The sequence below is a fragment of the Amphiura filiformis genome, chromosome 13 (genome assembly GCF_039555335.1).
Source record: "Amphiura filiformis chromosome 13, Afil_fr2py, whole genome shotgun sequence".
Taxonomy (NCBI): domain Eukaryota; kingdom Metazoa; phylum Echinodermata; class Ophiuroidea; order Amphilepidida; family Amphiuridae; genus Amphiura; species Amphiura filiformis.
Window position 1 is genome coordinate 39,122,526 of NC_092640.1, and position 60,948 is coordinate 39,183,473.

Genomic DNA, 60,948 nt, shown 5'->3' on the forward strand with positions numbered 1-60,948 from the left:
TTGCTATTCTGTTATAAGACAATATAAGCTTGCCTAAATCATACAAGCCAGCAAATGACCTATTTGAAATATGACCAATGATATTATGATCTAACATAAGAATCTTCAATTTTGTAAGTGTAATAAAAGTATCGTCCTTAACATCTTGCATATCATTATATTGCAATTCAAGTTCATTTAATCTGGTGACTGAAGTGAACACATAATACATATTTATTGAAAGTAATTGATTTCCAAGTGCATACAGATATTCTAACTCCTGTAATGATTCAAAAGCATCAACATTAACATATCGTATCTTATTAAAGGCAAGAGATAGGTATTTTAACTTTGACAAATCGCGAAATAGATCATTTGATACGTTACTGAATGAGTTGTAAGCTAAATCAAGAGCGTATAAACTGCTAAGATGCTGAAACACATGTGAAGGAAGATGGGTTAAAGAATTATTATTAAGATACAATACTTCTACCTTAAGTTTGGCAAATATCTCTTCTGGTAGAACAGAAATATGATTGTGGCGCAACTCAAGTTTAGATAACCAGTAAAGTGGATCAAATACGTGACCTGGCAATGACGATAAAGCATTGTTGTTTAAAAATAGTTCTTCTACGTAAAAGTGTCCCTGCTGTCCGACGAATGCATCTTCCGCAATACTCCCAAATCCAGAATGGCCAAAATCAAGTGAATACATCCGCTTCTCATAGACCAACAGAGTAGAATGTTTGGTTCCGTTTTTGTAGATAGTCCAAATATTTCTGTAGCCTAAATTGCAACTACTAAGAGCCGGGCATCGAAACTGTACTCTATACCTCAGTTTATCTACATATGGAAAATTTGAGTTTATTTTCTTTACTTTTTGTATGTCATGGTGCATAGTAACATTGCAGGGTTCCTTTTCTTGGGACAAAAATTTATCGTACGCATATCCGTTTGTTACTCGAAGTTGAACATAGTGGAGATGGAAATCAACCGAGAAATTTGATGATATTTTCAAATTACATTGTAAGTTATTACTATTTTCGTTTTGGTTTATTTCAATCGACGAGTATTTTAAAGGACAATCAATGCATTCTATATGCTCAAACCACATGTAGCTGAATGTATCGTACTCTTTCAAATTCGTAATTCGTATTGAATAGGACGTGTTGATATCACATTGAAGAAATGTACCTTTGCATTTAGAAGTCGCCGTACTTTCGTATAATACAGAACAATTCGCGGAACGTCCAGCTGCGTTGCAAGCGATTTCATCTTCCATATTATCTCTTTCACCGTGAAAACTTGACCACATCCAGTATTGTGGGTTAGCATACAAAAAATAACTGTCATTTGTAATAACATATGAATATGATACGAAGTCATATGATGCCTCGCGTTCAGTATACTCGATAGCATCTTGAAATGCTTCATATAGGCATCCCTCAGTGTACTTATCGTTGTATACCATGTATACAAGCAACAACAAGAAGTTCCTTAAAAATAAAAATGACGACATGATTGCCAGAAATACTGAGCCACCAAATCGCAAATTGTTTTACTCCGATCAAATAGGCCTAGTACAGTTGTACAGTACAGTTCAATAATCTCGAACCGGCGATTTGAACTTCTTCGACGTATTATACGGCATACCGCTCTGCTTAGGTAAATTGGAAGCAGCTCAATAATCTCGAAATTCCGATTCGAACTTCTTCATCTTGCCCGTATTGCGGCAGACCGCTCTATACCGCGATAAATTGGAAGAATTAGCTCTAAACTTCATAGCCGTATTATCGGTAGTAATGCCATAACAGCATGATTCGTAAAATAACGAAACACGCCAATCCAGAATACTTAGGCGTAGCTTGAATCGTACGCAAATGTAGCAGATATGATTATCTCCCCTATAATAACAATCACCAAATGAATGATCACAGCAATATTGCCGCGAGATTGTGAGAAGTATCAGACCCTTGCAACTCCTATACATGCGCAATACAAACAATCTGTGGACAGCGCAATGCATATAATTTGTGTAATAACCAGGCTAGTAATAACGCGGGGCTAGTAGCGCATTTGAAGCAGAAACTTGCTGCTGCCACACAGGAGGCTACATACGGGGCTTCGTAAAAGACTTTAAAAAACATTTGGTCACTTGACAATATGGCGGATCTCATGAAAAATTAATCGCGTACACTTGCTGCTGCCACCAGCATAGGCTACATAAAATGAAACTAATATCAATACTTATGGTCAAAGTATGACGTCACTGTCCTCTGATTGAGTTGTGTAGTGGCGACTCCTATTAGACTAGTTCAATGTCGTGATTTCTTCATGGAAGTAGGCGTATGGTAATATAAAAGGTGCATGGCATGCACAAATGGAACAGCTACAGTAGAGTCTAAATCTTATTCCTTTATACTACACGCTCAATTCACAGTAAATAATTATATAATATTGATTGGCATTGAGGGTTGTATGAGAATATACTGCACGCGCCATGAAAGATATTCAACGAGCCGGTACGAGTACCTAATTTACTTATTTGGATCTGTTTTGAGAACATTTGCTTACCAGACATATTGTAACATTTGCTGAGGAGAACACAATCAATATTTTTAAGTATTCTGTTTTTTTACACGATTGTGATGTACTTTATTAGTCTACATGTAACATACCCTACAAAAATGAAGACTTTAGGTGCTGTATTTTTTTTTCAAAATCAGAGATTTTGAATAAAGCGCAGGAAGTGACCTTCGTTTAATTATTACGATGGAAAGTCGAGCGCGTATGCGATGTTCATAACACAATACGTACATGGCGTGCGGGACGATCATACACACATCAAAGGACCGTGCCGTAGCACGACCGACGATGGAGTGAAATGCATTGGCGAGATTCGCGCTGGTAGGAAATTTCAATTTTCTTTGCTTTACCTCAATTGTTTAGCTCAAAATTAAAAGAGGTAGACACTTGTATATTAATGCCATTAAAACATTAGGAAAAACGAGTTACAAACACCAAGGAAGTTTTCTGAAATTTGTTTATCATAAAATGAAAGGAATAACTGATTACTATTTGGCGAAATAAAAGTTAAAATATAATATATGTAAATAGCGCCCTCAATTTTCACACAAATATACAATTTATAGAATAGAAATTATCACAAAAAGGCAGAAAAAGATGGAAAATTTGATAAAGAAAAAAACAGCCATGTTACAAATATCTATCAAATATATGTGTACTGTATATTAGTGTGATAGCTGTTGGTATTGTCCAGGTCTAGAATTGGAAATTATAGAATGTTTTGTTAGAAAAGTTAATAAATGGTAACAACAAACAATATCTGCAATATGGCTATGACTTTAGCTAATGTGGGTTGACCTCTTCCTGGAATACCGCATACATTACGAATACTTACGGAAAATATTAAAAGTTATTAATTATTATTATTATTATTATATTATTATTATATTATTATTATTAATACTATTATTATTATTATTATTATTATTATTATTATTATTATTATTATTATTATTATTATTATTATTATTATTATTGTTGTTGTTTATATTCAATTCTATTACCCCCACGCCCCATTATTCAAAATCGCGCACTGTGATTTGTTGAAACGCGTCACGTGAGAGCCCATTATTCTGCAATAATGGGTCGAGCGCCGTAACACATTCTACGCATAGCATCACGCTTGGTTACGCGTGAAATATTTCCGCGATACGCGCTGTCACTTTCGCGTACGCGATCCACCTTGAAGTAAACAATATTTGTGTCAAAAATGATATTTTCTCTTTAAATCGCACTATTTTATGGTAATAGAATAGAAATAAAGGGTGCAGCATTATCCTTTACACGCAAATAATGTGTCCTCGGCAGTAAAAACGTTTAAATAATGGGTTCGGCTGCGCCTCACCCATTATTTACGGTTTTACTGCCTCGGACACATTATTTGGGTGTAAAGGATAAAGCATTACCCTTTATTTCTTAAGTCATACATCAATTCAAACACCATAGCTACAAATAATATTCCAAACTGTGTGTAGAACAGTTACCTTTTCCGATAAAACATGTAAAAGAATTCTTTGCAACTTTGAAAACTAAAATACCGAAATCTCAACAGAAAGAAAGAGCTCAAATTTATGCATTTTTGTGATAACTGGAATATAACTAAAGCACAATTATTGGCCAGTTTTTGCAAGACCAAATATATAGAAAATGAAAGACGCGATGTCCAGATTTGTGTTGTAGCCAGAACAGATCCATGATCTCACACCCACTAAGAATATAATGTTGACATCTACTAATATAATGTTGACATCTATTTTCATCTATATTTGCAGAAATCTGCCTCATTCTGTCGCGTTGTGCCACATGTCTAGTCTCTTTTACATCCTAATATTTCGAATCTCAGTGTGTAAGCGTCTACAGATATTGTCAGACAGTTGATACGTACAATACGGGCGTATACTGAAACAGAGAAAGTTGTGGTCACCTCAGCGGAGGAGTCAACGTTGCCCGGGAATATCTGTAGAAGAGAGAATGTTATTTCAGTAACAAAAAATATACCACAACGATTGGCTGGTGTGCATGTTTATGAGCATATATTAGACAATTATGGACTTTATTCATTTCTAACATACAATGCAAAATAATGATGTTGTACTCACATTTTAGTGACGTTTTTACCACAATGACTTCAGCGTTCCTACATGGTGAAACTGGTCGTCCCTTTGGTATCCGATTTAGAGAACACCAGAAAGAGGCGGATAAATTTGAATTCAGACAATTTATAATTCTATAATAGTCATTGATCGTGAAGCCGATATGACTACCAGGTGGCTAAAAGAAGCCATCTGGATCCGCAGAAAAGGACATGACACTCTAAACTAGGAGGCTACGCACTCTACAACATCTTTGACCAACTCATCACGCCCTCAACGGTGCTTCCTGTTGTCCATAAAAGAAAACAGTCAGATGTGATGAGTTGCCAGTCTGATGTAACCACTAGCGTAGTGGTGAAACGTCACTAAAATGTGAGTACAACATCATCATTTTACAAAGGAATGTAAAAGTCCACAGTTGAAATCAACATTCCTATTATAATGAACTTATTCAAAGAAAAAAGGAAATTAATCTAAAGTCATTACATACAATCACGTTTCCATCTTGATCTTTGACAAACACTTCGTTGGCATTAGTATTCAAGAAAGTGGACACCGTGAACGACGTCACAGAGTCAGCGTTACTGCCAATGCCACCATCACCCTGCGTTATAACACCAGATACATAGGTCTGGTAACCTATAAATGATACATACTGCAGTTACTGTCCGTTTTCCTATACACAATACACAGTGCTCTTTCCCATTGACGCGTGACCTTTACAAATAGCCCTACGTTAACAGTATGGGGATATGACTAGTTAACGTCGCTGTGTGAAAAATAACCGGCCAATATTAAAAGTACTCTTCTAAAGTTCTAGAAAATATAGTTTTTAACATGTCCTAAATTTTAGCTAATTTAGATGTTTGGAAATATTCGTACTTTGGTGTTTTAGTTAATGTTATAGGTAATAGTACATTGCCTAGTTAACGTCGCTGTGTGAAAAATAACCGGCCAATATTAAAAGTACTCTTCTAAAATTCTAGACAATATAGTTTTGTAACATGTCCTAAATTTTTAGCAAATTTAGATGTTTGGAAATACTCGTACTTTGGTGTTTTAGGAAGGATATGTAAACGACAGATAACACCAAAAATATGAAGAAATTATTTCTAAACCGTGTTAAGTCAAAAATCATTATGTTGCTCATTTTCAAGAATGCTGGTTTACAAAAAGCACGACATTGTCTGATTTCGTGAACAAAGCCACACATAACATTGTTTCCTTTCGTTTCCTTTATAATCGGTTACCCAACTGAAGCTATGAATACCAGCTTTATTGCGATATCGCACATGAAAACAGTCACTTGTGCACAACCAGAGAAGATCCGATTTAATCAGTTGAGCTGTTTCAATGAGTGTTATCTTGGTTTAATAGCTTTTAATGGGGTTAAGTCCTGCAAAGGTCGAGATGAATTCTACTGTAGACATGACTGCATCATGAAGAGAAATTGAAACATAAAAGCTATTGCCCTATGGTTTCTTTCTCTTGTTCGCTTTTAACTTAATAGCAGTTAATCGTAGCTATTTCAAACTATAATCATGTACCTTAATTCTTAAGACAAGAGATGAACCTTAGAGCATTATTACAATTTTATGTAACCTTTGAGTGAACCCTTACGGCAAATATATTGTTTCTTTTGGGGAAACAGGGTAAACACACTGAATGCGTTTTGAGAAAGGTTGGTTTGCTCAAGTACTTGGGGGTGCAAAAGTGAAGGGCTCTAGCTAGCTCCCCGATGGTCCTAAATAAACTAACGTTTGGTGTTTGAGACAGTTGGTTCATGATTAGTAGGCCTGATGATTTGAATTATTTATACTTATTCTCATTCTCTATCACTAATTTTCTTTGGTTAGAAAATGGTATCAATTCTATATGGTACAATGTGATTACCTATATCAGCTTGTATCCAAATTATTCCTGTCTGAGAGCTAGCTGCATGCCAATAACTGGGACCATTCAGCCTTCCCTTTCTGGCTCCGTAGCTAGCTCCTAACTCTGATGATGCTTGAATATTGTCATCTGGTATGTCACCATTTTGCATTCCCAGATAATCGATACAAACTGGAATATTGAAATAGAAACATTTGGTACAATAATAAACTATAAACTTGGGTGAATATTCTAACAGACCTGGAGTCCAACTGATATACATGTAATGGATATAATCTGCAGAGGCAAGGTGTCTACCAGACGAATGCCCAGAGTAAAAAGACACAGCGTCTGTCATAACATTATGCATTATACAACACTCAACAATGAAAGCAATATGTCAATCCAACAATATTTCCATTTCATATAAACACGTCCATTATATTCTAATTATTACACGTTTTGAACTTAAACTTGACAAGGAAATATTACGTTTCGATATTACAACAATAATAGTTTTCTAACATAATGATAAATCTCATGCACTGAAACATGACTCCACCTACTAGCTACCGGAAGCTATTTCATCGTTTCCTCTTTCCAGACAGGGGTTATGAATTTGGCACTGAGTGCAACTGAAATAGGCACACAAAAAACAACCAACCCCGAAAACGTGGGTCTGCAACAGACTACAATGATGAAACGGACACTACCAAATTAGGGGTTGTCATTTTCTTCGTAATGGAAAAGTCACGAATATACTGGGGGGATAACATTTTTATACCTAAAATGGGGGAGGGGGGGGGTCATATTTGTTTTACACTGAAAATAGGGGGGTTCTGAAATTATTAAGGGCTTTTGACTATTCAAAGTTTTGGGCGCGCTACGCGCTTATTATTTTCACTTTCAATCATAATTTTTGCACACTCTTTACTTACAATCAAAATCGCTTTCTTTCCGTCAAGCGCACAGCAGCACACATTTCTTTATATTTTCGGAATATTTTGTTTCGGGTATGTGTGCGAAAGTGGTCCATACAAATAAATGTTCAGCACGAGATAGGGGGATCATGAATAATTCCAATCCGCGATAGGGTGACATAAAAATGACTACAGTCATCGACATAAATATAACCCCCTTCCGAGTAAATGACAGCCCTTAAAAAGTGCTCTATATTGCCTATATGTATGGGCATTTCATAATACACTGTTAGAACATCTGTTACAATGTTTAACCAACACTGATTACCAGGTGAACCACACAATACTGTTTGTTTACCATTTTAATCAACAAGTTTAACGTTTTAAGCACATTATTAATGTACTTAAAACATTAATAACGTCATTATCAGAAGTTTGTTAAACAATTTTAACCAAATTTATTGCATGGTTCACCTGGTAATTCTATGTTGGTTAAAATTTTGACATGTGTTCTAACAGTGAGGAGAAACAAAATCCGTTTATCGAGGAAAAACGTTTCAAATAATGGAGACAATTATGACATGAGAATTAAATGACTACGAATCACGCCGATATTTTATGTTTGAAATAACCAACTCCCGGGAAATCTACACATGCCCAGCATATTCCAAACAATATACCAAATATACCAATCACATTGGGTAACGTGAAAGTTTGCCACTCTGAAGATATTGTCACTGGGTAAAGTGGAAGCTAAAATTGAAGTAGACATTAGAGGAGCCACATGGAACAATGAGGGTCATTCGGTAGCTGATTCGAAGACAAAAAAAATGAGGGACCTATTGGTTAGCAGGAAATACAAAAGGGGTTCATTAGCTTTCATTGAGTAATAGGATCAGAGACAGGGGTAATTGGGTAGAAGCTGATCTAAATGGAGGGGGGGGGTCTATTGACTGGTACATGGCGCGTGCTGGTATATGGAAGTACCTCCCGGGTCCACAACAACTTCAGCTGCTAATTTTATACAGTCAAAGCATAAGCTAATACCTTTTGTGTTTGCACATGAAAGTCATTTATAACAACACATATTGCAAGTACTTCTCTAGATAAACAAGCATCCATGATTCCATAATGATAGTGTGACTCATCCACATGGATTGTATTGCACTGTTATTGGAGGGTGAGATGTCAGTAGCAAATGGCGAAACTAGAGGTCACAAAGGTCACGAAGAGAGGAAACAAGGTGACCAAAGCTTCGTGCTAACGTATATTACATTTTGATTTTGAAAAATGAAACGCTTAGAAAAACGTCGATACTATCAGGACAATGACCAAACGGAACGCCTTCATTACATCGCGCTTAAAGCAACTATTTTAAACAGCATCTTGCGAATAATAGTGAGCTTTGGAAAAAAAATTGCATTTATCATTTCATAGCGAGTGTGTAGAAGAATTCAAATATCACAGTAATACTTTTGTAGGTCCTCTGGTTCTTGAGTTATGTTGTAAAGAGGGCTGAAACAACAACACTTTTGTAAAACGTACATAATTTTAATATTAACAACAATAAATCAAACAAGTTTTCAAAGTATATGATTTGTAGAATGAACTTTTGCAAAACATCTAAGTGTTATTTTTCAATAATATATTGATTAAGAAAATGAAAATTAGCGCTCAACTTATCACCGCTTACACGCGAAATCTTTGCGGTTTTTTTTGAGTTCGCTAAAGCACCCCTTACTTTCCCACTTCAAACTAGATTGCATTCCTCCCAACCGTTTCCATTCCACCACAAGGTTTGCAATGCAAAACGTAAAAGAGAACTGTTAGACAATAACATATAAATGGTCACTGTACTCTAAAGCTTGATTCAATTAAAGTTCAGTAAAGCTTGTATAATTGCCTAATTGCATAATTTTTATTGATCAAATCAAAACTTTTGGTACTAAAACGAATTTGCTTAACTTAAATCAATCATACCAGAACATTTCGACAAGAATGCACCATTTCCAAAAAGCAGTTTCACTCACAGTTTCAGGTGATGTTTGTAATAAATAGAATGGTGATATGGCACAAAAATAGACTAACCTGTGCAGGTTACTCCATCCCCACCGTAACCGGCATTACATGTACATGTGAATGAACCAACGGTATTAACGCAAACAGCATTTTTTGCGTCGCAGTTATCAGTACTGGAAGAACATTCATTAATATCTGTACAAAAATGTATAGAATAAGTCACGTGTAATAGGTTAAACTCAGATGTTGAGTTATGATCAAAAGAAAAGTTTAAATATTTCATGTACTCTGAAACATGATATAATGAAAACTCAATAACAATTGAATAAATTTAAATTGGCTTTCCTTGGCAACATAATGAATCATTTTTGATTGATCAAAGCACAAATATTGTTACTAAAACGAACTTGTTTTAAAAGTCTACTGATATCAATCATACAAGAAAATTTCGACAGGAATGCACAATTTCCAAAAAGTAGTTGGACTGGCGTATAGGTGACAATTATTTGAAATAAATAGAATGGTAATATGGCACAAATTAGACTAACCTGTGCATGTTATTCCATCGCCACTGTAACCATCATTACATGCACATGTGAAGGAACCAATGGTATTAGTGCAAGCAGCATTTGTGTTACAGTTATCGGTACTCGAAGTACATTCATTAATATCTGTACAAAATGTATGAAATAAGTAAATGTATTACGTAAAACATCGATGTTGATGTATGATCAAAAGAAAAGTTTAAATATTTCATGTACTCTAAAACATGATATAATGAAAACTCAATAACGCTTGAATGAATTTAAATTGGCTTTCCTGCAACATAATGTACTAAAACGAACTTGCTTTGAAAGTCAACTTATATCAATCATACTAAAAAATTTCGACAGGAATGTACCATTTCCAAAAAGTAGTTTGACTCGCGTATAGGTGACAATTATTTAAAATAAATAGAATGGTAATATGGCACAAAATAGACTAACCTGTGCATGTTATTCCATCTCCACTGTAACCGGCATTACATGCACATGTGAAGGAACCAATGGTATTGGTGCAAGCAGCATTTGCATCACAGTTATCGGTTCTCGAAGTACATTCATTAATATCTGTACACAAACGTATAAATAAGTTATATGTATTACGTAAAACTCAGATTATGAGGTACGATCAAAAGAAAGTTAAAATATTTCATGTAATTAAAACTCAATAACGCTTGAATAAATTTAAATTGGCTTTCCTTGGCAACATAATGTTTCCTTTTTATTGATCAAATCACAACTATTGGTACTAAAACGAATTTGCTTTTGAAAAATTCGACATAAATGCACCGTTTTCAAAAAGTAGTTTGATCAGCATGTAGGTGACAATTATTTGAAATAAATAGAATGGTAATATGGCACATATTAGACTAACCTGTGCATGTTATTCCATCGCCACTGTAACCGGCATTACATGCACATGTGAAGGAACCAATGGTATTAGTGCAAGCAGCATTTGCGTCACAGTTATCGGTACTCGAAGTACATTCATTAATATCTGTACAAAATGTATGAAATAAGTAAACGTATTACGTAAAACATAGATGTTGATGTATGATCAAAAGAAAGTTAAAATATTTCATGTACTCAGAAATATATAATTAAAACTCAATAACGTTTGAATAAATTTAAATTGGCTTTCCGTGGCAACATAATGTATCATTTTTATTGATCAAATCACAACTATTGGTACTAAAACGAATTTGCTTTTGAAAAGTTCGACATAAATGCACCGTTTTCAAAAAGTAGTTTGATTAGCATATAGGTGACAATTATTTGAAATAAATAGAATGGTAATATGGCACAAATTAGACTAACCTGTGCATGTTATTCCATCGTATTACGTAAAACATAGATGTTGATGTATAATCAAAAGAAAATATCTCATGTACTCTGAAGCATGATATAATGAAAACCTCAATAACGCTTGAATAAATTTAAATTGGCTTCCATTGGGAACATAATGTATCATTTTTGACTGATCAAAGCACAACTATTGTTACTAAAACGAATTTGCTTTGAAAGTCAACTTATATCAATCATACTAAAAAATTTCGACAATGCACCATTTCCAAAAGGCGTATAGGTGACAATTATTCAAAATAAATAGAATGGTATTATGGCACACACAAAATAGACTAACCTGTGCATGTTATTCCATCGCCACTGTAACCAGCATTACATGCACATGTGAAGGAACCAGTGGTATTAGTGCAAGCAGCATTTGCGTCACAGTTATCGGTACTCGAAGTACATTCATTAATATCTGTACAATATGTATGAAATAAGTCACATGTATTAGGTACAACACAGGCTTTGAAGGTACTAGGGTCATTCAAAAAGTTCTGCTTCCACCCTCTTATCTCAGCTTCTGCAAGTAGTAACGCTTTCATATTTTCTATGACTACAACTTTGTTATAATATCTTTTTCCATTTGTTGTAGGCGAAGTAAAAATGAAATCAGGATTCAGTGCCGCGGAAAAGGAGAAAATCTGTACATATGTCTACAAATACAAGCAATTGTATGCTTGAACGCGCAGCTCGTATGCAATAAAGCAGGTTGAAACCGCGGTAGTGTTCCAGGATACGCAATGACAGAGTAATGGCGGCTTACATATTTGTAGATATTATTTGCCAGCTGTCATATCCCAATTGAAATAATCCCTGGTTAAGATGCATTTTATTACTTGTCATCTTGCTGTTTAGTTACACATTTGATGTCGTTTCAGTTATAATCTGTTAGCATAATCATAGCACTTACACCAAAAATATGGGGGATATAAAATTATTAAGGGCTTGTGACTATTACAATTTTCGGGTCTACGATAAACTTGATGTTTGGGTCAACGCTGTTGATATGCTCCGTGAACTCTTGTATTTTTTTAGTCTTAATAACCATTAACCACGAAGGTATCGTCCACATAACGATGCCAAACCGTGGGTGGAGAGGGAGCAGAATCTAAAGCTCCCTTCTCAAATCACTCCATAAATAGGTGGGAATCACAAGCGAGCAAGCCGAACCCACAGCCGCGCCATGACATTACTTGGAGAACGGTCCATCAAACACACAATAGGTGGTAGAAAGTGAAAATTTAAGCAATCTGAGCACTATGTCTTGGTCAAAGTTTAAGTATGTCCGCTTCTTCCACGAGTCGTGCTCCTCCAAAGTGAGCTTGATGGCGTCGATCGCACTCTCTGCTGGGATGCTGGTTAATAAGGCCAACACATCGTAGGACACTAAGAATTCATCACTTTCAATGTGCAAATCCTTGATCAATTCTTGAGCAAGTCATAATGGGTAAAACGTGGATTTTAAGTTATGATTAATTGAAAAGTTAATATTATTCTTGTACTCTGAAACGCTTGAATACATTGGCTTTCCTTGGCAACACAATATATCATGTTTAATTGATCACATCGCAAATATTGGTACTGAAATGAAGTTCAGTCCAACGTCTTTGCGGGCTATTTCACGTTCTCAGTTAGGCAATAGAAACAAATTAGTTCGATCTTTCGATCGACCATCGATGCTTGGTCGATCCTTAGTATTTATAAAATTAATTAATTAACCATTATTAAGTGTGTTAACATAAAAATCTTTTCCTGTATTGATATTGAAAAATATAAATTTAGCATTAATTCTAATTAATTAATCATTAGTTCATTAATAACAAGCATCGAATCAGCATCGACGGTCGATCCAAAGATCGAACAAATTTGTTTCTGGTGCCTTATCCACAGCGACTTCCGGTGTTTAGCCTTGATTTCCAGCTCAAGTGATTAGCTCTACTTAGTGATTTGTTCTCTTTCTCGACGTTTTCTGCAGCGCAAGACGCGGAAGTAAATTATAGCCGCTGCAAAAGACGCTGGCGGAAGTTTAGCCGCTGCGTCTGTCGCAATGGAACATCACCCGCAACACGTCGCAGTATAACCTGACCTATTAACGCGTATAATGTTTCCTTTGCTGTTGCTTTTTTATTCCATTATAATTACCTTTTTGTTCTGGATATTGTCGTCGGTGACACACGTTAACGTACACTCCAATGCCAGTCAGAATATTGCTAATAACAATAATCATGAGAACAGCACTACCCCAACGCAGTTTCTTGGACGTGCAAATGACGCCATGCGAATTAGTTGTACGAGCATCTGCCACTGTAATATGCAGAAAACCAGTAAAACAGTTGACATTACGTATTCATTATGCTATCCATTCACTGTTCAGAAAATGCGCCCAAGCCCAGTGATTGTCAAGTACAGTAAATGAGCAACAGGAAGGGCACAGGTTTATTATGATTATTTGGATGCCAGTTTTAATTGTGAAACTTAATACCCTTAGGGACTAAATTTGTATCATTCTTGTGTATTGAATCGATTAATAAAAGTAGCCATTGCACGATAGCCAGAGTTCTGGAACCACAAAATTATAATAAGCTGGGTTTAATTCCACGGAACGGACGTACAAACTTAACACAATATCAGGATTTTTACGTGAAATACACGCAAAAATAAGTGCGTTCAGCACGTATGAACGCGCGGACAACTTATGCAGAAAATAACAAAATGTGTACGTTTTATAAACATACGCAGAAAAGTTTAACTATTAATGTGATCCATTTTGTTTAGAAATCATTATAATATTAGCAAAAGTGAGGTGTAAAAAATCGACTTCATTCATAAGTGCGGTTCATACGCGCAGATCTGCCGTATAAAAAGGAGGTTAAGATTTGCATATTTGATACAGACGTCCACTTTTAACGCCCAAAAGAGTACTAATTTTCCCAACAAAGAAGTATCATTTTGAAAATCAAGTTATGACATTATGCCTATTTGTCTTTTGCTATTTTTGAAATGCAATGAAATTTAAGCGGCATACTAGCCCTCGTTTATACTCAAAATCAAAGGCATGTAGAACCAGGCATAAAGCCATAGACCGTGAAATATATAGCCGACGTGTCTATGTCTCTGTTATATGACGTCACTCTGTAATTCCCCGGATGTGTTTTGACCTCCCCTGGATATTCGATTGTGGACGTGTCTCTGTCTTTGCACCGTCCATTGTATTCTTTAACATCATAATACTAATCATGGCGTGTCCGTCCGTACGTCAGTCCGTCCGTCCGTCCGTCCCTCTGTCCGCGCGCTATCGCGTGCGCGTGGCTCGCTAACGCGTGCTCGCGGTGCGTATATAACGCGTGCTCGCCGTGCGTATCGTGTGCGAGCGGTGCGCTATCGCGTTGTGCGCGGAGTACCGACGGGCGCAGTGCGAGCATCGGAAAGCATTACAGTGACTAACAGGTGCATCTCATCGGACCAATAGGCCAATTTTTAAGACATGATTAACATCATTGCATGAGAGACGTATATCGTAGTAGTTTGAAAGGTCAGGACAAGTATTATGGGTAACGGGTGTTGGGTAATTAGAGATAGGCCTATCACGAGAACCGCCCAACCCGAGAACCGCGAAATCTAGTGTTTAATAATATGCTATGTTATAGCCATCGTTCCATTTTATTAATCACTTATAATTTCGTTATGGAAAAATAAGAACGGAAACTGAAACTGATCAAATCTTGTGCAGAAAGTAGCCAGGGACGTTATTTCCCACGGTTGATTGATATGATAATTTATTAATTTTTCTAACAAAACATCATATTATCTTCAATTCTAGACCTGGATAATACCAACAGCTATCACACTAATATTCACACATGTTTTTTTAGTTATATTAAACATAGGATTTCGTATCTGTATCAAATTATTCATCTTTTTCTGCTCCTTAGTGGTTATTTTTATTCTATAAACTGTACATTTGTGTGCAAATTGAGGGCACTATTTACATATATTTTTAATTTAAATTAGCCAAATAACATGAGTTGATCCTTATCTCTTTCATTATGAAAGTTTTTGAAAATTTGCTTTCCATTTATTAATCTTTTTTCTGATGTTCTAATACCATTATACAAATGTCTACCCCTTGTAAAGACGCAAGTAAGATATACTATATAAATAGCGCCATCATTGTTCAACTTTACTTTAAAAATGTGACAGTTTTACATGCCACACAAGCGTGAGAAATTCAGGCAAGTCACGGAAAATACATCGAAAAATTATTTTGAAAGCGAAATTAGAATTGAAGAAGAGCTCCTATTTTAATTATCAGCAAATAGTTTACATAAAATGCATGAAAGAGACGGTTCTCTTGTGCTGAGGTTAAGTTATCCCCTGACGAACTGCTTAAAAACAAAACAAAATTTACATGAGCGGATCCAGGATTTATTTGAAACATGGTCAAATTACTTGGGCGTGGTGGGGTTGGGGAGGTGGGCTGGCTGAGAGGCAAAAATTTGTATCGGCTGTGTGTGCATGCATTTGAACATCTGCCTGGGGGATGCCGTCCTGTATAGCCTTTCCTTTAATCGGCCACTGTTTTACATGTTTGTTTTTGATGGTTCGTGTACGGTACCTTGCAATTTCTACCAAATCTAACTACGAGTAAATTTACATATAGGTACTGTTAGGCCTACCTGTATTTTTGCTCTGTGCTCTGGTTGAGGCGAACTGTACCGGCTTGCTATCTATGGCATCAACAGAAATATCGGGAATATCGTAGATATCATCATCTCCTCCTTGTTGCTCATCATTCTGAAGTTTTTGTCTCAAGTATAAATAACCCTCCCCATCTCTGCTGAAATCACGTGCCTCCATCTCCATCTCATTCATGTATATATTATTATCATCGCAGGCCATTTTGGAAGAAAATCTGCAGAGCTAAAATTTGAGTCAAGACATTATTTTGGTTGAACTTCAAATACACACAATAAAATAGTGGTCACTGTAAATCCCTAGCCGTAACAGTTTTTAAACACGCTAGGCGTTCAGGCAACATTTTATTATTATCTACATGTAATTTTCAGAAAAGGTTTTTATATTTTGAAACCTATTCTCCTACACATCACAAATCCAAAATAAAATCAACACTGTCCCTTTGGTTTACAAATGATCACACTTTGAATTTGTATCTAAACGCATCATGTGTGGTTCACCTGGTAACCCTTGTTCACGGTTATTTGATGTATATAGAATTGGCTTCATTATTAACTAAATGCAAACTATAGATATGGCGCCATTTATCCCAAATTATATTTCTTTATTTGCAAGGGGTAGGTGATTAATACTGCCATTAAGATAACTGGAATAGGTGAAACAAGCAACAAGGAAATTTTATAAACATGTTTTATCAACAAAAAAAAGAATTATTTGTAATAAAAGCGTAATTTCCAGTTACTAAATAGCGCCACCAATTTTGTCATTAATAGATACATTTTTTATTTGAAAAAGCTTTAAAAAATGCTATAAAAGTGAATAATTTTGTAAAAGAGGGGAAATTAAAGTTGAGAATGACTCAAAAGCATCTGTGAACATTAGCATGATATTACATTTAGCTGTTTAAGCCTAAAATGTGGTTGTACATGATGTTTTGTTTGAAACACTAATAAATGATCCCATCAAACAACCGTGTGTAGTTAATATTTAAAATGTGTTCTATCAGTGCAGTGCATTTAGCACGATGCTATTGTTAAGAATTCACTTCTGGGGTTGATATAATGAAATGTGCTATTCCATTAAAAATCCACACTCCCTCTATGGAGTGGAAGATTTACTGAAGTCTTCCACAGTATAGATTTCAAAAAGAATAGACACACTAGAGGAAGTTTTGAATGAGAAAACGGACCTTTTGGTGAGAAACGGTCAAAATGGAAAGAATTTTAATTTTCTCATTCTTTTAGATGAGAAACTTCATGGTGTGTGTGTCAATCATTATTGTCTTATTAAAACTGGTGAGAAGTGGTAATCCCCGCTGAGCTCAAAACAAACATTATTATTTTCTCATCCAAAAGAATGAGAAAATTTAAATTCTTTCCATTTTGGCCGTTTCTCACCAAAATGTCCGTTTTCTCATCCAAAATTTCGTCTAGTGACAAGGCTTCCATTTGAAATATATATTAAGTAAAGACATATATACAGGGGGAGTATGAGCTTCAAAACAATTATCCCTAGCAAATTCCATTTTGGACAACTTACCTCTTTGTGGAAGACTTTACTTATATCTTCTACAGAGGTATGGTAGATTCAAATTGAATAGTCTAATAATTGATGTGTCAAACCTGTAAAGTATAAGCAAATATTAAGCACGGCGAGTGGCATTGGTTTTGGTCGAGAAGTCTAGCCAAGAATTTGCTCACCGATAGCTTCACATTATAGGCTAGAGACCATTGCATTCAAAATCTAGTCGGATTCGCTGAAGCATGACAACGTGTAAAGCAATGGAAGTTCAGAAGTAAACACAGACGATCACGACAGGCGATTGCATCAAAAATGTTGCTAAAATTACACTTCAGCTAAATTTGAGACTGTCCAAAATAGGCAAATCTTGCTCAAAAGATACTGTTGACTCATCGAAATAACTTTCATTCTGTTAATGTTAATTTTAACATTAACAGAATAAATAACCACCGGTGCCAAAAAATGCACCGCTGTCCGACCGAAAAACGATAGCAAAGCACTCTAGCATCGAATGCGTAACTATCGTGTGCAAATTCGAAGCTAGAGTTCTCGAGTAACATTGGTTGAACGAATTTTCAGAGACAGTTTACAATGCCATATAAACCACTTCATAAAATTGAATAACTGCATCTATAATAATTGCCCTTAATAAAACTTACACACACTTATCCCTAATACCAGATAACATCTTTTGAGCGATTTCATAATTTTAACTGAAGAAACAATACTTACCGTTCAGCACTGTAAAACGTGGAAATTTCAGCATATTTTAAAGGCCCGTCTAAAAGAAAGGGGCTAAAGGAAATGAAACTACTTTGTGCGAGCAAAACTGGAGAAAAAACAAAACGGTTCACGTGATCACAAAAAGTTTCTTATACTTTCTAAAGACCTGCATTGTTGCAACAGAAATGTCATTGCCTTGCCAATATAAATTAGGGTGGCAAACACGCATGCGTCCCTCAACGGTTTCCTGTCCATAGTCCGAAGGGTCATTAGTCCTAAAAATAAAAATAAATACAAGTTTTATAAACCATAATCCTTACCATAAACTTCAATAAACCATAATCCTTACCCTAAACTTCACCCATACCCTATAACCTCTAACCTCCAATTTTGACTGTTTAATCTTGTAAACACCACAGTTTCTACGAGGATGAGTTTTCGGTGTTTACTGGAAGGTCCATATTCTAGTAGTTTAGTATTGTAGGAATATCTAACTCGCTGCAAACCAAGTTGATATATAAAATTAATATTAGGATATTATGCGAATTCATGAGTAGAAGAACTTCGTGAATTTACTTTTATTAAAAACATTTCGAAAGTTTGTACTGGAAAGAAATCAGTGCGTATTTGTTTAACTGATATTGTGCTCGGTATTAGGCTAGTAATAATTTACGGAACTTCATATATATAAAAATATGAACTTATAATGACTTCAATTATTAATGTATCGTGCTCTGTGCTCACGAATCATGGGTCATGTTTAACGATTGAGGGATAATTCCTTCAGTGTAATCCGGGGGGAGGGGTGTTCCATAGGGGGCACTCGAATATAAAAAGTGCTTCGCATGCTCGATATAATCAAAGCCGTAGCCAGGAGGTGCGGCCAACAAAAACTGCCAATCCACTTTTTTTTCTGTAAAAACGTTAACAATCAGCCCCTTTTAAAGGAATAATTCACAAAAGGTCCACTTTTGGGTACTCAATGTCGACAGTAACGCCATTTAGGGTGTCAAATTTGCTACCATCATTTACGGTATTTAGGGTATGTTTCGGAGGTTGATTAACGTGCACGGGTACCACTTTTATATTTGAGTGACCCCGGGAATGTAATGCTTCATAAATGTCTTAGTTTTCTTTTGCAACTTCCTCTTTTAATGTAAGGGGAAGAATCCATTCTTTCCCAGCTACAAGATCTGTTTGGCGGATACATATGTATTATCATAATTCGCCATATTATCAGTGAAGCGATACTGAAAGTAATAACAGAATAGTTACTTTAAAGGAGGATTTCGTGATCCTAGCATCCTCTTTTTATGACATTTTTCAGTAGATATCCACGAAAAAAGCTTATTTCCAAAATGTCAGTTGATTCCGATTTTGCGTTTGCGAGTTATGCATGATTATGTGTATTACATTGCTCCATATACAATGTGTTGTAATTTCGTTCTGGTGCACCAGAACGAAATTCAAATTTAACGATATTTTTGCTAAACGAATTAATCTGCAAGAAATATTTGGTACATAAACATTATGTAGCCAGAGGTATCCAGTGGTGTAAAAATCTCAACTTTTTTGGGAAAAGTGGGGGATGAGGCTGTGGATTACGAAATGCCCCTTTAAGGACAAATTCGTAAAACAGTGAATAGCCTGTTATTTACTTCCCCAGTTGTTGACGGACGTGATTTGCTCTAGACCAGCGTATACAGGTTGTAACAAAAAAATATTATACAATTTAGAAAATAGTATTAGGCAAACATGTCATGTCTAATTGATTGTATTGAGGTTTACTTGTTCGTCAAGGTAATTTTCTAAGCTACTACATAAGCTTTGTTTCAATAAAATCGGTGGTCTACAAGCGAACATATGGCAAATTGTGTAAAGTAGTCTTAAAACAGCTTTCGTGTCTTTGTGTAGCAAGTTTTGAGTTGACATGAACCACCTGGTCGGTACTCTTAAGATGGGTAATTTTAAACAATGGGGCATTTGAAGTGGTATTTATTTATTTAATTATCCCAAATAAGTGAAAGAAAAACATAAAAACTTTGCTTTTGTTTTGAAATCTTTGACGATAAGCATGAAAGTCTGTTATAAGTAAAATGTGATGCGATCAAGCAAAACCAGTCGGAACTCGGAAATATTGATTTTGAGATATAGCCAAACAACGGCAATATTTGCTTTTGTTTCTTTTTGTTTTATATACTCTTAAATTGCTCATATCGTTGGAACTGGTTGCTCAATTTCAATGGGGTTTTCTGCAAAATACAACTTTGCAAATGCTTTTTACTATCCTGTAAGAAACTGAAAATTTAATATTTCCGAGTTCCGACTGAGTTTGCTTGATCGCATCACAAATCGGAAAGAAACCACGAAAAGCGTTTCTGTTAATCAAGATACTACTGATTCTACTGTATATCACATTTACGCCATCACCCCTTTTAATTTTTAAAGTAAAAAGGAATTTACTAATCATAAAAGTCAATTTTACGTGATGCAAGTTTTGATATGCGCGAAAATGTCAAAAGTTGCCCAACTTATCTTCTGGACAATTTATTTAATTGAGTATAGCGTTTGAGCCCGAACTAGTAAAGAAACCACGTAAAGTTTTTCTGTTAGCCAAGATGTTACTGATTCCACTGCATATAAAATTGTTGCCAAGATCTTTTTTATCATTTTTTTCTAAAAAGCGAAGTTGCAGTTGTATAACTTTATAAACAGCCTGTTTCAAAAAAAAAAAAATTGTGCAAATAAAAAGCGCTCTCTTTGGCAATTAGAAAATACCTTTGTGGCAGAGTGCTTACATCATCGTCAAGGGCGTAGTCTTAGCTCTCAAATGCCGGTTGTTCTGTTCAATTTGCTTGTTTTAATCTCGAGATATGCTTACTTAACAACAAAAGGGTGAAATCACAATTGTGCCACTTTTACTAGGGAAGAGGGCTGTACATGTAAATCAATGATAGCATCAAGTTTATCAAGAGTTCCTTCGTGAAATCAAAAGAATGCATCAACTACACAACAATACACAATTATTTTTACTGTTTTATCATGATACAGGTATAATGATCCTCTTTTTCCACTTACGACAAATTAAAAGATAAATATTTCACATTCTGCTTTAAAATTAAATACATGTGCATGTCAATGATTTTATTATGGTAAATGTTCTCTTTGTCACTCAAGACATGTTAAAAGTAGGCATATCACCTCAAAAATAAGCGCAGCAAAAACACGTTATTTAATGTTTCTATATGAATAAGCTTTATTAAAGCATAAAAAACGGAATTGAAATCGGTCAATGCATTGTGATGTAGTATCAAATTTAGGATGCTCACAAATGGAATGCAAATCTGCCACAAATGGCTATAATCACAAAATTGGCACATTTCGAGATTTTGAAGGTTTATTTGGACGCTTGCTTGAAAAAGCAGCGTTAATTTAAGTATCACAGATTAAATACCTATCTTTTCTGACTTCGTCAAATAAAATAAAATTTAAAAATCTATCATTAAATAATTATGATAAATTAACCAAATATACTATTTTAGCAATTTCGGCCAATCTGCAGACAAATTAAAGCTGAAAAAATGACTGAGTTCAGCTAATTAATATGCAAAATTGATGTCAATAGAAAACCGTGCATGATATCAGGTTACGGTTTTTTTGCACACATATGTATACAAAGTTCTTCCAATTGATAACAAAAAATACACAAAAAGTAATTAATTATGCAAATTAGCTAATTACAGCTAATTATGTATTCATGATATTATTATGTAAATTAGGCATGAGTAATTTTGGGTTATTTCAATATTTAATGAAAGTCTTTTCATTCATCATAGATTTGTCAAGTATGGACCTTTTATGATGTTGAATAAAGAAACTGCAGTTAATTACTTTAATATAATACAAAAAATGCAAAGTTTGACATTTTGACGGTGTCTGGAATAGAATTTTCATTTTTTCTGTAAACATGGTATGTGTCACCATTGCTCAAAGCCAAATCCGAAAAGTAAATATAAAAATTCATTTGCAATGAGACTTTAAATTAACATTTTGTTATCTGGATTAACATGGGAGGGCAAATGGTAAAAGGAACCGCCATTCCACTATACCGTGTATACAAAAATGGTGTGGCCTTGGACACACACAATGGCTTGGAGCTATTGTGGTTTGTAATATTACTCCCTCTAAATTCACTTTTATAATATTATGTTTCAACTCGTTTTCCTCAAGTGTGCCATTCGTTGTCGACGGAAATAATTTACATACTAAGAAAGATTAGTATTTCAGTTAAATGGTGGTAGGTTTTTTTTTATATCAAAAGGTCTATATTTATTGATTTATGAGGGATCTTCAACAATCCATAAAACAGGTAGTAGCTCTTAAACGAAGCAAAATTTATTTTTAAAAGACCCAATGGTAGTCAAAGAAAGGTTTCACACACCATAATATTAAAAATTCAAACAATTTGGATAAATAGCACATGAGGAAATCAATTTTTCGACATGGATGTGTGCCAAAATTGAACAACTTTGATGCGCGCGCTTTTCAATTTACTGTTATGTTATCCCTATTAAAAGACAAACAAATATTGCACACTTATAGGTCAATGAACTTAGTTCATGAAATTAGACAAAATAATGCACGCGCGCTGATGTTGATGCGTCTAATGCACGAGCCCCGAAGAGGGGAGTGCATTAGACGCATCAACATCAGCTATCATTGGTTTACATTTACAGCCCTATTCCCTAGTCAAAGTGGCACAATTGTGATTTTACCCTTTCGTTGTTAACTGAACATATCTCGAGATTTAAGAAAGCAAATTGAACAGAACAAACGGTATTTGAGAGCTAAGGCTATACCCTTGACGTTGATGTAAGCACTATGTCACAACGGTATTTTCTAATTGCCACAGAGGGCGCTTTTCACTTCCACAATTTTTTTGAGACAGGTTGTAGAGTGCCCACTAAATGTCTAGACGGAAATAATGTACAAAAGGAAGCTGTTCGATTAAGTTCTACATGACTTTGTAGTTATTTATATATAAAATATTAAGCTATATATTAGGAGCTGTAGAGAGACTTTTGGAAGCTTTTAAAACTGTAACTCAAAGCAAGCAAATTTGAATTTTCGCTGTGTGCGTATTCATATGGCCCTCTGACAGTCTACTCTAACCATTGCTATTTATAAATAGTGAATACAGGACTGCTAACCATTAAATGTACCGTCAGCCGTATCACATAGTGATGTATTCGACATTTTTAACATTTTTTTTCCGTAAATTTTATTCCCTGTACTTGGAGCTGGTAGTTGGAAAGAAAAACATACAATATGGATCCACCAGCTCCCACATCACATCTTACATTACCATGTTATATAAGTATAAAATTTACAGGATTTTAGATTAAAATTAATATTTAATGGTATACAATGAAAAAAATATTCCTTTAAGGTATAAAAATAATTACAGACAGGTCGGGAAGGGTTATATAATAGGATTACGTGACAATATTTACACATCCTTCCCAATATTTATTGAAAATCTCAAGAAGCCAAATCGTCGGCAGAGTGCTACACTATCGTAAGTGCAGTTTGGACAGTTTTACAGGAGGAGCATATTTGTGTTTTGCGTAGCCGTTTGTTTCCAAGTAGCCATAAAATGACATGGGAATGTAAAGCAATTTGATTTTAATAATATAAACTATATAAATGGTGTTAAAGTTAATAATTCGATGAATAATTTACTGATTTAGATGTCGTAAGTGCCACATACGATAGTGTTGCACTCAAATAGAAGCAAGTGTAGAGTGCAACACTATCGTATGTGCTACATACGATAGTGTAGCATTCATTGCTAAATTAGGATATGCGTAATATCGGCTGAAATGTCCAATATTTTGTCATTTTATGTTTCTTAACAAGTGTTAATTTATTTTGGCACATAATATTTACAATAGCAAAGACACCTTTCGTCGTAATGTTATCTCTCAAGATTTATTACTGAATCTAAAAATAAAAACACCGGATTTAGCCAGCATGACGACAACGCATACAGCCGTCAGCGTCACAGCCAGTGATGTGTTAGAGACTGTTTTGCACTTACGATGATGTAGCATTCCGTGATTTTGTTGTTTAGGCACAATAATGTACGATGGTCTTGCAGCAAATCAAAAACAAAACTAGCGTGCAAGAGTATCGTAAGTGGCACATACGATAGTCTTGCATGCATTAATTAAAATGGCATTGCACTTACGATATTTTATTTTATTAATTAAAAATAATTAAGCAATTTTGAAACTTAAAACCTGGTTTAAAACGTGCTTTTATATGGCCTTCCTTAATTCGTCAAAATCTCATTTTGGCTAAAATGACACTTACGATAGTGTAGCACTCTGCCGACGAAATACTTTGGCGTATTATAATAAAACTTCAATTCTTGTTTAAAAATGATCGAATCTGGTTCCCTGTCGTTTATTTTTGATTTGTATAATAATATATGTGAAATTGTCCTAAAAGAATGATTAAATTCCTCAGATAATTACCATCTTTGTCAAACATACTATCTAGTGGGGTCCCTGTAACAAGTAGACTATGGGAGGTATTTTCTGTTACATATTGTTGTACTTTGATCCAAAAATATGACAAAATAGGACATTTGATAAAAAGGTTGGATAACGTCTCCTTCTCTTCATTACAAAATGCTCATAGATCGTTTTGACGTTTATTCATTCTGAACAACATTGCATTTGTTCCGAGAATTTTGTGTATTATTCTGTACTGAAACCATCTTAATTTTACATCATTTGTAAATTTGAAATTGAGACTGCAAATATCTTTCCAATCTGTTTCTGTAAAATTGCACATTAACTCACTTTGCCATTAACACTTTTCTGTAGATCTACATTGAACTTTCAACAAAATATCATAAAATAATCTGCATCCCCATCTTGCTTCCTTAGTTCTTTCTTGAATTTAAAACCCCCTTCAATTGCATGAATGATACTATAATATTCTATGAAATGGGTATGAATATTATAGGTTTGCAAAAAAAGAATCAAATCAAAAGCAACCATTGTAATCAAGAAGAGCTTTTATCACTATAATTCTTTTTAAACTCAGTCCAATGATTGAGAAATTGGTATGTTAATTCATTATGTTCTACTCTATATATTCACCAAAAAACCATGCCTCAAAGTAGCTTAATTAGTAAGATATTAATTTAATTATGTCATATCACATAACGACGTATTTGCTAATCACCTATACTGCGCAAGCCGAGTATGTTGTATCTGCAATTTAAAGATTTCGCCGTTTCACGTCGCGACTTTGTCATTGCAGGGTAAAATTGCTGTTTTGTCCTTTTTTGCGCAACTGTTTCATATGACATGTTTGCACTTGATTTGCATATTGATTTTATGCTCTGATAGTGACATTGTTAAATTTGCATACTTTCAACCAGGTTTTAATAGACAATAATGTTTTAATTAAGATTATGCTTTAAATGAAAATCGCTAAATTTTCAAATTCGATTTTCTCGAAATGCGTATTTTGCAAATACGTCAGTATGTAATACGGCCGACGATACATTTATTTAATGCCATAAAACTCCTGCTTTCCAATATGGTCATTAATAATCAAAGCAGTGCTCTTCTGGGCTTGGTCCAGGGAAATGTCCTGCAGAAAAAAAAAGGAATTTAATAATTATTAGCGTTTTGACACCTGTTTTTTTAAACATTAGGTATTGCCCAGGTGTGCGTTTTTTCATGCATTATTGTATACTATAGTTTAGGTGGGGAACGTTGGTTTGTTTTTAATGATACTGGAGACAGTTTATCTTGCTCATGTAGTAAAATATAGCCCTCTCCGGACTGAAACCTACCGTGTTGCTCCAGTAAATCTCTGCAAATACGTTTGTACTCGGTAGAGGCTCGTAGCTTAGCAAAAGCTGGGTTCCACCATTCCCACATAGTATTGTCTTTTCGCATCATCATAGACTGGCCAGCAATAGCGCATTGAGCTGTGAAGCCCGGAATAACTTCCACCATATCGGAATCTTTCAAGTAAACAACTGGATCAAAGCCGGCATCTACCTGTTGTTGAAGACGATGAAATGGAAGAGCGACCCATAAGTTATTTAAAAAAAATACTTCTTAAGGTACACCCTAATCGGTAAATCAATGTTTCAAAGGTAAGGTCTTGAGACTCTCTGAGATTCAAATTCACCAACATGTCCTGAACAGTCTGTATTCATGGTGGTTTACATTGTAATTATACTTTTTATTGCGACTTAGCTATAGACCGTAAAAGAATGAAGGTAACAGTTATGTTCACCACTGTATACAAAACAGTTATGTTCACCACTGTATACAAAATTAAAACACGCAGCCAGTACCTGAACACATTAGCTCTGATTTAAGACTTCCGTTTTTGAAATTGGTTGAGAATTAAAGAAACGGTGATCTAAAACCCAAGGAAGTAACGAAATCAAACATTGCATTATGTTAATCAATGTAAAGCACGGCGCTAGTTTTAATGTGCAAATCAATGGAAGCACGGCGCTAGTTTTCTTGTTCGAGAAAGTTTTGTGTACAAATCAATAGGGCATGCAATGGAGCAAGCTGCAACTTTTGAATTGCATCTTATTTGGGTTTTGGATCATCGTGTCTTTATTTCTAGAACGATTTAAACGAATGAGGTCTTAAATTCGAGATCTTTGTTTTTGTTTTGCAGTCTGTATAGCTGAGACAGAATAAGCTTGCAACAACATGGCATATAAAGTAGCCCAAACCCCATCATCTACAGGTTTGAGTGGTGATTTTATCTCGTAACTTCGTTCGAGATTCCGTGAGATCCCGTTTGCGCACGCGTGGTCAGAACGTTCGTGCAACGTGTGTGTGTGAAGCACATTTTGTTGTCGATAAGATAATTTCTTGCAAGAAATTACCTAATTTCATAATAATCTTCGAATAAGCTTGGGGATTATTATTCTTATATATATTTGGAATAAGATATATAAGTGTCTGAGATTGTCATTCTCTAAAATGGAGAAAACTCGGGTTGAAGATTCCACGCCGAGCGCTGGAAACGGCCAAAAGGACTTACTGCCGAATTCGGCAGCCAAGAAGCCGAATACCGCAGCCAAGGCAAAGGCGAACAGAGCTGATAAAACTCCGACCAAGGCTGTAAGCAGCTCCGGAACGGACATTACTAATATGCAGAATGAAATTGGGAAGTTAGCCCAAACAATGAACATTCAACATAAGCAGCAAACAGCTTTCCAGAACATGATAATACAACTGTTGACTCCTCCTTTTGGGGATATGGACGATAACAGTTCAGTTAACAGTGATGGCATGCCTGGTGATACACTCCCCGATAAATCGGGGATGTATAGATTCATTGACCTTAATGATCATGCTATTTCGGACAGTGAATATAATGATGAAGACGAACCAAGTGGAAGCATTGTTGGGATAGCCGTAGAATCAAAAAAGGGCGATGTGAATGACATTGATAAGTCAAATACCACTGCCAGTGGCTCTCAGGTGGATACTGAGGGGATGGACATTGGGTTTGCCCAGCGTTTTGCTATTCCTTTGGAGGAAGGTGAACCTATCAGACAAAAACAGCCCCTACCATGTGGCTGGATGGCAATCCGGCAAGAGAGGTGGCAAATCGGCTGCAAGCACATTTGCCAACCCCTTTTTAGGGAAGAATGTCTATCAGCAGTTACTGAAAGCAGCTCAAATGACTCAAGACCAATAACAGTATCAACAGAGACCCAAGTTCCAGAACCAAGCCAGGTTCTCACCGAATCAGGCGACACAGTCACAGCCCAAGAAACAGTAAAGACTGCAGACAAAGCAAAGCAGGTAAGATTGCCTGAAATAAAACAACTTTCTGTAGGTCAGTTGAGGCTAAACAAATGGAGAGAAATTACAAATGATAACTCCATTTTGGAAGCTGTTTCGGGGTATAAATTAGAATTTGAAGGCTCACCACCTTTTCAGTTCTGCATCAGGGGCGTAGCCAGCTTTTTTTGGTGGGGGGGGGCAAAATAAAAATTTGGGGGCACAGACGAAAAAAATTGCAGTTGCATCATACAATACATAGAGACTGTATGTCTTCGAGCTTCCCGAAAAGGGCCTTATTGGGATGATGTGCGCGCGTAGCGAGAACAAAAATGGTATTTTACACTATTTTCGCCCATTATCCGGCTAAAATAGGGCTTTATTGTTACAATGTGCGCGCGTAGCGTGTAAAATGTTTGTATTTTACACTATTTTGGCCCTGAATTTTGCTAGAAAAGGGGCTCCTTGCCCTTTTTCTTTTCCTTTGCCCTCCTGATTTTCTCTTTCATTTTTTGTCAGAGGGGCACTTTTTCTTTCATTTTTTTGTCAGGGGGGGCACTCTGCAAATGGACTCTCTTCGGGCCCTAGAATATTTACCAAAGTGCTAAAGCCTCCTTTTGCCAAGTTACGTGAACTTGGACATAGTATTATGGGCTATATAGATGATACTCTTATAGTTTCAAGTTCCAGTGAAGATACAGAACAGACAATTAACAGTACCTCACAGCTGTTGACAGAGCTGGGGTTCTCAATACATCCTGATAAATCAATATTTACTCCGGTTCAGAGGATCGAGTTTTTAGGATTTATTATTGACTCAACCAAAATGAGAGTATAATTACCTCAAGCCAAAAAAGAGGAAATAAATCTGGTTTGTAAACAGTTACTTGACACATTGTTCCCAAGTGTAAGACTAGTGGCTATGGTAATAGGGGAACTTGTAGCGGCATTACCAGCTGTTCAATATGGCGCCCTCTATTATAGGGAACTGGAAAAGGAAAAGACCAAAGCATTGAAGAAAAATTTTGGTCATTTTGATAGATCAATGAAATTGTCAGAGGCAGCTCATGCCGAGCTGCATTGGTGGAATTACAATGTAGACGTTATGTTTCGTGACCTGGATAAAGGAAAGCCCACATTAACTTTAGAAAGTGATGCATCAGGGGCCGGATGGGGGCAACAGATGGTAATGTTGCTATTGATGGTAGATGGAACCCACAAGAGGCATGTGTAGCCCAAAACAATGAAATAAACTATCCAGAGCTTCTGGCTGCATTTTTGGCGCTCAAATCTTTTTGCAGCAACATGCACAGTACACATGTGCGACTAAAGGTAGACAATACCACTGCTGTAGCGTATTTTCGCAATATGGGTGCTACCAAATCGGTAACATGTAATGAACTAGCAAAAGAAATATGGGAATGGTGTATTTCCAGAAACATATGGATATCAGCTGATCTGAGCATTTACCAGGTGTACAGAATGTAGTTGCTGACCAAAAATCAAGAAAATTCAGTGACCAAACCGAGTGGATGTTACATCCAACAATTTTCTCCAAGATTTGTCAGGAGTTTGGCACCCCAGACATAGATCTCTTTGTATCCAGATTAAATAAGCAAATATCACGATATATATCGTGGAAGCCAGACCCAGGGGCGGAGAAGATTGATACATTTTTGAGTGATTGGTCAAATTGGTATGGCTATGCATTTCCACCGTTTGTTTGATTGGGAAATGTTTCCAAAAAATAGAGAATGATACAGCAGAAGTACTCATGGTTCTAAATGGCCAACACAAGCATGGTTTTCAAAGATGTTGAGGTTGTAAATAGCTGATCCTATCATATTACCACAAATACCAAATTTATTGATACAACCAAGCTCGGAGGTGCAACACCCACTTAACAAAAAATTGTTTCTTTTGCTTTGCAGATTGTCCGGGAATCCTACTCAAGCATAGGAATATCGGAGAGGACTATCCCAATTCTACTCGCATCATGGAGAAAGTCAACTCAGAGACAGTATATTGTCTACATTCAAAAGTGGTTGGATTTTTGCCATCGACAGCAAACAAATCCAGTGTTGACTTTCTTAACTGAACTACATTTGGACAATAAATTAGGATATGCTGCGCTTAACACTGCCCGTTCAGCATTGTCAACTTTTGTTATTATACCAGGAGGTGCACCAGTAGGTCAGCACCCTCTTATTTGTAGATTTATGAAAGGCATATATAACTTGCACCCACCGAAACCCAGATATTCAGAAATGTGGGACGCCTCTATAGTTTTAAATTATTTGAGAAAAATATCACCAGCAGAAAAAATCTTACTTTTCTTACGCTGAAACTGTGTATGCTTTTAGCTCTAGTTTCGGCACAAAGACAGCAAACTATCCACCTTTTGAGGGTTGACAAAATGAAACAAAAATCAACCTCAATTATATTTTATGTACATGACATACTTAAGCAGTCTTAACCAGGAAAAAACGGAATCAAGCTGGACTTAACAGCTTATGTAGTTGACCGCAGACTATGTGTGGTCAAGTATCTCAAGGTGTATCTAAAAAGGACAAATGTGTTTCGAAAAGGAGAGAAACAACTTTTCTTAAGTTTCAAAAACCACATAATAAAGTATCAAAGGACACAATTGGAAGGTGGTTAAAGCTAGTAATGGCTGCAGCAGGAGTGGATACGGATAGATGTAAGCCACACTCAACTCGTGCGGCAGCAGTGTCGAAAGCGGATAAAGCAGATGTGCCCATCACTGAAATTATGGCCAAAGCAGGGTGGGCCAATGAACGCACTTTTCAGAAGTACTACAATAAGCCACTGATTTTTGGGATCAGAAAGTCAGAAATATGATCAAGCAGTTTTGGGATCCCAATACTTTGCAAACCTTAATGGGATCCCAAATAGCAAACTTTAACTGATCTAGATATATTGTCAGCAGTCACAGCGAGCAGGAAAGGTGTCAAGTGTTTACGTATTGTTTTCCAAAGGGTTTTAAGTCTAAGGTGTTCTGGTTCGAAATATTGAGCCTTACTAAGTGATAGAGAAAAAAGGTTATCAAGTTGATAATGTTGCTATATAAAGTGTTCTGAACTATATATGACAGTTGTCTTCTCTGATTTCTTGGTATGTTTGTTGGTACCCCTTTTTGCTTTTCTTTCTTTTATGAGACCAGATAGCGTTAAAGTCTCACGGAATCTCGAACGAAGTTACGAGATAAAATAGACAGATTAAACGAGAACTTACCTTGTTTGAAGTTTAATCTTGATTTTATGAAGTAAAGGTGAGTGAGAGATTACGTGCCCATCCTCGCCCACCCTCTTGCTTCATATGGTAAGGCATATAGTTCTGTTTATTCTTTCTAGTTTTTTACGCACTGGGTAAAAACTCTGGTCTCAGTTTTTTCAAGACTGACCACGCGTGCGCAAACGGGATCTCACGTAATCTCTCACTCACCTTTACTTCATAAAATCAAGATTAAGGTAAGTTCTCGTTTAATCTTTCTATTTTACGAAGTGATAACAAATATCAGATCCTATATATAATTTCACCAAACGTACTGTTTTGTTCAAATACACATGTTGTTAGCACTTGCAGTTGATACTTCCTGTTAAATTATGAATGTTCCACATTATGAAGCCAAAATAAAGACATTCTAAAACTTGCGTCGACCATCTCCATAAAATCTATGATGCCTTTCATGGATTCTAATTTGGGTTTGAAGGTATACATATTACAATGTAATCCCCGTAATCGTTGCGGGGGTGATACTGACGAGCTCTAGATAACCCGTCTTACTTTATATACCACAATCGTACTGTTGAGAATATATCACAATTTAGAATAATGCCCTCTATTGAATGGTGTCAATGCTGTTACAGTAAAGGCCCATTCAGTGATTTGCTCATCAGGACGATCGTAAAAATCATTAAAATTCAGATTTTGGTACCTTTGTCATTGTCATAGATGTGCTAACATTGCCTGCGAGTGGTTCAACCGAAAGCCGTGTATTTAAGACAAAATAAGACACTGTAATTTAGATACTGTATTACTATAATGTATTTGAATGGGGCTTCAGCTTCGTCAGTATTGCTGTTTTCTCCGTTTTTTGCCAAATTTGTCATTTCAAAAATACCAAATGACAATTTGACTTATCCTTCACTTTTAAGCAATTTATAAACAATTTTAATTTTTTTACACTTGCGCTGGGATCACTGAATGATTCTTTAAGGTTACATTCTGTTACATGAATGTTAGTTGTAAGCCATTGCTATTTCCAGTCAGTGGTTAGGGTTAGGGAATAGGGTTAAGGTTATTGAGTAGGGCTAGGGTTAGGGATTAGGGTTATTGTTCGAGTTAGGGATTGGATTGGGATTAAGGTTAGGGTTAAGTTAGGGATTAGTGTAAGGGTTGGGGATTTGGATTAGGGTTAGGGATTAGGGTTATGGTTAGATTTCCATAGTATTGACTAAACTTAATGTAACAGCATGAAAGCATGGTGAATGTAACCTTAATGGGCTATTTCCATTTCCCCTAACCTTAATATTTACCCCGTAATTTCCCTCATTCTTTTAGGAACTGCTCTCGATCGGGGACAAATAAGCTTGTTAGATATCAATAATTTGCGGTTAGTGCTTTTTTGTATCCCTAGTTAAATACGGTTCAGCTTGGTTAGTGGTTCTTGTTTTAACGATTGGTCAATTGTGATATATTCACAAAGTAAGGAGACTGGGTTGGTAGACTCGGTAGAGATTTATTCACTTTAGTCTAATCTATAAACTACAAACTGTTCCTGGGAGAAACTGTTCAAAACATATGAGGCCCCATGTCACAGGGGAAGTTGCCCAACATTGTCCAAAATTGTTAAAAGAGACCAAAGTTACACAAAGTTGCATTAAGTTGCCTAAACATTTTGCAAAGTTGCGCAAACTTGCCAAAAGTTGTCTAAACATTTTGCAACGTTGCCCAAGACTTTTTATAAAGTTGCATAAAATTGCGTCAAGTTACTCGGGATAAATGCAAAGTTGCACAAAATTGCAAACATTTTTTTGTCAATTATGACAATTTTGGACAACTTTGAGCAACTTCCCCTGTGACATGGGACCTCATATGGCATTTGATTCATAAAGGAAATGTCACAGTGCTTCAAGCTGTGACCATATGGGAAATTACCAATTGTGAGCAATAATTTGTAGCTACCGTTTTGGCATACTTCTGTTTAGTTCAAGTGAACAGGGTACATACAAAATGATGAAACTCACTTCTTCGTTTTGTATACCAGCCACAAGTTGTTCACGATCCAAATAGTGTATCACGTTCTCTGGTGGTATCGGTACACCCTAAAAATACAGAAAAAAGATGTGCGTTGTGTAAAATCCTTGTTACATGTTTTTCGTTGAAGTATACATGAACTTCTTATCGTGCTAAAAACGCAGTGATTTACAGTGCGCTACGCAAATGCACAACGCCAAGACGTCGATCCACAAGCCTCAGCACACTTTACAGGTTGTCGCTGACCACTATGCCCGGGGGGCCACTGTAATGGTGAAGGGGGGTATCAGGCGCGTCCGTAAATTCACGTAAAAAGGGTATTTTTTCAGACTAGGGTACGTTACGTGAATAGGGTATCAAATTCATGTAAAATTGGTGTAAAAGGGTATGTTTTTGGAGCTCTTACGTACGTAGAGTAGTTTTGCCAAGTTTGGGATTTTGTGCTTTCTCCTTCATTCATGAAAAGTAAAAGGAAAGTGTCTTCTTCCTACACCCCAAAAGCAGTTAAAAGCCATCTTTTAGCTGTCAGAGATGACAGATCCCTATACTGGCCCAGCTAGCATCCTAAACACGAGGTCCCCGGACAAGGCAAGAATATACAACCAATCAGCATGCTTTTCCTTAACTGTGGAGTCAATAAATTATGACGAGAAATATAAGAGGATTTCCGATTGGCCGAACCTCTTTAAACTCATTAATATTCATAGTCTTGGTGGCTTCCAGCCCAGAAAATTTGGTTGATCGGAACATGGTCTAAAGGAGCAACAAAGCAACCACGAACTTCTAGGTTTGTAAACAAGCTGTGTCAATGAACTTTTGACATGTGTGAAATTTTACCGGGGTATTTACAAACACAACGATTGAATAATTTGGAACTATTTTGGCTTTCTTAAAATATAAATCAATGAGTTTCAGGATTTTGGTTGGGTTTACCACTAAATCCAGTATGATAATTAATGCTCTAGGATGTTTTAAATCGAGACGAAATTAGGAAATAAACCAAGCTAAACTGGCCGTGTTTGCCGTCTTCTTCCAACTTCAATGTGTGGTTTGCAATCGCCATGGTCGTAATTTGCGTTGGACTTGCAGTTCAAAATTCTCTTGGATATATGTGGAGAAATGGGTACATCCCAATCCCAAAGAATAAATTCTACAATATTTCAATAAAAAGGGTTGGACCTGTGATCCAAAAAGGGAAATTATTGGCCCAAAAATCTTGAAAATATTGGACATACTGCATGAACTTTGAGGTAAGCTTTAGCACCAGGTAAACTTGTATGGCTCAAAATTCAGACGGCTTGCCACAAATTGCTAGCCCTATCATGCCACTCGCCGCCTGGGTTCTGTGTGTTTACTTGTTGCATCAATTACTTGTTTAGGGTTGGGGAAAAGCAACTTATACTTGTTTAGGGGGGAAATTTCAGTCTCGGAAATACTTGTTTAGGGTGCTTTTTGAGAGTCCTCGGACGCGCCTGATACCCCCTCTTGACACTATAGTGCCCCCCGGGCCACTATGGTCCCACATCAATCCACAAACCATTTAACAACAATTCAGGGACTTTGCTGCTACAAGAGCGCACACCCTTGACATTCCACAAATAACCATCGCAACCAGGATCAGCTCCCCGAGTTTTGTACGGGTTACAACGAGACAATTAGCAGTAAGTTCCTTGTCCAGGGGAATTTCAAGCTAACTCAATTTTTCCACGAGAGCGTACTAGGCACCGCCAGGGTTCGAACACGCAACTTCTCGCACCATAGTCGAACGCCTTATCGATTGAGCTAACTTAACTGACAGTGTGTAGATCTGATTGATTGAATCCAGTATTGCGGACAGAATAAGGAGAGACACATTCATCCACACTCAAATATGAGATTTCTTGAGACCTGTGTAATAATAATAAAAAAAAGATTTGCAGTAGAAATGCCACTCAGATTTTAAAATTATTTTGCTTCTCGGTGCACTAAAAGTAGACATTTTCGATTCATTAGTGAATGCAAATTAAGACCATGCACCAGATACAGCTTTTGCAAACGTGAGAGTCGTATTACTTATGTCTTTTCCTTACTTGTATATCTTGGCGGGCAACGCAAGATTCATCAGAGCTATATCCGTCAAGGAATCCTATCTTCTTGCCGCTTATATCTTGATAAGTAAAATTCCGAGGGTTGCCAGGTTTGACAAAAAATCCAACTTTTTCTCCTTCGATAGTGGAGAATGGATCACTGAATTGGAATGTCCGATCCCGAAGATAGGTATGAAACCAACCTGAAGTAAAGAGAAAAATGTGAAATTGATTTTCCGAGGGGTTGTTTCTCCAAATTGATATCGTTACCGCGAGCTGATCGTTATAAAGATCGTTATGAAGATCGTTATAAAGGCATTTTATTCCCAATCAAATTGGTTGGTTTACCATTAAAATAGTAACGATTCATAGTGGCATAAGAAACGTATTCTATGAAACACATTGCACAGTTTTCCAGTTCAGTGGTTTAGAGAAAGTAGTCAAATGACCATTCACACACAGAGTCCACACCAGGTAAATAATTATTTTGTACAGGCTGAAAACGAATCATTAGAAATACCCCTGCAGTGAATCACGTGGATTTCAAGATGCACCGCCAGGCGCTGCTGTTATACAAAATAAGCTGAATTTATGCTCCATCACTGAGCGATTGGTATTTGACCAATAAGGTAGCTCGCTTTTCTGAACGCAACAAACGGAGTTCCATCTCATTGGCCGACCAATCGCTATCGCTCAGCGATGTAGTATAAATTCAGCTAACATCTGGGAGTCAAATCAGTATATATAATTTTTGCAGCAAGCTATATGTTCACTACAAGTTTTACTATGTTCTAGACTCATGTTATCCTGGTTATATGTTTCTGTTGTGATGTGCCCTGAGTAATTTAATTTGATGATTTATCTCTGTGTGCAATTAAAATCTATTTTATGAGACATTTTTGGGATTCCCCTTTCTTGCATCAACTTGATCAAAAACAAATTGAATCATTTCTAATTTTGGATCATATGGGAATACCCCTAGAGATTGTAAAATAAAGATGATGTCACGGGATTCCCCTCAGGAAGTGATGTCAGGGGATTCCCCTCAGGAAATGATGAAATGTGAAAGGTTAATGTTATAATTAAGGCTTGGGAATTTTCCAGACTGGTGTGAAGGTAGTAATAGCCTACTGATAGATTGGGGGTTTTCCCATTGCTTGATATATAAGAAAATGTAAACACAGTTATTGTCACAGTTTATAGTGTTGATCTGGGCTAGCTAGCTAATATGCTTACAGTCCAATTCCTTCAAAGAAAGGAAATTGCAAACCAGAAATATTTTATGTAGTCAAAGTACTACTATTTGCCAGTGTTGTCGGAGAAGATCTAGAATACGTCAAAGAACGTACTTCTTCCAAGAAAGGAATATATATTCTTCTGTCGACTTGCTGAAGTCTGGTGTTTTGATTCAACGCAACTGTCAAAATAAGTGGGGACAACTGCATCGCAGTCCTGCTTCCTGAAGATATTGTGTGAAAGGTGGAAACAGCACCAAGTTTGGAGAAAGCGGCGCAATGAGTTTAGTATTGGAGAACGGCGCAAGGAGTTTAATATTTGAAGAACTGCACAAGGAGTTATAAATGTGTTTGGAGAACGACGCAAGGAGTTTAGTACTTGGGAGAAAGTAACACCATTTTCGTATGAGGATTTTATACGCAAGGATTCATAAAGGCAAGTGTACAATGGACTTAGCTGATTTTCGCAGGACAAGTGAATTAAGACTTGGTTATTTCACAGACTGCAGAATAGTGTGAAGGTAGTAATAGCCAATATAGTGTTGATCTGGGCTAGCTAGCTAATAATTATGCTTACAGTCCAATTCCTTCAAAGAAAGGAAATTGCAAACCAGAAATATTTTAAGTAGTCAAAGTACTACTATTTGCCTGTGTTGTTGGAGAAGATCTAGAATACGTCAAAGAACGTACTTCTTCCAAGAAAGGAATATATATTCTTCTGTCGACTTGCTGAAGTCTGGTGTTTTGATTCAACGCAACTGTCAAAATTAGTGGGGACAACTGCATCGCAGTCCTGCTTCCTGAAGATATTGTGTGAAAGGTGGAAATAGCACCAACTTTGGAGAAAGCAGCGCAAGGAGTTTTGTATTGGAGAACGGCGCAAGGAGTTATTAATGTGTTTCGGAGAACGACGCAAGGAGTTTAGTACTTGGGAGAAAGTAACACCATTTTCGTATGAGGATTTTATACGCAAGGATTTATAAAGGCAAGTGTACATGTACAATGGACTTAGGAATACCGTAAACGTTCGCCTAATGGCGCGATGGAGTTCATGGAAATGAGAGAGCGCCATCACTGTAAAAGCCGAATATTATCACTGATCATTAAGGGTACGTGTAGTTAAAGATTGAAACCTATCGACACATACAATTATTATGAACAAGATCGAACAAACTTGCTCATGCTAATGAGGTTATTATTCACCTGATACGTTTTGGCCCAGTGAGCAGAGCATTAGACTATAGTGCGAGGATCAAGAGAACTGGTGGAGAGGATTGATGGTTCGAATCTCATGCAGTAATTTCTGACAGATTATGATGTCTGTCAATGTTTGTTTTTCTGATTTGAGGAAATTTTATTCTCTATTTTCTTGATTTTATCTTTAACATTGTTTATATAATTTTATTATTTTATCTTGTATGTGTCTTTTTTCATGATTCTTTGTTTTTATCGTTTCATTTTAGAGTAATTCAATCCATTCAATCAAATGTTGTAATGAACATCAGTGGTCATAAGAGGTATATCATTTTTAATTCGAAAGAGGGGTCCCAAATATACGGGGTCATAAAGTCTTGGAAAGAATAATAGGAGGGGGTCATAAAATGTTTTATGACCAAAATGTAGGGAGTCACACGATGACCACAGAAAGTGTGTTATTTTATTTAAAAAGACTGATTTCAATACAATTTTGGGGTTTGGGATCATAACATTTTTGTAAATTTGGGACCCCCTTCCGAAAAAAATGATAGCCCTCTAAGAGGATTCAAAAGATAACCTCTGCCCAATAATTCCTAGCTATATTTGTTTAAAACTGTTCCAGATAGGCCCAGTCTTCAAATGATATAAATAAAATTTGAATGAGTGAACGAACAAAATCATACAACGACCAACTGAATAGAGGCTGTGCATATGACGTATCATCCCGTAAATATGGCGGACTACTCAAATGCATTGAACAAAAGCATGATTGCATCTACCGCGACAGTTCGTCTCACACACATAACAAAATGCACTACGATCAAATAGGTTGATGACAACATTTGATTGAATGGACTGCATTGCGCCATGATTACGGGGAAGAAATCGGTTCAAATCCTTTGTTTGGAGCCAATCGATAAACGCAAGGCCTCTATAGCTATCATTGAATACTGGCTAGGATTCCACAACACAATGAGAACATGTTATAAGGCGCTTTGGAAGGCACACAATACCCCAATGGCTTTCCATATTATGTGCACTCAACTATTCAGTATCGAAGCCCAGTATCGAAGTTACGTAATGTTACTATGTCAACGGGATCTCGCGCTTAAGTAATGAACCACGATCGAAACAATCAGTACACAAAAAAGGCATACCAAAATAGCGTGATCGTAATGATCGCCATACAAACAGTGCTTGCAATTTGGTTCCGATACCATCACGGAGTTACGTAACTACTTCGTGGTCTGATAGTTATATGATCAATGGTCTGATCTACTTGGGTTCGATCCTTTTAAGAAAAGAAAAAATAGCTGATCATTTATAATGCATAAATGAATAAAGTAATGTAGTTACACAATTTGAAATATTGAGGCCGTTCTATTTTTCAAAGGTCATTTAACTGTTAAATGTAGTGGAATATATCACGCATTGATAGGTAGCAGGTGGAGCAAATTTTGTCAGCGTTTTTTGTTGCCGTTTGTTCGCAGTGCCTATTTATCTAAAAAAAATAAGAAAATTAAGATTAAATTAAAAGAATTCGCAATATTCGTTCGTAAAATGGGGACAAAATCCAAAAACATTTCTTGACCCTTCTTCACATAAAAGTGGGGGCCGAAATCAAGATTCGAACAAGTTCCATTTGCCATTCAAGGCGCACCCTCTACCGACTGAGCTAACGGGTCAGACAATAGAAGGGTGTAATTTTGAACTGGAGAATATTAAAAAAATATGAAGAAATTACAATGTTATAAAAAGATTTACCAAAATGAGTTAGGTATAACGTATGAATCGATTTACAAATTAAGTCCAATGGCACTTTGAGAAAGAATACCTGAAGAAACCCCAAAACATTTGCTACTCTAGCAACTAACCTAGTGACCTCAAATATTGGGTCATGTCACGATATTTTTTTCTGAGGCATTATGTCCAGGTTGCTCAATTTAACATACACGTATCCTTAATACTGTTGAGATTTTACAAGGATGGCGCTCGCACATTTCTAAAATCCAAAAGCGCCATTAGGCGAACGTTTACGGTATAGTGAATAAGGATATATTACAGCAGTGTCGTCCAGAACATTGCAAGAACTTTATGATCACCAAGAAGAATGCTGGCTAAGTACTAAATAGATAAAGAGTGATTATATTTGATTATTGTGTATGTGCATTTGTTTTCATATATTGTACCAATAATAACGTGCTTTCAATTAAAGACTTAGATTTTGTTAGCATAATCAAATAGTGTATTTGTGTTGTGCATTCGTGTGAGTTCGGGTAAAAGGTGAGTTTGGCCTTGAGTCAAGTACGACTCGTAACACTGTTGGTATTTTAAATTATTTCTTTACAAAATTATTAAAACAACAGCCTAAATTAGTTTCATATAATCACATGAGAAAAATGTATGAAGTGAAAAGAAGTAAAAATAAAATAGGATACAAATATCAGTACTTGGTGCCTGACGATAGTCAGACAGACACTCAATGCCCCGGGCAGTCTATTAACTCATTGCATGCTCTAATGCTCAAGAATTCATCAAGATTCAACATTAACCAAGGTAAAATTGTTTAACTACTGCATAAAGACTAAAGGCTTAGAAAATATGTGACCATCCAGCACAACTGAGCCATAAAGTCGCCAATCATCATTTTTGAGATATTCAACCAAAATATTCTGCTTGAAATTAGCTTTAAAATGATGTATATCATGTCTATAGTACTTGACATTTAAGTAGTGAAAAATCAATAAAGCTGTCAATAAATCCTTTGTTTCCTATTGTTTATTTTTAAGTTCAATGGAGCATATCTCAATAGTGGCACTGGCGACATCCGGGCTCAGTTGTGGAGGATGGTCACATATCATTAAAGAAAAAGAATAACTATCTTAAAAAGAAATTGACCCCTGCATGTTGATTGTTGAATGCCAATGTTGAATTTTAGCACATATATGCCTACTATTACTAATGTATACCCAGAGATCCTGGTATACCAGTTGCACAGAGGTACAAGGTCCCGGGAAGACGGGAAAGGGTTACTAGTATTATTCATGGTTTTGGTTGTAGTTGGAGCCCTCATGCTGAGAGTGGTATGTGCAAATAAGACCAGTGAAACAAAATTTATTACCCTCGCTTTTCTGTAATTGAGGGTAACTTTGCTGAAGTTCTTTAAGGATCCGTCGACGAAATGATGATATATAGTCCCTTGAGACCCGTCCGCGTTGAGAAAGTCCCATTATTGGCATGTTTCAAGTTTCAAGTTTTTATTTGGAATTCACTTTTACATCAGCGGCACTCATCTATCTGATGATGCATCCAAGACATTAAATATACAAACAAAACTTAATAATTATAAACAATTATATAACAAAGTAAAAAAACCCTCAAGTAACAAGCAAAAGATACATATAAATAATCTAAAGTGAGGAAGAAAGAAAAAGAGCGGATAAAAGAAAGAAAGAAAGAACTTAATCAATGGTTACAAAAAGACACTTACAATGTCACACAGATATACGTACTTATATAAGGGCCTACATGTTTGTATGAGCTTCAAAAATCTATACGTTAACATGGTTAATATGGGTTATAATAATTATGAGATCATAAGTCTTTCAATATATTACTCCTTTCTTTCCACGCATCAGTGAGAAACGTTTTACTACATTTGTCAAGTATAGACCCTAGATCATAGCTATCTTCGAAGATGTTATCTAAGAGGAGATGGTGTCTAATATTCGCATCCCCAAGCGAGAACATATACCAAATTACTTCCCACCCTTTAGAACATAATTCTCTTTCAAGTCTCTTGAAGTGGTCATTCCTTATGTAGTCCAAACTTGTACAATTGAATAGAAAGTGATCAACTGATACCTCCTGGTTTAAATTGCATAACTAAACTTACAAAGACCCGTGTTTATATCTGGCCCATGACATTTTCCTTCCTTCCAAATCTAAAGAGTTAGAGCGGGCTTTGAATTTTAAGTTTGACCCATAAAAAATCAGTTTATCAAGTAGGTATGGTTCTAGTAATGGCCGCTCTTTGTAACATGGTCGTCAAGAGACGATTTATTTAAGGATGTATTGTTGGTCGATGCAGCAAAAAAAAAAGGAGTTGCATCTTGGGAATGGTAGTGACCTTTAGCAAAAATTGCATTGCTCAATTCATAGCGAGCGTGTAGAAGAATTCAAACTTGCTTAATAACGGGATATATTTATAGTTTTCTACCCATATCCAGACATTATTCGGATAAATGAATCGTATACCCTTAAGGCTTTGATTCTCCAATTGTCATAATCAAGCTCTTTGTTTAAGGTGTTTGACCAATCTGTACTGCTTGGTTGATCGGTGGACCCATAATTGTAAAACATACTCATATGATATCACATTACTGTTGTTGTGCTATCTAGTGGGTGCGTACGGCGGTGTTATATTCTATTGATATTTACATACTGCCTATATCTGGATATGGGTAGAAAACTATAAATATATCCCGTTATTATTGATCTCTATAAAAACCTATTGTCAGGATTGCATATGAATATATGTGTTGAATGAATATGGTAAGCTTCAGTCGGGGCCTTTGAACGTCCAGCCGGGGCCTTTGAACGCCCAGCCGGGGCCTTGAAAACAAATTTGAATTGAAATTTCTTGACTTGGTAACGTTAACTATGTGTAATTAGCCTGCGCAAGTCGAAAAAACGAGTCCTTTCAGCTAATGAGTGGCAGCGCCGCATGCGTTGTGGGAAAGAAACGTATCTATCTATCGTACTTGTTTTATACTTAGTCTATTAAACTATTAAACACGGCGGAACAAAATCGCCATGCGTGGCTGTTAAAGAACTAGTGAATTCGACCTACTCTAATGGTAATTTCTAACACAAAGATCATGAAGATATCGGCTTGATGACGCTGTGCTTTGATAGAATCTGGTACGAATCCTAACACAGTTACACCACGGAGTGTGGCTTGTGTCGAACGATGCGAAAGGAGCCTACATGTTTGCCTATGTTGAAAGCATTCTACATTTCCAAAACAAACAGTTTATATTATTGTCCAAAATCCTGTGTAAATGGTTCTCAACGCTACACAGATATTATCCTCGAAAAAAAACTGGACAAAAAGTTGTGCCCCCCCCCCACCCGTTCCGAAAACCTGGCTATGCCACTGACAACTGCTTATACAGTGTAACGTTATCTAGCAATATACACTCTGTATATGCCCCATATAGTTCACCGTTTTACGTTCATTTTATAATTTAACGCATGAAGGCCATACATAGCCGCACTTAAACCAAAAACTTTGATGTTTTGCAAAACTTCATTCTACAAATCATATACTTCGAAAACTTGCTTGATTTATTGTTGTTAATGAGTTATGTACGTTTTATAAAAGTGATGTTGTTTCAGCCCTATTTACAACATAACTCAAGAAAAACAGGACCTATAAAAATATATCAGTGATATTTGAATTCTTCTACACGCTCGCGATAAAATGATCAATGCAATTTTTGCCAAAGCTTACTACCATTCGCAAAACTAGCAAACCGCATTAACAGTTTGAAATAGTTGCTAACCTTTACAACTGGAGAAATTTAACTCAATCTTTGAGTCATTGTTTTGGCAATAGACCTCCATATTGTAAAGGTTGAAAACACTATGTGAAAAAACCGAACCAACTAGAACTTATTTAACACCCAATTTAACACCAAATGCCCATAAACAATAATTTTAATCACCTCTTTAATAACTTTATTTTGCTTCTCTTGAATACACACTGTTTGATGCCAATATTTAGCCATGCAGACAGCGACCTCCCAAGAAATGATACACTAAAGTGACTAAATTTACTTTACCTTGATAATTGTCAAATTAGCATGATTAGGTACAGATAGTACAAAATTGTTCGTTTCGCTCAACAGATTTTAGACTTTTTAGTCATGCGAAGTTAAGTAATTCAACAGAGCGGAATGACTATTTCTACAAAATTTTGAATAATTGATAAATATCCTGTTTGATTAATTAGTAACAATATATTTGCACGATATTGTTATTTTCCAGTACTAGCATAATAATTGTCCGTCAGATTGCACTTTACCAATTAACTTAGTCGTAATTTTATAAAGTGCCAAAACAAAAGTAAAAAAAACCCCAAACAAACCAAAAACAAACAAACCGTGACTACCTTTGTGAAAGACGTTCACAGGCCTGTTGGTAAGTACAAACAAATTATTTGATCGCTGATTATGTCACTGTTTAGGTATATCTCAGTACCAACAAACGTTACAAACGTAAAATAAACCCCAAAGCTAAAAGTATTCCTCGTGTCTTCATCATTTTTCAAACCTGCATCTTTTTTTAGTCTTTTGTCATTTATGGATTTTTCCAGTAAAATTATATATTTTGTATAAACATTTATTTACTGACAAATAGGAAAACAGTGCCAGACAGTTTGCTCTTTAACACTTCTTCGTGTACAATTATTGTATGGACCATTTTCGTAATACTGTGTTTTGACCGGAAGCGTATTATTGTTTTGGAACCATACATGTAAACAGCGCCTTTCACATATCAATGCATTTCGCATTTATTCCGCTGTCGTTAAAAAATGTCAGCTGCCATACAATGCCCAAGGCATGCTCATACCTATGGGCAGCGCTCAATGAACAATATTCCTAACAGCTCCCCATTTCACCCAGGGCCTCAGATTCGACGAGAATCACTGAATCGATTCTCGTAATGATTCTCGTAACATTTGTTGCAAGAATCAATTTCTTTCATTGAATCATGCAGTAAGTGAAGCGACTTGGATGGTTTTTGATTCTCACAAACTGGCGCGAAATCTAGGCCCTGTTTCACCTCTGGGTAGAGAGAGGCAAGTAAGGTAAAGCGCCTTGCCCAAGTGCACAACACAATGGCACCGCCGGGGCTCGAACTCGCAACCCTCTGATTGCGAGGTAGAGCGCGCACTGCCTCAAACTGGCGTAGCCAGTGTGGACCGGGGGCCACGATGTTATGCAGGTGTAGTAAAATCATATCATATCATAATGTAGTCAACGTCTTACACTTAGGTATTGAGGTTGAAACTATTCATATCAATCCTTATTAAAATATTAATAGTACATTGTGCATTCAGCTGAATTTACATTCAGTCACTGCATGGAAGGACGCAAGGAGAGACTGATTCTTCAATGGCATTGTGCATATTCGCCTAATGGTGCGGTTCGACTCATGACCGCAAGTGTCGAGTCCGAATCCAGCCAGGGCCAACTATAAATACGCGGTGTCCTTGGGCAAAAGACTTTATCTTGCTCGTCCCACTCCACCCAGGTATACAATGAGGAGCTATCTTAAAACTCCTAAAAGGGATAGTAAAACTGGCGCCGTTATTGTTGACTGCCACAAGTGGGCTATATCCCAATGATAGCGGAATAAATGTATAGCGTTTTGATATAAGGTGCTATAGCTTTGGACACTGATTGAGATGACATTCAGTGAAGATAGGCTCCATCTGTCTACAGACGTTTCGTCAGACCCTTCAGAGACAGGCAGATTTAAGTTCCTCTGATAGCTGAGTACAATACTCACCAGTGCATGCATCATAAAATCCCGAATAAAGTCCCACGCCTCCTCGTTGTGCTTCACCAACCTGGGAATCCCAGCACCGCGTGTAAACATCGGCAGAAAAGCGGCAGTTCTTGCCTGCTATTCTGCATACTGTGATGAAAAAAAAAATACAAATTAAATAAACAGGCCTATGTTTTCACCATACACTCTGTATTATTTTGTAATTGCTTTAATCTACCCCTGGTATCTAAGCCCCATTGGCGACAACAGAACTATCGTAATCGAAGGCCGAAGAGGAGAGTGCCTTACATGTGTCATGTACCATGTGTACTGCTGACCCTAGACTATGCCATAGTCGATTTTTGATAAATAAAAATATGTTATTATTCATGATGAACTCGAAATTATACTGATATTTATTACATCAAAATACTAGTATAAAATGGTTATGAAAAAGTTTATATAAATTATATTTGTGACAGTGAAAGTAAAGTATACGTAGGCTTATATTATTGAATGCAACATATCATAATGGCATAACTATAATGGTACTTCAATACTGAACAATTCTAATTTTAGAATCTGCCAGTTTATTAATCGCGAAAGCCCGAGTTAAAAATCGACTATGGACTTTGAATTTTAAACGGGACTTTGATAGGGCAAAGTCCCTTAACACACCCTGTCAATTATACTTGTTTATCAATCCAATTAAACCGCAAGCAAGTACAAGACGCACCTACTGGGAGTTTAATGTTCCCGCCAACACAAAGGGCTGTATCGTTGTGTACCATGTAGTTAAATAACTACATGGTACACAACGATTCCGCCCTTTGTGTTGGCGGTTCCCGGATGATTTAAACCATAAATCACAAGCCAGATCCATCTAAAGATGCATTACATCATGGCCAATTGTAGTAGGCCAAAAATCTGACAATATCGTCCATAGACAGCCGTGTTAAGCATGTAAACCGCAATTCAAAGTCAAGAGTCCACTTGGGAAGCTAACAAACAGAGGGAGTACGGTGACTTGAAAGATCAGATGTGAAATTCTATCAATTGTGATCAAATTAATTGAATCAGAGTTCTAAGCTTAAATGCAATAGTCAGAGTATGCACATTTGGCAAGTGGACTACAGAGAAGTCTATGCTGACACTGATCTACATTTATTATAATATACAAACCACCTAAACAAAGACATAATGTCATATTCAGAAGAAGAATCCAATAGCTGCACCTGTTTATTAGCTCGGATTTAAGACCTCATTCGTTAAAATCGTCCGGCGATGATCTAAAAACCTAAGGAAGCTTCAAATCCATTTGTTCCATTGCATGTCCTATATTGATTTGTAATCCAGGAGAACTAGCACCGTGCTTTCAATGCTTTGATTAGCACATTAAAACTAGCGCTGTACTTTCCATTGATTAGAACATAAAAGTGCAACTTTTGAATTCCGTTCCTTTTTAAGTTTTAGATCACCATTTCTTTAATTCTCAACCAATTTCAATAAATTAGGTCGTAAATATCAAAGCCGGCTGCTTGTTTTAATTTTTACATAGTTGTTTTAGGATGTTTTGTTTAGGATATACAGAGATGTACCTTAATTCTGCCTTTGACTTCTAATTATTGAAATATTTCGTGGACCGGTAATCCCACTGTATTAACCCGTCGACATGCTTACCTGCATTTACTATGTCCACATCAAATCCCTCAATCTGACCGCTAAGTTCATCGCTACAAAATAAAGTGAAAATGGAGTATTATATGAGCAAAGGAAGGCATAATGGCGGTGGTGCTGAAGAGGAGAGCGTTAAAGCCATATTATAACATTTGCTGAGGAGGACGCCCTCACTGAATTTTTTTAATTCATTTTTTACACGATTAAATTGTACTTTATTAAACCAATATAGCCTGCAAAAATCAAGACTGTAGGTGCTGTAGTTTTGTCAAAATCAGAGATTTTGAATAAAACGCTGATTCAGCCCTTTATTATTACGATGGAATTGTTAGTCGAACGCATACACGATGTTCATAACACACAGTATGTACGCGGCGAGCGCGACGGTGATATACTAGTACACAACAAAGGGTCGTACCACAACATGACCGAAGGAGTGGTACGTATTGGCGACATGTGCGCTGGTAGTAAATTCCAATTTTCTTTGCTTTGCCGTAGTTGTTTGGCTCAAAAATAAAAGGGGATATATCTGACAGTAAAAGCTAACATTTTATGGCAAAGAAATGCTAATCTATTTTGTTTGAAAATGTTATAATATTGCTTTAACCAAGGATCCTAAAATTGCACATGGATGTGCGTGCCGAATTTCACATCGATATACTAAATTCAGTGAGAATGTGGCTCTAAAACCAATGACGCATAAGGGAGTGTTCATCAATTCGTAATCATCCATTAACAATATTACTCACATATATTCCAAGCTTTCCGCTGCATGTCCAATCGCCACAACCCAAATTCTGTCATCGTCATCATTTATCCCATCAGTTTGAGCACCAGTATTCCCTGCACTTGAGCCTATTTAGCAAAGAGGAAATGTTAACTTAATATGAATTTATGCATCTCTTGCGAGTAGGTCCGGTGTTTGGCTAACTTTGAAGAAAACTACCGTCGCTCGCATCATTGCCAAGCGCATAAGCAGCTGATGGGCAAGCGTATCGAACATACTAGTCATTTTTAATCGCTACTCATTTATTTGTGATCCCCGTTTTGATGAAAATAATTATATTGATCCCCGTAATTATTCGTTTTGATGAGATATTGTTCTTATTTTGATTAGGTATATTATCACATTGAACCAACAATCTTATCAAAATGAACAGTATTTACAACTCATTATTTGACAAGATTACCCATATTATTTTGACGTGCATTAAGAGTTAAGCAGCGCTAAGGGTTTATTATTTGAATTTTTCATGTTGCTCCTATCATTCTTAATAGACTTTGGTGTATTATGACAATAGCCAATATCGAAAGCAAAACAGATCCCTTGTGACGACAATATAGGCCTATGCTGCAGCTGCAATGTCCGTACGTTGTAACCGAAATATTTGTTTTTCCAAGTTGCGTTTTTATTCTTTATCGCACCCATGCAGTACCGATACAGAAGAAAAGGAAACAAAATTGATTTTGGGCTTTTTATACTTAAATTAAGTTGATTAAGTAAAAACAAAACTGTGCTTCTTAGTTAAAATGCGCACACCAAGTTTCGTAACACTTTTGGAGGCGAGTTAGTGAATAAATCAACACATTTATATCCGTTTGAATCAGTAATTATGTGTAGGCCTTCGTCAACGAGAGGGGGGGTCGATCTTTTGTGCGTAATTATAGAGGGCCAGGGATTCACTCTATCATTAAAAAAATTATTTGAAGAAGTCAAAGAGCCCTAGGAATAAAAACTGTAGTGTATTCACGCCAGATACAATTTCTTTATACGACAAAAATAAATTTTTGTAATCGATCAATAAACAAACGTTTTATATCAATTTTAAATTTAGCCTGAATCCGTAAATATGGTACCTCTCGCCCTTTTTTTAGGTCAAGGCTATTTTTTACCATTAGGCAGCGAACCATTGTTGAAGCTATTTCACATACATGTACAAAACATTGTAGAGAAAGAATGAGGACATATAGTGTTGAAATATCTTTTGTAGATTTCGAATGATAATGTTATGAAGTCGTAAATTTTAAGGTCAAATTCCTAAAACCAAAACAAAACATTGCGACGCAGATAATTCCCGACTTACGCAATTTCATCATCACATCAGTGTCTTTATTATTTGTTTGAAACCTTTCCCAAACGTTCGTGCTATTTATGCATAAAACGGCTAATCTATCTTTACAAAACGCGTCTTTTTTAGTAAACAAAAGGCTAAAGATGGCATTATGAGATTTATCTTTTATCATTACACTCATCCGCTCAACTGCCACGGTGGCCGAGTGGTAAAGCGCTAGACGCGTAATCGAAGGGAGTTTAGAATCGCTGGTTCGAGTCCCAACGAAGCCTGTGGAAACTTTTTTTTCTTCAAAATTCATGATCGCATTCTGAAATGAGTCACTTGTCGGTAAATCATGTATCGTCTCCTTAAAGATTAACATTTTCACCAGGCAATCGCGGGTCACCTCGCAATCTTAGTGCAAATGGCCCTGCGTCCGGTCACACGGAGCCTTTGGCACAAATCTCCAGCAGCAAACAACTTCCCCCTCATCAAAAATATAGAATGTTTTAAATTTTACTTTATTCCAAGAACTGTGATTTATTGGAACAATTTACACACTGGCAGAAACTTAACCACAATCCCTGACAAGGAAAACTTCAAAAAGGCAGTTTAAAGAATATCTAAAAACAACATCAGCAAGAACATCAAGTAAACCACATGCGCACCGTATCCTGTCCGGTTGACGGTGTATGGACCAGCGCACTGAATGGTCTATTGCTCTATTGTGTCCGATTTGAGCGCTGACATATTGGAAAATGTTGCCAATCAATATTCATGAGAGTGTACATTCAACGTCCAATTTTCGAAATTGGGTGACTTGTGCTTGGCAGGTGTAAAATACATCTGACTGGGCGTTTTAAATACGTAACGCATAAAGGCATTGACATCATCGAATGGCTGCCTATAGTGCTGTTAGTGTTAGCCCTATGTGTGTGTGTGTGTGGGGGGGGGGGGGCTGTGTTTAGTTTCTATAATAATTATTATAAGGCCTACATTTATTTGTCATTCCTTTCTTTTCCTTTCTCTGTACTTATTCTTTCCTTGCTAAAGTATCACTCCCTCTTCTTATCTCCCTTCCCTTATCCATCCCCTCATACTTTTTGTCCCTCTTCCTCTCTTCCTCCAGCCCCCCTCTCATTCTTCATGTCCCCTCCTCCACCTCTTCCTCCCTCATCCCCTCCCAAGACCTCTCACAAAAGAGCTGCACCCCCTTCAGTACGCCACTGTTTATGACATTCTCCTTCTTAAAATAAAATAAAATGTCAATTTGTGAAACAACTTTTATATAGGCCTATACCGGTATACTTATTATATGTTACATGTATACGTAGCTATTACCATTATACAGTAATATACATGCATACATGGCAGCCTTGATCTGAATCATTCAGCAAGCGCATTCAATTTATTTAAATGAAGCACCTACAGTCAGTGGGGTCACAACGAATTGCATCAGCGGCTAATGTGTGCCTTTTGAGCTTACGGCTACTCAATTACACCCTTGAGTGGTATGACAACAAAAGGTACTTTTCGTTATAGTAAGCGCTTTCACGCGACTTTCGTTTGATCACTTATTGACAGTAGTCTGCTAGGTAAAGCGTTAATACACTGTCGGGTCAGCTTACCGATTTAATGGTGGAAGCCCTTTGTCCCAAACAAAAGGTACCTTTCGATGAATAGCTTGTCAGATTTCAAATCGGCACAAGTGTACAATGCGTTACATAATCTATTGCCTCTCCATTCCTAATAGCTCCATGGTATGGACAGTATCCGCAAAGAAGAAGACATGTATCTTATTTAATTTGGAAACCTACCTCCATCTCCGCCCCCAATAATAAAGTTGTTGGTTTCCTTCTTTGACAAGCTAACTGCGCCCATAATAAGGGCAATGATCGCAATTACTAACGCCAAGACGCTTACAATCGTCGGTAGTCTATTAGGCTCATAATACCCCATTTTCAGTCTGTTTCTGGTAACTTTTGAACAAAATTATTTCCGAACCGCACACTTTTCCCGTCGCATTAACACACATCTATCGATGTCCAAGGTAGATTACTAAATGGTGATACAATTTTCTTTACTTGATTTCGAGCATAATTATGAAAATCACAGGTCACTTCATCACCTTGGATAAAGACAGCCATGCAAAATATTTTGATTCAAGCACCGCCCAAGGACAGTCCCCTGTTTACCATGTTCACTCAGTATGACCATGGAAGTACTGGTATGACAAATTGGATTTTTATTGGAGTTTTAACCGGAGTTTTATAGGTTTTTTTAAAAATCTTTTTAGTTTCTGCTGTCGATTGTTCAGAAACAAAAATGCAAGGGATTATGTGAGTTGAGTCGTGTTTACACGATCGGAAATAAGGGAGTTATTACCGGTAATGACTTATTACCGATATTAAACGACTTTGATCTGTAATTTGAATTCCGTCCCTCATTTCAAATGGTTTCTCTTTTGTTCAGAAACAAAAAATTAGCGGATTAAAAAGAGCAAAATAGAAGAATGCGAAACTTCTTTCTATGATTTCGTACTACGACAAAGAAGTACGTACAGGGTGTCCCAGAAAAAATTACCGAGTCAATAAAATTGAATGTAAGTCAAGAAGTAGACATCAGAATCAACAAATTTAAAATGTGGCGCATAGCCTATTTTATTGTGCATCACGCGCGATAATTTTATTTGATTCGGTTGAATGGTTGATTATCGATTGCATAATGCGTGCATCAATGCAGTTCATTCCAAGTTTGATCACAGGCGCTTTTTTCATACTCACTCACCGCTTCCTAAAGTATCTCATTGAATTTAGTCCACATTATCTATTTTATAATCCGACGGTGTTATATTATTCATGCACTCACTGAAGATGAATAACATTTTGTCCGAGAAAACTTTGATGTCTGTAATTGGAAGCTTTCCAACTTTAAGGTTGTGCAAATATGTTGTATTTTAACTTTCCAAAGAACATTTGAGCCAATAATGACAATGATCAAGTGTTTACAGTTTTCGTGTGATTTTGATACCATGCACCATTAATGTTAAAGTTGTTTTAAAAGATTTAAACTGCAATACAATTTCTATGAAATATTCCAAAAACTTAAATGTGTGTCAGAAAATTCTTTTATGCAATAATTCTTTATGCAACATTCATGTCAACATTAACGAAAAAGATATTTACAAGTACCGCGCATCATCTTACATGCAAGCTTTCATTTTCAATATCGTGCGGTTGTCAAATTTGAACAACACTTTATTAAATGTTTTGCAAATTGCAAGAAACAGATTGTTTAAAAAGAACAGAAGGATTTCACAGAACAAAACATGAAGCCCATTGACAGTTAACACTATAGTGCGCATTGTGTTGAATGATCTTTCTTTCAAACTTGGAATGAAGTGAATTGACGCATGCGTTATGTAATCGCTCATTTCTGCGCAATCAGTCAACCGATTCCAGTAAAATTGACGTATAGGATGCAAAATAAGATTTTTGGATTCTGATGTCTATTTCTGAACTTACGTCCAAATTCATTCGCTCGGTAATTTTTTCTGGGACACCCTGTATATACTGTGGAATGCATAATTGCTGTACAATACCAAGTATTATTCCTATAATTGTCCACTTTGTACATCTGACACATAGCATACACCCTTTTGGCATGATATGGAAACGTAATAGGTGGTCTATAGTATTTGAACAATAATACTCGGGGTCAAACGGCAGTGGCGGCGCCAGGAATTTTGTTCGGGGGGCATTAAGGGGAAAAGTGAATTTCAGGGGGGGCAAAATCAACAAATTTTGCGCAAAATTGTTGCAAAAAGTGGTAATTTTAGTAATTTTGGGTTTTACTGGGGGGGCAACAGAGGGCAAGATTTCTGACTGGGGCTCTTGCCCCTCATGCTCCCCCGTGGCGCCACCACTGTCAAACGGCTCATTCGATTCATAGTAATCTACAATCAGTCACCAAGCCGCGAATTATCTATTTGCAATCAATCACATATAATTAAAGCACTTTCCAAAAGTAACAAACGGTTCTATGCGGTTGTAATGGCACTAACTACAGCCTGTCTCCAAAAAAATTGTGCAAGTGAAAAGCGCCCTCTTTGGCAATTAAAAAATACCGTTGTGACATAATGCTTACATCAACGTCAAGGCCGTTTGTTCTGTTCAATTTGCTTGTTTTAATCTCGAGATATGCTTACTTAACAGCAAAAGGGTAAAATGACAATTGTGCCACTTTTACTAGGGAAGAGGGCTGTACATGTAACAATGATATAGCATCAAGTTTATCAAGAGTTCCTTTGTGAAATCAAAAGAATGCATCAATTACACAACAATACAAAATAGTTTTTACTGTTTTTACTGTTTTATCATGATACATGTATAATGATTCTCTTTTTCCACTTACGAAAAATTAAAAGATAAATAAGTATTTCACATTCTGCTGTAAAATTAAATACATGTGCATGTCAATGATTTTATCATAATAAAAATGTTCTCTTTGTCACTCAAGACATGTTAAAAGACAAACAAATATTGCACACTTATAGGTTAATGAACTTCGATAAGTTCATGAAATTTGACAAATTAATGCAATTTGACAAAATAATGCACGCTCGCTGATGTTGATGCGTCTAATGCACGAGCCCCAAAGGGGGGAGTGCATTAGACGTATCAACATTCAGCTATCATTGATTTACATGCACAGCCCTATTCCGTAGTAAAAGTGGCACAATTGTGATTTTACCCTTTCGTTGTTAACGAAACATATCTCGAGATTGAAAAAAGCAAATCGAACAGAACAAACGGTATTTGAGAGCTAAGACTGTGCCCTTGACGTTGATATAAGCATCATGTCACAACGGTATTTTCTAATTGCCAGAGAGGGCGCTTTTCACTTGCACAACTTTTTTTGAGACAGGCTGTATATATCATGACTATGGATTGAAGGTCTTTAGATAAATCAAGTCGTGTTCACACAGTCGGACATAAATCACTTATTACCGTACTTAAAATTACGTCGGTAATAGTATCGGATATAAGTGGCAGTGTGAACGATGTCGGAAATAACTCTATCGGACTTAAGGGGGTACTACACCCCTGGCCAATTTTGTGCCTATTTTTGCATTTTTCTCAAAAATTATATCACATTGGTGACTTGTAAGATATCGTCAGCCTGCTACGCTAAATGCCCAAGTCATTCTTACATGTTTCTCATTTGCAATTTTGATTTTCTATAATAAACCCATAATTCATCAAATTTCCAGCCGCATTTTTCATTAACTTGTGGAATACATCTCTTTTGATGTACTCCACAAGTTAATGAAGAATGCGGCTGGAAATTTGATGAATTATGGGTTTATTACTCAGAAAGTCAAAATTGCAAATAAGAAACATGTAAAAATGACTTAGGCATTTAGCGTAGCAGGCTGACGATGTATATTATAGGGGCAAGGACTACAAGGGTTAAGACCGATCATAACGTTGCGTCCAAATCGTGTTGACTCAAATCGCGCGAAATGTGATGTTATAAGCATTATATATTGATTAAATTATTTGCACAAAAATAAGGCAATTAATTTAATCATTTTCATAAGTAAATCTGTAATGATTGCCACATAGATGTTGGCAACCTTTTTAATTAAATTTAGCCTTTCTTTTCAGACCGTTTTCGACGTACCAAATCTGTATTCACTTTAACCAACACATCTTAACAACCAAAAATTTTAATCAAATAACTTGTAGCCAAGATTTAAGAGTATAACCATGTGTAATTTCAATGTTCTGACACGTAAAATAACATATAGATGTGATGATGGAGGCAGAACTTTTTGAATTACCCTGGTATCATAAAATATTTTCAAAGCTTTTACCATAGAACAATACCTGGAAGCGCCACTAGAAATTAGCATGAGGCCGCATTCATATGTAAATAGCGTATTGTTATTTAAATTTGTGCCCAGACGTATTGAGAGCGACAGTCATGTTATCCAGATAGAGAATGTCTTGATGCGCCAGTCATGTCAAATTGCTGAGTGAATGTGTATAAATCCCCTTTCTGTATATGTAATAAGCTAGTATAGTTCGTGTTCCAGTTTGTTATAACAAAAAAATAAGTATATTATTAAGTGTATAAACTTTGAAATTGACGTGAATTTGAAGTGCAGAGCTCCAAATCTAGCTAAATCGTGTAGTGTGAAATTATGCTGTGTGACCCCATCTGCGTGGTAGAATTATATTCATAAAACATTGAATTTAACATTATAATATGGGCAGCCAACCACGATTTATCAGCATTTAAAAGATATATTAACAAAGATAAATAATCAATAATACAAATGTCAATTTAACTAGTAAACAAGTCTGAAATCTTAAAATGTTGCCACGTGATTTCCCGAACACATGATATGTCAACATGTGACCTTATTCAGATTTACCGTAAGTATTTGGAGTATGGTGCACGGCTTGCAGGCAACTGTGTATTATTTTCTTTACCTCCGTATAAAATCAATAATTCATGCTGGGAGCCAAGTAACATTCTGTCTGCTTAGTGCAGATTGTATTTTATTTTACCTGAGAGCATAATAGAAATACATAAAGACGAATAAGGCGCCATGATGGAAAGCTATGGACGGTCAGGTCGGGTATCAAAGGTTATTTTAACTTCAAATACTACTTGTATTTCACACCTTGCCTCTGTCACGTATTTCCTTCATATTATTGACCTCAAGTCTTAATTTTGACTTTGCTATTGCAAAATGTCATTTCATATCAAATAAGTAGACTTTCTTTGAAAAAACATATCACTGGTGCCTGATGGGAATACCCGTCCGCCATTTCATTAAACGGGATCGTTTTCGCGTGATTTGTGCCCAGATGTATTGGGGGCGCGCTATACTCTCATTGAACAGGCAAAGATCGCAAAACTAACAACGTTGTTATTTGCCAATATTAATTAACATGATCCAAGGGGTCGAACATGAATTATTCATAACGGATCGATAACTGGCCTCACTTTCTAGCTAGTAAACCAGCGGAATTGTTCATAGGTTTTGCGTTGCTAATAGAACCATCGTGAATTTAGTGTCACCCCTTGCTTTTACTGTTCGCTTCACTTGCATTTTTGAATGCACCTGCTCTGTTTAGAACTAATTCCGTGGACACGCATAATAAATATTAGATTAAAGATTTTTGAGTGTTTTGATGACTTGAAAATGTCAACCTATTTTATCATAAGCCTATTTCGGTCATAAATATTTTTAAAGCTTTTACTGTTCGCTTCACTTGCATTTTTGAATGCAGGTTCTCTGATTATAATTTATCCCGTGGATTCACTCATGATCTCACATACTCAAGATTCCACAACTTGCAACTTTCGTACTTTCTAATTGATTTTCACTTAAGGTTATATAATGGATTTTTCAAGGCTGATTACAGAAGGGCGTAAGTTAATAATAGAAACAGCCATGCAGAAAAAAATGAACTCAAGCGTACTTTGTGTATCAATCTACATGCACATGACCACGAACATCACAAACCGTGGCATGTGACACATCCTATGTTGCAGGGATTCTGCAATTTTCCTATGGTATTTTATAAATTTTCAATTTTTTAAATATTACCCTTAGATGATATCTGTTGTGAAATAAATCAATGCCGCTATAGGCTATAATAGGCCTTGTAGGCCTACCCTGATTATGCAATATATATAACAATAGCTACAACAACAATAACAAAACCAACAACCAATATCTAATTTGTAAAAAATATTCATAGGCGTATATAGCCCGCGTCTATTTAGATTAGTAGGCCTATTCCTGAATTATACAATAAAAAAACGGCAAAAACAATCAATCACTGCAATCAGAAAGAAAGAAACGAACAAGAAAGAAGACAGAAAAAGAGAAAAAAGTAAGAAAAAATAGAAAATAATAGAATTGGACCACACAGGGACTCGAACCCGTACTAATTGACCAGCTCAAAAGTATTACATAGTCGAGAATAGTACAAGTCGAGCGCGCTAACCGATTGAGCCACGGAAGTAAACGTCTCAAACTGACTATGATATTCAATAGTCCATACAGGTTGTTATGATAAACAAGCGCATTGTCCCCGCAAAGTCGGTCGCATCGATGACGAAAAAACTCGTTTTTTTTGCAAAAGTAGCTTCAATTTTGAATGAAAATCAAATGGTAGAGTAATCGAAAGACCGTTGAGAAATAATGTTGGTAGTTAGATGTCAAAATTAGCGTTCCACAATCAAGATATCAATAATGTAACAAAACAGTTTTTTCTCAATCAAGATTCTCGAAAATGTTCCCCAAAAACGGGCTTTTAAAATTTATTCGGTATACTGTATTTGGTTCTTCCCCATGGCAACATTATTTCTGTGATCGATTTGTAGTACAATACAAAAATGAAGAAAACAATCACTCGGCGAGGTTTTATACGGAGCGCACATTTGAAAAAAAAAACGTCATGGAACGCGTTTTTGATCTTGTAAACATGGTGCGTAAAAACGCTTTAAACGAAGGATTTTCAAATTTATTCTAAAATTGGCATAAACACTAAAAAAAAATGAATGTTAAGCTACATCCAATGCACCAACATTTCACTCACTGCGATATTTGATTGCTGAGAAAACTCTGTTTTAGAGAACAACTTTATACGTCGTTTATACGTACGTTTCTTGGTGTAACCTTAAGGATACTATACAAGAAACGTATACAAACGTATAAAAGACGTATAAACTTGATCTCTGAAATCAAGTTTTCTCAGCAATTAAATATCCCAGTGAGAGAAATGTTGGTGCGTTGGATATAGCTTACACTATTTTTATATGTTTATATCTTGTTAGAACCCGTTTGAATATCCTTCGTTTGCATCCATTTTACGCCCTAGGTTGATGAGATAAAAAACGTGTTCATGTTTTTGTTTTTTTTCAAATGAGTGTCCCGTATAAAACCACGTAAAGTGATTGCTTTCACTTTTTTGTACTGTGCTACAAACCGATCAAAGAAATAATGTCGCCATTTATCAGAACCAAATGCAGTACCGAGTAAATTTTAGAAGCCCGATTTGGGGGGAACTTTTTCGAGAATCTTGCATAATAAAAACTGTTTCGTTACATTAGCGATATGTGGCTTGTGGAATGTTAATTTTGACACCTAACTACCTACATTATTTCTCAGCTTTCTGTCACTTGCTGTCCCATTTCATTTTCACTGGACAAATAGAAGCTAATATCGCAAAAAACGAAGACTTTTTCGCCATCGATACGTCCGAAGTGGTGTAATGTGAAACCAGTTTTGATGAAATCGGATCATCTTTAAAATTGAACCAGGCTCTGTGTATATGTAATTTTTGACATATGGCATATCAGATGTTATGAACCGCTGAACTATTAAAGCACCGTAGAACAATGTGACAATTGATTTTTTAAAATTCCTAGCGTAGACTTCAATCGACGAATCACAGGACCAGAAATCACAAACTGCCACTGAACTCTCCAACAATGAAATCTTCAGGCGCTTGAGATTTAAGACCCCGAAGATTTCTTAGACGTTCAAAATTGAACATTTACCATGGTAATTTAAATCCGAAACTGCTGCACAGTGTCAACACCCAGTATTATAAATATTTTTTTCCATACAGCTCAATACTCCGTTGAAATCAATATTCTATTATTGACAGAGATAAAGAAAGTTTACATATGCATTGTGTTATAGGGCTTGCACGTGGAACTTAACTGAATGGGCTAAACGTGTTCCTTTATACCTATAAAGTATTAATTGTAATTCTCAAAATTAAATATATCACAATTTTTCTTTCGATTTTTTACTTTTAAAATGCAGTAAAAGATATCCACAGCAAGCTGCAAGGCCCCGCTAATTAGTGTATTGCTTTTCGAGTGAGTGTACTGGAAACAAAACCCTGATTTTACCTGAAAACAAATCGATTTTCTTGTAATAGAAACATCATATGGGGGTACTAGAGCATGCACAAATCGTAATAAGGTGTAGAATATAGAAACTCTGTTGTATCTCATATGATAGTCATGGTATGCTTAGCCTGAGTCGCTCGGCCTATCTCGAACAAAATCGCGATGCGTAGCTGTTGAAAAACGAGAGGATTCGCTGTACTATCACGGCAATTTTTGACACGAAGATATAGGGATGATGACGATGTGTGCTGGGCGTTAAAACTTAAAATCAACTCACCAGTCTCACCAATGACAAAAGTATTGTTTGCGTTCTGAGTTAAGCTAGCAGCAGCAAGAATAAGTCCAATAACAGCTATTACAAGAGCTACAATGCTCACAACCAGCGGAAGCGAAATACTCGTCGACGTATTGCGACCTCCATCAACTTTAATCATGTCTATCTTGCTGCTAACACTTTGGGTATCCGCCATTTTTACAAGGGTCCCTTATAACCGGCCTGCTCAGCTCACACTCATTCAGCTGCTACAAAATACTGTTTATTTTGCATTGTTTAATTTCATGGCACTCTGAGCACAGAGTATCATCATGATGTCATCTGCCATTCATATAATTTGAAGTGCTTTGACTTGACAGCACCTCTCAAGGACAGTTTTTTACCATGTTCACTCAGCATGACCAATTGGATTTTTGGAAACCAACCAATGGGTTGGAACGTGTTAAATTGTGACAAAACTTTACGACATGAAAGCAGGATTTTATGATTTAGTTTACTAATTACTACCACTGAAAGAGTTTTTAGCTCTTAAACCTATGTAGTTTTCGAGATATTATGCAATTTAGTTAAATGTAAACTTATTTTTCAACACAAACATGAAGTCAGTAGGAACTTGGCTTTAGTTATGGCTTTAAAGCCAGTTAGAGTAGTTAGTTGCTGTCAATTGGTCGAATCCTGTGAATAGTAATAACCTCTCGTGACCATTTTTGTGGTTATTTTAAAGGAAAAAAAAAAAAAATTCAAATATCAAAACGCAACATTTTCATAAACGATACATATCTAACCACAGTAAGCTACAATACATTAAGCATGCTCTTCATGTGTACATGTATCATAATAAAATAATCAAACCTACCTCCATCTCCGCCCCCAATAATATAGTTGTTGGTTCCCTTCTGTGACAAGCTAACTGCGCCCAGAATAACGGCAATTATCGCAATCACTAACGCCAAGACGCTTACAATTATCGGTAGACTCGACCCAGAATCCCCCATTTTGAGTCTGTTTCTTGCAACTTATGAACAAAATTAGTTCCGAGCCGAAAACTTCTCATTTCCCGTCGCATAAAGGGCGTAAACCACCAAATAACTTCTCCATTGAAAAGCACGTAGAAATCAACTTTTTTAAGCGGAGTTTTCTACCAGGCGTGACAATTTTTTTCACTTTTTAACGTCATCCCTGTATTAATGAAGGACTGAAATATCATTTAAGCTTCAATTTTGAGGCTTTACAGATTCAGTTTTTTATTAAAAAATGTTGAAAAGAGACGCCGCTATTTCAACGCCAAAACTAGCATTAAAACTTGTTCCGTTAGCAGTAATTCGGACAGGGCCTACTTTTCTTGTGAAATCGATTTGTATAATTTCATATCTATTTTAGTCATTAATAGGTTAGCATCTTTCATTTAAATCAGAACATGCCAACCTCACGAAGAACATGGTCCCTAAGGACACCACATTGTTTCCAGTAGCCATATACTATTAACCGGAACTCATCACCATTGCACCTTTC

The 60,948-nt window shown here is 36.3% G+C and overlaps 2 protein-coding genes across 3 annotated transcripts; both read right to left on the minus strand.

Moving 5' to 3' along the window:
• Positions 1-11,648: 11,648 nt before the first annotated feature.
• Positions 11,649-16,265, minus strand: LOC140167648 (uncharacterized). The gene is made up of 3 exons (XM_072190944.1): positions 16,038-16,265; positions 13,504-13,665; positions 11,649-11,776 (listed from the first exon to the last, which is right to left on the minus strand). The coding sequence occupies exons 1-3, from the start codon at positions 16,258-16,260 to the stop codon at positions 11,649-11,651; spliced, it is 513 nt and encodes a 170-aa protein (XP_072047045.1). The 5' UTR covers positions 16,261-16,265.
• A 7,315-nt stretch (positions 16,266-23,580) lies between these two features.
• On the minus strand, positions 23,581-60,515 carry LOC140168326 (uncharacterized). 2 transcript variants are annotated; one of them, XM_072191693.1, is made up of 8 exons: positions 60,293-60,515; positions 47,910-48,015; positions 47,164-47,216; positions 45,505-45,633; positions 35,498-35,697; positions 33,419-33,496; positions 26,177-26,387; positions 23,581-25,971 (listed from the first exon to the last, which is right to left on the minus strand). In XM_072191693.1, the coding sequence occupies exons 1-8, from the start codon at positions 60,429-60,431 to the stop codon at positions 25,925-25,927; spliced, it is 963 nt and encodes a 320-aa protein (XP_072047794.1). In that variant the 5' UTR covers positions 60,432-60,515; the 3' UTR covers positions 23,581-25,924. The 2 variants fall into 2 exon arrangements, with proteins under 2 accessions (XP_072047794.1, XP_072047793.1); XM_072191692.1 differs by lacking the exon at positions 60,293-60,515 and adding an exon at positions 59,440-59,712.
• Between the last annotated feature and the right edge of the window lie 433 nt (positions 60,516-60,948).

What these genes read in the sequence shown, in the direction of transcription:
- LOC140168326 (XM_072191692.1), bottom strand. Translation starts at nt 59,632, where the DNA reads ATGGCGGATACCCAAAGTGTTAGCAGCAAGATAGACATGATTAAAGTT. An exon ending in ATTTTATGATGCATGCACTG is followed by an intron (nt 35,698 to 45,504) that starts GTGAGTATTGTA and finishes TCTTTACTTCAG; the next exon opens with GTTGGTTTCATACCTATCTT. An exon ending in CTGGTATACAAAACGAAGAA is followed by an intron (nt 26,388 to 33,418) that starts GTGAGTTTCATC and finishes CTTCAACAACAG; the next exon opens with GTAGATGCCGGCTTTGATCC.
- LOC140167648 (XM_072190944.1), bottom strand. Translation starts at nt 16,260, where the DNA reads ATGGCCTGCGATGATAATAATATATACATGAATGAGATGGAGATGGAG. An exon ending in AGCACAGAGCAAAAATACAG is followed by an intron (nt 13,666 to 16,037) that starts GTAGGCCTAACA and finishes TGCATATTACAG; the next exon opens with TGGCAGATGCTCGTACAACT. An exon ending in ACAATATCCAGAACAAAAAG is followed by an intron (nt 11,777 to 13,503) that starts GTAATTATAATG and finishes CATATTGTACAG; the next exon opens with ATATTAATGAATGTACTTCG.